This window comes from Canis lupus, chromosome 12 (assembly GCF_048164855.1).
Source record: "Canis lupus baileyi chromosome 12, mCanLup2.hap1, whole genome shotgun sequence".
Classification (NCBI taxonomy): domain Eukaryota; kingdom Metazoa; phylum Chordata; class Mammalia; order Carnivora; family Canidae; genus Canis; species Canis lupus.
This window is the reverse complement of record NC_132849.1, coordinates 66,292,396-66,364,201: the sequence shown is the minus strand read 5'-3', so window position 1 is coordinate 66,364,201 and position 71,806 is coordinate 66,292,396.

Sequence of the window (71,806 nt, the reverse complement as noted above, 5' to 3'; positions counted from 1 at the left end):
GTCCGAGTGGGTAGCAGACATCTGCCTCCCATGCATACCCACTTCTGAGAGTTGAGCTTATGGCCTGTAACCCTACATCGTGCCTGCAGCTACATTTCGCTTCCAAAAGGCCTAGGCTCGCTGCTTCACCGAAGTGTTGGGAGAGGTAACTGGAATCTGCCGGCACACAAGACTAGTGCCTCCAAGCTCAATCCAGCGATTTCCCAGTAATTCCTGGGGTAGACTGGTGCTACATACTAAGTTCCATACGTGAGTAGGTAGTTGAACGCCTTGTCCAAAAACATCTTACTTCTGAGAGTTGAGCTCACCCTCAGTCCCTCACAGTTCCACAAGGCCTGCAGAGTGAGTTTCGCACGTCTTCACCAGAGACGTTTGCCAGAGGCTTCTGAGACGGAAGTTAACAATGCAGACCTGGACGGTATCTCCAGGTGCAGTAGAGTGGTAATCTGGGAACCTCCTGTCTCAGAATACTGCTACCTTCACCCTGCCATAAAAATGCAGCTAGTTGAGAGCTGGCTTCAAGGCATGCTTCCCTGTGAGAGTTAAGGACAGGGCACAACCCTCCCGCATCCTGCTTGACTGTAGAAGGAGCTGCTAACGTCCTCATGTTAGTGGCAGGGAAAGGTTGTGAGAAAAGCATGTGGAATCGTTGTGCCTGAACCCACGTGTATCTGAGTTGAATACAGCGATTTCCAAAGTCCTTCTTCATCAGAGTGTAGCTAGGTTCCCACTCGCATGTCCGTGTGGGTAGCAGACATCTGCCTCCCATGCATACCCACTTCTGAGAGTTGAGCATATGGCCTGTAACCCTACCTCCTGCCTGCAGCTACCTTTCGCTTCCAAAAAGCCTAGGCTCGCTGCTTCACCGAAGTGTTGGGAGAGGTAACTGGAATCTGCCGGCACACAAGACTAGTGCCTCCAAGCTCAATCCAGCGATTTCCCAGTAATTCCTGGGGTAGACTGGTGCTACATACTAAGTTCCATATGTGAGAAGGTAGCTGAACGCCTTGTCCAAAATCATCTTACTGCTGAGAGTTGAGCTCACCCTCAGTCCCTCACAGTTCCACACTGCCTGCAGAGTGAGTTTCCCACGTCTTCACCAGAGACTTTTGCCAGAGGCCTCTGAGACGCAAGTTAACAATGCAGACCTGGAGGGTATCTCCAGGTGCAGTAGAGTGGTAATCTGGGAACCTCCTTACTCAGAATACTGCTACTTTCACACTGTCATAAGAATGCAGCTAGTTGAGAGCTGGCTTCTAGGCATGCTTCCCTGTGAGAGCTGAGGACAGGGCAGAACCCTCCCGCATCCTGCCTGACTGTAGACGTACCTGCTAACCTCCTTATGTTAGTGGCTGGGATAGGTTGTGGGAAAAGCATGTGTAAGCATTGGGCCTGAACTCCCGTGTATCTGAGTTGAATACAGCGATTTCCAACATCCTTCTTCAATAGGAGTGTAGCTAGGTTCCAACTCCCATGTCCGAGTGGGTAGCAGACATCTGCCTCCCATGCATACACACTTCTGAGAGTTGAGCTCATGGCCTGTAACCCCACATCCTGCCTGCTGCTACCTTTCGCTTCCAAAAGGCCTAGGCTCGCTGCTTGACGCAAGTGTTGGGAGAGGTAACTGGAATCTCCCGGCACACAAGACGAGTGCCTCCAAGCTCAATCAAGTGATTTCCTAGTAATTCCTGGGGTAGACTGGTGCTACATACTAAGTTCCATACGTGAGTAGGTAGTTGAACGCCTTGTCCAAAAACATCTTACTTCTGAGAGTTGAGCTCACCCTCAGTCCCTCACAGTTCCACGCTGCCTGCAGAGTGAGTTTCGCACGTCTTCACCGGAGACGTTTGCCAGAGGCTTCTGAGTGGCAAGTTAACAAGGCAGACCTGGAGGGTATCTCCAGGTGCAGTAGAGTGGTAATCTGGGAACCTCCTGTCTCAGAATACTGCTACCTTCACCCTGCCATAAAAATGCAGCTAGTTGACAGCTGGCTTCAAGGCATGCTTCCCTGTGAGAGCTAAGGACAGGGCACAACCCTCCCGCATCCTGCTTGACTGTAGAAGGAGCTGCTAACGTCCTCATGTTAATGGCAGGGAAAGGTTGTGAGAAAAGCATGTGGAATCGTTGTGCCTGAACCCACGTGTATCTGAGTTGAATACAGCGATTTCCAAAGTCCTTCTTCATCAGAGTGTAGCTAGGTTCCCACTCGCATGTCCGAGTGGGTAGCAGACATCTGCCTCCCATGCATACCCACTTCTGAGAGTTGAGCTTATGGCCTGTAACCCTACCTCCTGCCTGCAGCTAACTTTCGCTTCCAAAAGGCCTAGGCTCGCTGCTTCACCGAAGTGTTGGGAGAGGTAACTGGAATCTGCCGGCACACAAGACTAGTGCCTCCAAGCTCAATCCAGCGATTTCCCAGTAATTCCTGGGGTAGAGTGGTGCTACATACTAAGTTCCATATGTGAGAAGGTAGCTGAACGCCTTGTCCAAAATCATCTTCCTGCTGAGAGTTGAGCTCACCCTCAGTCCCTCACAGTTCCACACTGCCTGCAGAGTGAGTTTCCCACGTCTTCACCAGAAACTTTTGCCAGAGGCCTCTGAGACGCAAGTTAACAATGCACACCTGGACGGTATCTCCAGGTGCAGTAGAGTGGTAATCTGGGAACCTCCTTACTCAGAATACTGCTACCTTCACACTGTCATAAGAATGCAGCTAGTTGAGAGCTGGCTTCTAGGCATGCTTCCCTGTGAGAGCTGAGGACAGGGCAGAACCCTCCCGCATCCTGCCTGACTGTAGACGTACCTGCTAACCTCCTTATGTTAGTGGCTGGGATAGGTTGTGGGAAAAGCATGTGTAAGCATTGGGCCTGAACTCCCGTGTATCTGAGTTGAATACAGCGATTTCCAACATCCTTCTTCAATAGGAGTGTAGCTAGGTTCCAACTCCCATGTCCGAGTGGGTAGCAGACATCTGCCTCCCATGCATACACACTTCTGAGAGTTGAGCTCATGGCCTGTAACCCTACATCCTGCCTGCCGCTACCTTTCGCTTCCAAAAGGCCTAGGCTCGCTGCTTGACGCAAGTGTTGGGAGAGGTAACTGGAATCTCCCGGCACACAAGACGAGTGCCTCCAAGCTCAATCCAGCGATTTCCCAGTAATTCCTGGGGTAGACTGGTGCTACATACTAAGTTCCATATTTGAGAAGGTAGCTGAACGCCTTGTCCAAAACATCTTAGTTTTGAGAGTTGAGCTCACCCTCAGTCCCTCACACTTCCACAATGCCTGCAGAGTGAGTTTCGCACGTCTTCACCAGAGACGTTTGCCAGAGGCTATGAGACGCAAGTTAACAATGCAGACCTGGAGGGTATCTCCAGGTGCAGTAGAGTGGTAATCTGGGAACCTCCTGTCTCAGAATACTGCTACCTTCACCCTGCCATAAGAATGTAGCTAGTTGACAGCTGGCTTCAAGGTATGCTTCCCTGTGAGAGCTAAGGACAGGGCACAACCCTCCCGCATCCTGCTTGACTGTAGAAGGAGCTGCTAACGTCCTAATGTTAGTGGCAGGGAAAGGTTGTGAGAAAAGCATGTGGAATCGTTGTGCCTGAACCCACGTGTATCTGAGTTGAATACAGCGATTTCCAAAGTCCTTCTTCATCAGAGTGTAGCTAGGTTCCCACTCGCATGTCCGAGTGGGTAGCAGACATCTGCCTCCCATGCATACCCACTTCTGAGAGTTGAGCTTATGGCCTGTAACCCTACCTCCTGCCTCCAGCTACATTTCGCTTCCAAAAGGCCTAGGCTCGCTGCTTCACCGAAGTGTTGGGAGAGGTAACTGGAATCTGCCGGCACACAAGACTAGTGCCTCCAAGCTCAATCCAGCGATTTCCCAGTAATTCCTGGGGTAGACTGGTGCTACATACTAAGTTCCATATGTGAGAATGTAGCTGAACGCCTTGTCCAAAATCATCTTACTGCTGAGAGTTGAGCTCACCCTCAGTCCCTCACAGTTCCACACTGCCTGCAGAGGGAGTTTCCCACGTCTTCACCAGAGACTTTTGCTAGAGGCCTCTGAGACGCAAGTTAACAATGCAGACCTGGACGGTATCTCCAGGTGCAGGAGAGTGGTAATCTCGGAACCTCCTTACTCAGAATACTTCTACCTTCACACTGTCATAAGAATGCAGCTAGTTGAGAGCTGGCATCTAGGCATGCTTCCCTGTGAGAGCTGAGGACAGGGCAGAACCCTCCCGCATCCTGCCTGACTGTAGACGTACCTGCTAACCTCCTTATGTTAGTGGCTGGGATAGGTTGTGGGAAAAGCATGTGTAAGCATTGGGCCTGAACTCCCGTGTATCTGAGTTGAATACAGCGATTTCCAACATCCTTCTTCAATAGGAGTGTAGCTAGGTTCCAACTCCCATGTCCGAGTGGGTAGCAGACATCTGCCTCCCATGCATACACACTTCTGAGAGTTGAGCTCATGGCCTGTAACCCTACATCCTGCCTGCCGCTACCTTTCGCTTCCAAAAGGCCTAGGCTCGCTGCTTGACGCAAGTGTTGGGAGAGGTAACTGGAATCTCCCGGCACACAAGACGCGTGCCTCCAAGCTCAATCAAGCGATTTCCTAGTAATTCCTGGGGTAGACTGGTGCTACATACTAAGTTCCATACGTGAGTAGGTAGTTGAACGCCTTGTCCAAAAACATCTTACTTCTGAGAGTTGAGCTCACCCTCAGGCCCTCACAGTTCCACACTGCCTGCAGAGTGAGTTTCGCACGTCTTCACCAGAGACGTTTGCCAGAGGCTTCTGAGACGCAAGTTAACAATGCAGAACTGGAGGGTATCTCCAGGTGCAGTAGAGTGGTAATCTGGGAACCTCCTGTCTCAGAATACTGCTACCTTCACCCTGCCATAAGAATGCAGCTAGTTGACAGCTGGCTTCAAGGCATGCTTCCCTGTGAGAGCTAAGGACAGGGCACAACCCTCCCGCATCCTGCTTGACTGTAGAAGGAGCTGCTAACGTCCTCATGTTAGTGGCAGGGAAAGGTTGTGAGAAAAGCATGTGGAATCGTTGTGCCTGAACCCACGTGTATCTGAGTTGAATACAGCGATTTCCAAAGTCCTTCTTCATCAGAGTGTAGCTAGGTTCCCACTCGCATGTCCGAGTGGGTAGCAGACATCTGCCTCCCATGCATACCCACTTCTGAGATTTGAGCTTATGGCCTGTAACCCTACCTCCTGCCTGCAGCTACCTTTCGCTTCCAAAAGGCCTAGGCTCGCTGCTTCACCGAAGTGTTGGGAGAGGTAACTGGAATCTGCCGGCACACAAGACTAGTGCCTCCAAGCTCAATCCAGCGATTTCCCAGTAATTCCTTGGGTAGACTGGTGCTACATACTAAGTTCCATACGTGAGTAGGTAGTTGAACGCCTTGTCCAAAAACATCTTACTTCTGAGAGTTGAGCTCACCCTCAGTCCCTCACAGTTCCACACTGCCTGCAGAGTGAGTTTCGCACGTCTTCACCAGAGACGTTTGCCAGAGGCCTCTGAGACGCAAGTTAACAATGCAGACCTGGACGGTATCTCCAGGTGCAGTAGAGTGGTAATCTGGGAACCTCCTTACTCAGAATACTCCTACCTTCACACTGTCATAAGAATGCAGCTAGTTGACAGCTGGCTTCTAGGCATGCTTCCCTGTGAGAGCTGAGGACAGGGCAGAACCCTCCCGCATCCTGCCTGACTGTAGACGTACCTGCTAACCTCCTTATGTTAGTGGCTGGGATAGGTTGTGGGAAAAGCATGTGTAAGCATTGGGCCTGAACTCCCATGTATCTGAGTTGAATACAGCGATTTCCAACATCCTTCTTCAATAGGAGTGTAGCTAGTTTCCAACTCCCATGTCCGAGTGGGTAGCAGACATCTGCCTCCCATGCATACACACTTCTGAGAGTTGAGCTTATGGCCTGTAACCTTACATCCTGCCTGCTGCTACCTTTCGCTTCCAAAAGGCCTAGGCTCGCTGCTTGACGCAAGTGTTGGGAGAGGTAACTGGAATCTCCCGGCACACAAGACGAGTGCCTCCAAGCTCAATCAAGTGATTTCCTAGTAATTCCTGGGGTAGACTGGTGCTACATACTAAGTTCCATACGTGAGTAGGTACTTGAACGCCTTGTCCAAAAACATCTTACTTCTGAGAGTTGAGCTCACCCTCAGGCCCTCACAGTTCCACACTGCCTGCAGAGTGAGTTTCGCACGTCTTCACCATAGACGTTTGCCAGAGACTTCTGAGACGCAAGTTAACAATGCAGAACTGGAGGGTATCTCCAGGTGCAGTAGAGTGGTAATCTGGGAACCTCCTGTCTCAGAATACTGCTACCTTCACCCTGCCATAAGAATGCAGCTAGTTGACAGCTGGCTTCAAGATATGCTTCCCTGTGAGAGCTAAGGACAGGGCACAACCCTCCCGCATCCTGCTTGACTGTAGAAGGAGCTGCTAACGTCCTCATGTTAGTGGCAGGGAAAGGTTGTGAGAAAAGCATGTGGAATCGTTGTGCCTGAACCCTCGTGTGTCTGAGTTGATTACAGCGATTTCCAAAGTCCTTCTTCATCAGAGTGTAGCTAGGTTCCCACTCGCATGTCCGAGTGGGTAGCAGACATCTGCCTCCCATGCATACCCACTTCTGAGAGTTGAGCTTATGTCCTGTAACCCTACCTCCTGCCTGCAGCTACCTTTCGCTTCCAAAAGGCCTAAGCTCGCTGCTTCACCGAAGTGTTGGGAGAGGTAACTGGAATCTCCCGGCACACAAAACTAGTGCCTCCAAGCTCAATCCAGCGATTTCCCAGTAATTCATGGGGTAGACTGGTGCTACATACTAACTTCCATATGTGAGAAGGTAGCTGAACGCCTTGTCCAAAATCATCTTCCTGCTGAGAGTTGAGCTCACCCTCAGTCCCTCACAGTTCCACACTGCCTGCAGAGTGAGTTTCCCACGTCTTCACCAGAAACTTTTGCCAGAGGCCTCTGAGACGCAAGTTAACAATGCACACCTGGACGGTATCTCCAGGTGCAGTAGAGTGGTAATCTGGGAACCTCCTTACTCAGAATACTGCTACCTTCACACTGTCATAAGAATGCAGCTAGTTGAGAGCTGGCTTCTAGCCATGCTTCCCTGTGAGAGCTGAGGACAGGGCAGAACCCTCCCGCATCCTGCCAGACTGTAGACGTACCTGCTAACCTCCTTATGTTAGTGGCTGGGATAGGTTGTGGGAAAAGCATGTGTAAGCATTGGGCCTGAACTCCCGTGTATCTGAGTTGAATACAGCGATTTCCAACATCCTTCTTCAATAGGAGTGTAGCTAGGTTCCAACTCCCATGTCTGAGTGGGTAGCAGACATCTGCCTCCCATGCATACACACTTCTGAGAGTTGAGCTCATGGCCTGTAACCCTACATCCTACCTGCCGCTACCTTTCGCTTCCAAAAGGCCTAGGCTCGCTGCTTGACGCAAGTGTTGGGAGAGGTAACTGGAATCTCCCGGCACACAAGACGAGTGCCTCCAAGCTCAATCAAGCGATTTCCTAGTAATTCCTGGGGTAGACTGGTGCTACATACTAAGTTCCATACGTGAGTAGGTAGTTGAACGCCTTGTCCAAAAACATCTTACTTCTGAGAGTTGAGCTCACCCTCAGTCCCTCACAGTTCCACACTGCCTGCAGAGTGAGTTTCGCACGTCTTCAACAGAGACGTTTGCCAGAGGCTTCTGAGACGCAAGTTAACAACGCAGACCTGGAGGGTATCTCCAGGTGCAGTAGAGTTGTAATCTGGGAACCTCCTGTCTCAGAATACTGCTACCTTCACCCTGCCATAAGAATGCAGCTAGTTGACAGCTGGCTTCAAGGCATGCTTCCCTGTGAGAGCTATGGACGGGGCACAACCCTCCCGCATCCTGCTTGACTGTAGAAGGAGCTGCTAACGTCCTCATGTTAGTGGCAGGGAAAGGTTGTGAGAAAAGCATGTGGAATCGTTGTGCCTGAACCCACGTGTATCTGAGTTGAATACAGAGATTTCCAAAGTCCTTCTTCATCAGAGTGTAGCTAGGTTCCCACTCGCATGTACGAGTGGGTAGCAGACATCTGCCTCCCATGCATACCCACTTCTGAGAGTTGAGCTTATGGCCTGTAACCCTACCTCCTGCCTGCACCTACCTTTCGCTTCCAAAAGGCCTAGGCTCGCTGCTTCACCGAAGTGTTGGGAGAGGTAACTGGAATCTCCCGGCACACAAGACTAGTGCCTCCAAGCTCAATCCTGCGATTTCCCAGTAATTCCTGGGGTAGACTGGTGCTACATACTAAGTTCCATATGTGAGAAGGTAGCTGAACGCCTTGTCCAAAATCATCTTACTGCTGAGAGTTGAGCTCACCCTCAGTCCCTCACAGTTCCACACTGCCTGCAGAGTGAGTTTCCCACGTCTTCACCAGAGACTTTTGCCAGAGGCCTCTGAGACGCAAGTTAACAATGCAGACCTGGACGGTATCTCCAGGTGCAGGAGAGTGGTAATCTGGGAACCTCCTTACTCAGAATACTGCTACCTTCACACTGTCATAAGAATGCAGCCAGTTGAGAGCTGGCTTCTAGGCATGCTTCCCTGTGAGAGCTGAGGACAGGGCAGAACCCTCCCGCATCCTGGCTGACTGTAGACGTACCTGCTACCCTCCTTATGTTAATGTGGGATAGGTTGTGGGAAAAGCATGTGTAAGCATTGGGCCTGAACTCCCGTGTATCTGAGTTGAATACAGCGATTTCCAACATCCTTCTTCAATAGGAATGTAGCTAGTTTCCAACTCCCATGTCCGAGTGGGTAGCAGACATCTGCCTCCCATGCATACACACTTCTGAGGGTTGAGCTTATGGCCTGTAACCCTACATCCTGCCTGCCGCTACCCTTCGCTTCCAAAAGGCCTAGGCTCGCTGCTTTATGCAAGTGTTGGTAGAGGTAATTGGAATCTCTGGCACACAAGACGAGTGCCTCTAAGCTCAATCAAGCGATTTCCTAGTAATTCCTGGGGTAGACTGGTGCTACATACTAAGTTCCATACGTGAGTAGGTAGTTGAACGCCTTGTCCAAAAACATCTTACTTCTGAGAGTTGAGCTCACCCTCAGTCCCTCACAGTTCCACACTGCCTGCAGAGTGAGTTTCCCACGTCTTCACCAGAGACGTTTGCCAGAGGCTTCTGAGACGCAAGTTAACAATGCAGACCTGGAGGGTATCTCCAGGTGCAGTAGAGTGGTAATATGGGAACCTCCTGTCTCAGAATACTGCTATCTTCACCCTGCCATAAGAATGCAGCTAGTTGACAGCTGGCTTCAAGGCATGTTTCCCTGTGAGAGCTAAGGACAGGGCACAACCCTCCCGCATCCTGCTTGACTGTAGAAGGAGCTGCTAACGTCCTCATGTTAGTGGCAGGGGAAGGTTGTGAGAAAAGCATGTGGAATCGTTGTGCCTGAACCCACGTGTATCTGAGTTGAATACAGCGATTTCCAAAGTCCTTCTTCATCAGAGTGTAGCTAGGTTCCCACTCGCATGTACGAGTGGGTAGCAGACATCTGCCTCCCATGCATACCCACTTCTGAGAGTTGAGCTTATGGCCTGTAACCCTACCTCCTGCCTGCAGCTACCTTTCGCTTCCAAAAGGCCTAGGCTCGCTGCTTCACCGAAGTGTTGGGAGAGGTAACTGGAATCTCCCTGCACACAAGACTAGTGCCTCCAAGTTCAATCCAGCGATTTCACAGTAATTCCTGGGGTAGACTGGTGCTACATACTAAGTTCCATACGTGAGTAGGTAGTTGAACGCCTTGTCCAAAAACATCTTACTTCTGAGAGTTGAGCTCACCCTCAGTCCCTCACAGTTCCACACTGCCTGCAGAGTGAGTTTAGCACGTCTTCACCAGAGACGTTTGCCAGAGGCTTCTGAGACGCAAGTTAACAATGCAGACCTGGAGGGTATCTCCAGGTGCAGTAGAGTGGTAATCTGGGAACCTCCTGTCTCAGAATACTGCTACCTTCACCCTGCCATAAGAATGCAGCTAGTTGACAGCTGGCTTCAAGGCATGCTTCCCTGTGAGAGCTAAGGACAGGGCACAACCCTCCCGCATCCTGCTTGACTGTAGAAGGAGCTGCTAACGTCCTCATGTTAGTGGCAGGGAAAGGTTGTGAGAAAAGCATGTGGAATCGTTGTGCATGAACCCACGTGTATCTGAGTTGAATACAGCGATTTCCAAAGTCCTTCTTCATCAGAGTGTAGCTAGGTTCCCACTTGCATGTACGAGTGGGTAGCAAACATCTGCCTCCCATGCATACCCACTTCTGAGAGTTGAGCTTATGGCCTGTAACCCTACCTCCTGCCTGCAGCTACCTTTCGCTTCCAAAAGGCGTAGGCTCGCTGCTTCACCGAATTGTTGGGAGAGGTAACTGGAATCTCCCGGCACACAAGACTAGTGCCTCCAAGCTCAATCCAGCGATTTCCCAGTAATTCCTGGGGTAGACTGGTGCTACATACTAAGTTCCATATGTGAGAAGGTAGCTGAACGCCTTGTCCAAAATCATCTTACTGCTGAGAGTTGAGCTCACCCTCAGTCCCTCACAGTTCCACACTGCCTGCAGAGTGAGTTTCCCACGTCTTCACCAGAGACTTTTGCCAGAGGCCTCTGAGACGCAAGTTAACAATGCAGACCTGGACGGTATCTCCAGGTGCAGTAGAGTGGTAATCTGGGAACCTCCTTACTCAGAATACTGCTACCTTCACACTGTCATAAGAATGCAGCTAGTTGAGAGCTGGCTTCTAGGCATGCTTCCCTGTGAGAGCTGAGGACAGGGCACAACCCTCCCGCATCCTGCTTGAGTGTAGAAGGAGCTGCTAACTTCCTCATGTTAGTGGCAGGGAAAGGTTGTGAGAAAAGCATGTGGAATCGTTGTGCCTGAACCCACGTGTATCTGAGTTGAATACAGCGATTTGCAAAGTCCTTCTTCATCAGAGTGTAGCTAGGTTCCCACTCGCATGTACGAGTGGGTAGCAGACATCTGACTCCCATGCATACACACTTCTGAGAGTTGAGCTCATGGCCTGTAACCCTACATCCTGCCTGCCACTACCTTTCTCTTCCAAATGGCCTAGGCTCGCTGCTTGACGCAAGTGTTGGGAGAGGTAATTGGAATCTCCCGGCACACAAGACAAGTTCCTCCAAGTTCAATCAAGCGATTTCCTAGTAATTCCTGGGGTAGACTGGTGCTACATACTAAGTTCCATACGTGAGTAGGTAGTTGAACGCCTTGTCCAAAAACATCTTACTTCTGAGAGTTGAGCTCACCCTCAGTCCCTCACAGTTCCACACTGCCTGCAGAGTGAGTTTCGCACGTCTTCACCAGAGACGTTTGCCAGAGGCTTCTGAGACGCAAGTTAACAATGCAGACCTGGAGGGTATCTCCAGGTGCAGTAGAGTGGTAATATGGGAACCTCCTGTCTCAGAATACTGCTATCTTCACCCTGCCATAAGAATGCAGCTAGTTGACAGCTGGCTTCAAGGCATGCTTCCCTGTGAGAGCTAAGGACAGGGCACAACCCTCCCACATCCTGCTTTACTGTAGAAGGAGCTGCTAATGTCCTCATGTTAGTGGCAGGGAAAGGTTATGAGAAAAGCATGTGGAATCGTTGTGCCTGAACCCACGTGTATCTGAGTTGAATACAGCGATTTCCAAAGTCCTTCTTCATCAGAGTGTAGCTAGGTTCCCACTCGCATGTACCAGTGGGTAGCAGACATCTGCCTCTCATGCATATCCACTTCTGAGAGTTGAGCTTATGGCCTGTAACCCTACCTCCTGCCTGCAGCTACCTTTCGCTTTCAAAAGGCGTAGGCTCGCTGCTTGACGCAAGTGTTGGGAGAGGTAACTGGAATCCCCGGCACACAAGACTAGTGCCTCCAAGCTCAATCCAGCGATTTCCCAGTAATTCCTGGGGTAGACTGGTGCTACATACTAAGTTCCATATGTGAGAAGGTAGCTGAACGCCTTGTTCAAAATCATCTTACTGCTGAGAGTTGAGCTCACCCTCAGTCCCTCACAGTTCCACACTGCCTGCAGAGTGAGTTTCCCAAGTCTTCACCAGAGACTTTTGCCAGAGGCCTCTGAGTCGCAAGTTAACAATGCAGACCTGGACGGTATCTCCAGGTGCAGTAGAGTTGTAATCTGGGAACCTCCTTACTCAGAATACTGCTACCTTCACACTGTCATAAGAATGCAGCTAGTTGAGAGCTGGCTTCTAGGCATGCTTCCCTGTGAGAGCTGGGGACAGGGCAGAACCCTTCCGCATCCTGCCTGACTGTAGACATACCTGCTAACCTCCTTATCTTAGTGGCTGGGATAGGTTGTGGGAAAAGCATGTGTAAGCATTGGGCCTGAACTCCCGTGTATCTGAGTTGAACACAGCGATTTCCAACATCCTTCTTCAATAGGAGTGTAGCTAGGTTCCATCTCCCATGTCCGAGTGGGTAGCAGACATCTGCCTCCCATGCATACACACTTCTGAGAGTTGAGCTTATGGCCTGTAACCCTAAATCCTGCCTGCCGCTACCTTTCGCTTCCAAAAAGCCTAGGCTCGCTGCTTGACGCAATTGTTGGGAGAGGTAATTGGAATCTCCCGGCACACAAGACTAGTGCCTCCAAGCTCAATCCAGCGATTTCCCAGTAATTCCTGGGGTAGACTGGTGCTACATACTAAGTTCCATATGTGAGAAGGTAGCTGAACGCCTTGTCCAAAATCATCTTACTGCTGAGAGTTGAGCTCACCCTCAGTCCCTCACAGTTCCACACTGCCTGCAGAGTGAGTTTCGCACGTCTTCACCAGAGACTTTTGCCAGAGGCCTCTGAGACGCAAGTTAACAATGTAGACCTGGAGGGTATCTCCAGGTGCAGTAGAGTGGTAATCTGGGAACCTCCTTACTCAGAATACTGCTACCTTCACACTGTCATAAGAATGCAGCTAGTTGAGAGCTGGCTTCTAGCCATGCTTCCCTGTGAGAGCTTAGGACAGGGCACAACCCTCCCGCATCCTGCTTGACTGTAGAAGACCTGCTAACGTCCTCATGTTAGTGGCAGGGAAAGGTTGTGAGAAAAGCATGTGGAATCGTTGTGCATGAACCCACGTGTATCTGAGTTGAATACAGCGATTTCCAAAGTCCTTCTTCATCAGAGTGTAGCTAGGTTCCCACTCGCATGTACGAGTGGGGAGCAGACATCTGCCTCCCATGCATACTCACTTCTGAGAGTTGAGCTTATGGCCTGAAACCCTACCTCCTGCCTGCAGCTACCTTTCGCTTCCAAAATGCCTAGGCTCGCTGCTTCACCGAAGTGTTGGGAGAGGTAACTGGAATCTCCCGGCACACAAGACTAGTGCCTCCAAGCTCAATCCAGCGATTTCCCAGTAATTCCTGGGGTAGACTGGTGCTACATACTAAGTTCCATATGTGAGAAGGTAGCTGAACGCCTTGTCCAAAAGCATCTTACTGCTGAGAGTTGAGCTCACCCTCAGTCCCTCACAGTTCCACACTGCCTGCAGAGTGAGTTTCCCACGTCTTCACCAGAGACTTTTGCCAGAGGCCTCTGAGACGCAAGTTAACAATGCAGACCTGGACGGTATCTCCAGGTGCAGTAGAGTGGTATCTGGGAACCTCCTGTCTCAGAATACTCCTACCTTCACCCTGCCATAAGAATGCAGCTAGTTGACAGCTGGCTTCAAGGCATGCTTCCCTGTGAGAGCTAAGGACAGGGCACAACCCTCCCACATCCTGTTTACTGTAGAAGGAGCTGCTAATGTCCTCATGTTAGTGGCAGGGAAAGGTTATGAGAAAAGCATGTGGAATCGTTGTGCCTGAACCCACGTGTATCTGAGTTGAATACAGCGATTTCCAAAGTCCTTCTTCATCAGAGTGTAGCTAGGTTCCCACTCGCATGTACGAGTGGGTAGGAGACATCTGCCTTTCATGCATACCCACTTCTGAGAGTTGAGCTTATGGCCTGTAACCCTACCTCCTGCCTGCAGCTACCTTTAGCTTTCAAAAGGCGTAGGCTCGCTGCTTGACGCAAGTGTTGGGAGAGGTAACTGGAATCCCCGGCACACAAGACTAGTGCCTCCAAGCTCAATCCAGCGATTTCCCAGTAATTCCTGGGGTAGACTCGTGCTACATACTAAGTTCCATATGTGAGAAGGTAGCTGAACGCCTTGTTCAAAATCATCTTACTCCTGAGAGCTGAGCTCACCCTCAGTCCCTCACAGTTCCACAGTGCCTGCAGAGTGAGTTTCCCAAGTCTTCACCAGAGACTTTTGCCAGAGGCCTCTGAGACGCAAGTTAACAATGCAGACCTGGACGGTATCTCCAGGTGCAGTAGAGTGGTAATCTGGGAACCTCCTTACTCAGAATACTGCTACCTTCACACTGTCATAAGAATGCAGCTAGTTGAGAGCTGGCTTCTAGGCATGCTTCCCTGTGAGAGCTGAGGACAGGGCAGAACCCTTCCCCATCCTGCCTGACTGTAGACATACCTGCTAACCTCCTTATCTTAGTGGCTGGGATAGGTTGTGGGAAAAGCATGTGTAAGCATTGGGCCTGAACTCCCGTGTATCTGAGTTGAATACAGCGATTTCCAACATCCTTCTTCAATAGGAGTGTAGCTAGGTTCCATCTCCCATATCCGAGTGGGTAGCAGACATCTGCCTCCCATGCATACACACTTCTGAGAGTTGAGCTTATGGCCTGTAACCCTAAATCCTGCCTGCCGCTACCTTTCGCTTCCAAAAGGCCTAGGCTCGCTGCATGACGCAATTGTTGGGAGAGGTAATTGGAATCTCCCGGCACACAAGACGAGTGCCTCCAAGCTCAATCCAGCGATTTCCCAGTAATTCCTGGGGTAGACTGGTGCTACATACTAAGTTCCATATGTGAGAAGGTAGCTGAACGCCTTGTCCAAAATCATCTTACTGCTGAGAGTTGAGCTCACCCTCAGTCCCTCACAGTTCCACACTGCCTGCAGAGTGAGTTTCGCACGTCTTCACCAGAGACGTTTGCCAGAGTCTATGAGCCGCAAGTTAACAATGCAGACCTGGAGGGTATCTCCAGGTGCGGTAGAGTGGTAATCTGGGAACCTCCTGTCTCAGAATACTGCTACCTTCACCCTGCCATAAGAATGTAGCTAGTTGACAGCTGGCTTGAAGGCATGCTTCCCTGTGAGAGCTAAGGACAGGGCACAACCCTCCCGCATCCTGCTTGACTGTAGAAGGAGCTGCTAACGTCCTCATGTTAGTGGCAGGGAAAGGTTGTGAGAAAAGCATGTGGAATCGTTGTGCCTGAACCCACGTGTATCTGAGTTGAATAAAGCGATTTCCAAAGTCCTTCTTCAACAGAGTGTAGCTAGGTTCCCACTCGCATGTCCGAGTGGGTAGCAGACATCTGCCTCCCATGCATACCCACTTCTGAGAGTTGAGCTTATGGCCTGTAACCCTACCTCCTGCCTGCAGCTACCTTTCGCTTCCAAAAGGCCTAGGCTCGCTGCTTCACCGAAGTGTTGGGAGAGGTAACTGGAATCTGCCGGCACACAAGACTAGTGCCTCCAAGCTCAATCCAGCGATTTCCCAGTAATTCCTGGGGTAGACTGGTGCTACATACTAAGTTCCATATGTGAGAAGGTAGCTGAACGCCTTGTCCAAAATCATCTTACTGCTGAGAGTTGAGCTCACCCTCAGTCCCTCACAGTTCCACACTGCCTGCAGAGTGAGTTTTCCACGTCTTCACCAGAGACTTTTGCCAGAGGCCTCTGAGACGCAAGTTAACAATGCAGACCTGGACGGTATCTCCAGGTGCAGTAGAGTGGTAATCTGGGAACCTCCTTACTCAGAATACTGCTACTTTCACACTGTCATAAGAATGCAGCTAGTTGAGAGCTGGCTTCTAGGCATGCTTCCCTGTGAGAGCTGAGGACAGGGCAGAACCCTTCCACATCCTGCCTGACTGTAGACGTACCTGCTAACCTCCTTATGTTAGTGGCTGGGATAGGTTGTGGGAAAAGCATGTGTAAGCATTGGGCCTGAACTCCCGTGTATCTGAGTTGAATACAGCGATTTCCAACATCTTTCTTCAATAGGAGTGTAGCTAGGCTCCAACTACCATGTCCGAGTGGGTAGCAGACATCTGCCTCCCATGCATACACACTTCTGAGAGTTGAGCTCATGGCCTGTAACCCTACATCCTGCCTGCCGCTACCTTTCGCTTCCAAAAGGCCTAGGCTCGCTGCTTGACGCAAGTGTTGGGAGAGGTAACTGGAATCTCCCGGCACACAAGACGAGTGCCTCCAAGCTCAATCAAGCGATTTCCTAGAAATTCCTGGGGTAGACTGGTGCTACATACTAAGTTCCATACGTGAGTAGGTAGTTGAACGCCTTGTCCAAAAACATCTTACTTCTGAGAGTTGAGCTCACCCTCAGTCCCTCACAGTTCCACACTGCCTGCAGAGTGAGTTTCCCACGTCTTCACCAGAGACGTTTGCCAGAGGCCTCTGAGACGCAAGTTAACAGTGCAGACCTGGGGGGTATCTCCAGGTGCAGTAGAGTGGTAATCTGGGAACCTCCTTACTCAGAATACTACTACCTTCACCCTGCCATAAGAATGCAGCTAGTTGACAGCTGGCTTCAAGGCATGCTTCCCTGTGAGAGCTAAGGACAGGGCACAACCCTCCCGCATCCTGCTTGACTGTAGAAGGAGCTGCTAACGTCCTCATGTTAGTGGCAGGGAAAGGTTGTGTGAAAAACATGTGGAATCGTTGTGCCTGAACCCACGTGTATCTGAGTTGAATACAGCGATTTCCAAAGTCCTTCTTCATCAGAGTGTAGCTAGGTTCCCACTCGCATGTCCGAGTGGGTAGCAGACATCTGCCTCCCATGCATACCCACTTCTGAGAGTTGAGCTTATGGCCTGTAACCCTACCTCCTGCCTGCAGCTACCTTTCGCTTCCAAAAGGCCTAGGTTCGCTACTTCACCGAAGTGTTGGGAGAGGTAACTGGAATCTCCCGGCACACAAGACGAGTGCCTCCAAGCTCAATCCAGCCATTTCCCAGTAATTCCTGGGGTAGACTGGTGCTACATACTAAGTTCCATATGTGAGAAGGTAGCTGAACGCCTTGTCCAAAATCATCTTACTGCTGAGAGTTGAGCTCACCCTCAGTCCCTCACAGTTCCACACTGCCTGCAGAGTGAGTTTCCCACGTCTTCACCAGAGACTTTTGCCAGAGGCCTCTGAGACGCAAGTTAACAATGCAGACCTGGACGGTATCTCCAGGTGCAGGAGAGTGGTAATCTGGGAACCTCCTTACTCAGAATACTACTACCTTCACCCTGTCATAAGAATGCAGCTAGTTGAGAGCTGGCTTCTAGGCATGCTTCCCTGTGAGAGCTGAGGACAGGGCAGAACCCTCCCGCATCCTGCCTGACTGTAGACGTACCTGCTAACCGCCTTATGTTAGTGGCTGGGATAGGTTGTGGGAAAAGCATGTGTAAGCATTGGGCCTGAACTCCCGTGTATCTGAGTTGAATACTGCGATTTCCAACATCCTTCTTCAATAGGAGTGTAGCTAGGTTCCAACTCCCATGTCCGAGTGGGTAGCAGACATCTGCCTCCCATGCATACACACTTCTGAGAGTTGAGCTCATGGCCTGTAACCCTACATCCTGCCTGCCGCTACCTTTCGCTTCCAAAAGGCCTAGGCTCGCTGCTTGACGCAAGTGTTGGGAGAGGTAACTGGAATCTCCCGGCACACAAGACGAGTGCCTCCAAGCTCAATCAAGCGATTTCCTAGTAATTCCTGGGGTAGACTGGTGCTACATACTAAGTTCCATACGTGAGTAGGTAGTTGAACGCCTTGTCCAAAAACATCTTACTTCTGAGAGTTGAGCTCACCCTCAGTCCCTCACAGTTCCACACTGCCTGCAGAGTGAGTTTCCCACGTCTTCACCAGAGACGTTTGCCAGAGGCCTCTGAGACGCAAGTTAACAGTGCAGACCTGGAGGGTATCTCCAGGTGCAGGAGAGTGGTAATCTGGGAACCTCCTTACTCAGAATACTACTACCTTCACCATGCCATAAGAATGCAGCTAGTTGACAGCTGGCTTCAAGGCATGCTTCCCTGTGAGAGCTAAGGACAGGGCACAACCCTCCCGCATCCTGCTTGACTGTAGAAGGAGCTGCTAACGTCCTCATGTTAGTGGCAGGGAAAGGTTGTGTGAAAAGCATGTGGAATCGTTGTGCCTGAACCCACGTGTATCTGAGTTGAATACAGCGATTTCCAAAGTCCTTCTTCATCAGAGTGTAGCTAGGTTCCCACTCGCATGTCCGAGTGGGTAGCAGACATCTGCCTCCCATGCATACCCACTTCTGAGAGTTGAGCTTATGGCCTGTAACCCTACCTCCTGCCTGCAGCTACCTTTCGCTTCCAAAAGGCCTAGGTTCGCTACTTCACCGAAGTGTTGGGAGAGGTAACTGGAATCTCCCGGCACACAAGACTAGTGCCGCCAAGCTCAATCCAGCGATTTCCCAGTAATTCCTGGGGTAGACTGGTGCTACATACTAAGTTCCATATGTGAGAAGGTAGCTGAACGCCTTGTCCAAAATCATCTTACTGCTGAGAGTTGAGCTCACCCTCAGTCCCTCACAGTTCCACACTGCCTGCAGAGTGAGTTTCCCACGTCTTCACCAGAGACTTTTGCCAGAGGCCTCTGAGACGCAAGTTAACAATGCAGACCTGGACGGTATCTCCAGGTGCAGTAGAGTGGTAATCTGTGAACCTCCTTACTCAGAATACTGCTACTTTCACACTGTCATAAGAATGCAGCTAGTTGAGAGCTGGCTTCTAGGCATGCTTCCCTGTGAGAGCTGAGGACAGGGCAGAACCCTCCCGCATCCTGCCTGACTGTAGACGTACCTGCTAACCTCCTTATGTTAGTGGCTGGGATAGGTTGTGGGAAAAGCATGTGTAAGCATTGGGCTTGAACTCCCGTGTATCTGAGTTGAATACAGCGATTTCCAACATCCTTCTTCAATAGGAGTGTAGCTAGGTTCCAACTCCCATGTCCGAGTGGGTAGCAGACATCTGCCTCCCATGCATACACACTTCTGAGAGTTGAGCTCATGGCCTGTAACCCTACATCCTGCCTGCCGCTACCTTTCCCTTCCAAAAGGCCTAGGCTCGCTGCTTGACGCAAGTGTTGGGAGAGGTAACTGGAATCTCCCGGCACACAAGACGAGTGCCTCCAAGCTCAATCAAGAGATTTCCTAGTAATTCCTGGGGTAGACTGGTGCTACATACTAAGTTCCATACGTGAGTAGGTAGTTGAACGCCTTGTCCAAAAACATCTTACTTCTGAGAGTTGAGCTCACCCTCAGTCCCTCACAGTTCCACACTGCCTGCAGAGTGAGTTTCGCACGTCTTCACCAGAGACGTTTGCCAGAGGCTTCTGAGACGCAAGTTAACAATGCAGACCTGGAGGGTATCTCCAGGTGCAGTAGAGTGGTAATCTGGGAACCTCCTGTCTCAGAATACTCCTACCTTCACCCTGCCCTAAGAATGCAGCTAGTTGACAGCTGGCTTCAAGGCATGCTTCCCTGTGAGAGCTAAGGACAGGGCACAACCCTCCCGCATCCTGCTTGACTGTAGAAGGAGCTGCTAACGTCCTCATGTTAGTGGCAGGGAAAGGTTGTGAGAAAAGCATGTGGAATCGTTGTGCCTGAACCCACGTGTATCTGAGTTGAATACAGCGATTTCCAAAGTCCTTCTTCATCAGAGTGTAGCTAGGTTCCCACTCGCATGTCCGAGTGGGTAGCAGACATCTGCCTCCCATGCATACCCACTTCTGAGAGTTGAGCTTATGGCCTGTAACCCTACCTCCTGCCTGCAGCTACCTTTCGCTTCCAAAAGGCCTAGGCTCGCTGCTTCACCGAAGTGTTGGGAGAGGTAACTGGAATCTGCCGGCACACAAGACTAGTGCCTCCAAGCTCAATCCAGCGATTTCCCAGTAATTCCTGGGGTAGACTGGTGCTACATACTAAGTTTCATATGTGAGAAGGTAGCTGAACGCCTTGTCCAAAATCATCTTACTGCTGAGAGTTGAGCTCACCCTCAGTCCCTCACAGTTCCACACTGCCTGCAGAGTGAGTTTCCCACGTCTTCACCAGAGACTTTTGCCAGAGGCCTCTGAGACACAAGTTAACAATGCAGACCTGGACGGTATCTCCAGGTGCAGCAGAGTGGTAATCTGTGAACCTCCTTACTCAGAATACTGCTACTTTCACACTGTCATAAGAATGCAGCTAGTTGAGAGCTGGCTTCTAGGCATGCTTCCCTGTGAGAGCTGAGGACAGGGCAGAACCCTCCCGCATCCTGCCTGACTGTAGACGTACCTGCTAACCTCCTTATGTTAGTGGCTGGGATAGGTTGTGGGAAAAGCATGTGTAAGCATTGGGCCTGAACTCCCGTGTATCTGAGTTGAATACAGCGATTTCCAACATCCTTCTTCAATAGGAGTGTAGCTAGGTTCCAACTCCCATGTCCGAGTGGGTAGCAGACATCTGCCTCCCATGCATACACACTTCTGAGAGTTGAGCTCATGGCCTGTAACCCTACATCCTGCCTGCCGCTACCTTTCCCTTCCAAAAGGCCTAGGCTCGCTGCTTGACGCAAGTGTTGGGAGAGGTAACTGGAATCTCCCGGCACACAAGACGAGTGCCTCCAAGCTCAATCAAGAGATTTCCTAGTAATTCCTGGGGTAGACTGGTGCTACATACTAAGTTCCATACGTGAGTAGGTAGTTGAACGCCTTGTCCAAAAACATCTTACTTCTGAGAGTTGAGCTCACCCTCAGTCCCTCACAGTTCCACAAGGCCTGCAGAGTGAGTTTCGCACGTCTTCACCAGAGACGTTTGCCAGAGGTTTCTGAGACACAAGTTAACAATGCAGACCTGGAGGGTATCTCCAGGTGCAGTAGAGTGGTAATCTGGGAACCTCCTGTCTCAGAATACTGCTACCTTCACCCTGCCATAAGAATGCAGCTAGTTGAGAGCTGGCTTCAAGGCATGCTTCCCTGTGAGAGCTAAGGACAGGGCACAACCCTCCCGCATCCTGCTTGACTGTAGAAGGAGCTGCTAACATCCTCATGTTAGTGGCAGGGAAAGGTTATGAGAAAAGCATGTGGAATCGTTGTGCCTGAACCCACGTGTATCTGAGTTGAATACAGCGATTTCCAAAGTCCTTCTTCATCAGAGTGTAGCTAGGTTCCCACTCGCATGTCCGAGTGGGTAGCAGACATCTGCCTCCCATGCATACCCACTTCTGAGAGTTGAGCTTATGGCCTGTAACCCTACCTCCTGCCTGCAGCTACCTTTCGCTTCCAAAAGGCCTAGGCTCGCTGCTTCACCGAAGTGTTGGGAGAGGTAACTGGAATCTGCCGGCACACAAGACGAGTGCCTCCAAGCTCAATCCAGCGATTTCCCAGTAATTCCTGGGGTAGACTGGTGCTACATACTAAGTTCCATATGTGAGAAGGTAGCTGAACGCCTTGTCCAAAATCATCTTACTGCTGAGAGTTGAGCTCACCCTCAGTCCCTCACAGTTCCACACTGCCTGCAGAGTGAGTGTCGCACGTCTTCACCAGAGACGTTTGCCAGAGGCTTCTGAGATGCAAGTTAACAATGCAGACCTGGAGGGTATCTCCAGGTGCGGTAGAGTGGTAATCTGGGAACCTCCTGTCTCAGAATACTGCTACCTTCACCCTGCCATAAGAATGCAGCTAGTTGACAGCTGGCTTCAAGGCATGCTTCCCTGTGAGAGCTAAGGACAGGGCAGAACCCTCCCGCATCCTGCTTGACTGTAGAAGGAGCTGCTAACGTCCTCATGTTAGTGGCAGGGAAAGGTTGTGAGAAAAGCATGTGGAATCCTTGTGCCTGCACCCACGTGTATCTGAGTTGAATACAGCGATTTCCAAAGTCCTTCTTCATCAGAGTGTAGCTAGGTTCCCACTCGCATGTCCGAGTGGGTAGAAGACATCTGCCTCCCATGCACACCCACTTCTGAGAGTTGAGCTTATGGCCTGTAACCCTACCTCCTGCCTGCAGCTACCTTTCGCTTCCAAAAGGCCTAGGCTCCCTGCTTCACCGAAGTGTTGGGAGAGGTAACTGGAATCTGCCGGCACACAAGACTAGTGCCTCCAAGCTCAATCCAGCGATTTCCCAGTAATTCCTGTGGTAGACTGGTGCTACATACTAAGTTCCATATGTGAGAAGGTAGCTGAACGCCTTGTCCAAAATCATCTTACTACTGAGAGTTGAGCTCACCCTCAGTCCCTCACAGTTCCACACTGCCTGCAGAGTGAGTTTCCCACGTCTTCACCAGAGACTTTTGCCAGAGGCCTCTGAGACGCAAGTTAACAATGCAGACCTGGACGGTATCTCCAGGTGCAGTAGAGTGGTAATCTGGGAACCTCCTTACTCAGAATACTGCTACCTTCACACTGTCATAAGAATGCAGCTAGTTGAGAGCTGGCTTCTAGGCATGCTTCCCTGTGAGAGCTGAGGACAGGGCAGAACCCTCCCGCATCCTGCCTGACTGTAGACGTACCTGCTAACCTCCTTATGTTAGTGGCTGGGATAGGTTGTGGGAAAAGCATGTGTAAGCATTGGGCCTGAACTCCCGTGTATCTGAGTTGAATACAGCAATTTCCAACATCCTTCTTCAATAGGAGTGTAGCTAGGTTCCAACTCCCATGTCCGAGTGGGTAGCAGACATCTGCCTCCCATGCATACACACTTCTGAGAGTTGAGCTCATGGCCTGTAACCCTACATCCTGCCTGCTGCTACCTTTCGCTTCCAAAAGGCCTAGGCTCCCTGCTTCACCGAAGTGTTGGGAGAGGTAACTGGAATCTGCCGGCACACAAGACGAGTGCCTCCAAGCTCAATCAAGCGATTTCCTAGTAATTCCTGGGTTAGACTGGTGCTACATACTAATTTCCATACGTGAGTAGGTAGTTGAACGCCTTGTCCAAAAATATCTTACTTCTGAGAGTTGAGCTCACCCTCAGTCCCTCACAGTTCCACACTGCCTGCAGAGTGAGTTTCGCACGTCTTCACCAGAGACGTTTGCCAGAGGCTTCTGAGACGCAAGTTAACAATGCAGACCTGGAGGGTATCTCCAGGTGCAGTAGAGTGGTAATCTGGGAACCTCCTGTCTCAGAATACTGCTACCTTCACCCTGCCATAAGAATGCAGCTAGTTGACAGCTGGCTTCAAGGCATGCTTCCCTGTGAGAGCTAAGGACAGGGCACAACCCTCCCGCATCCTGCTTTACTGTAGAAGGAGCTGCTAACGGCCTCATGTTAGTGGCAGGGAAAGGTTATGAGAAAAGCATGTGGAATCGTTGTGCCTGAACCCACGTGTATCTGAGTTGAATACAGCGATTTCCAGAGTCCTTCTTCATCAGAGTGTAGCTAGGTTCCCACTCGCATGTCCGAGTGGGTAGCAGACATCTGCCTCCCATGCACACCCACTTCTGAGAGTTGAGCTTATGGCCTGTAACCCTACCTCCTGCCTGCAGCTACCTTTCCCTTCCAAAAGGCCTAGGCTCGCTGCTTGACGCAAGTGTTGGGAGAGGTAACTGGAATCTCCCGGCACACAAGACGAGTGCCTCCAAGGTCAATCAAGAGATTTCCTAGTAATTCCTTGGGTAGACTGGTGCTACATACTAAGTTCCATACGTGAGTAGGTAGTTGAACGCCGTGTCCAAAAACATCTTACTTCTGAGAGTTGAGCTCACCCTCAGTCCCTCACAGTTCCACACTGCCTGCAGAGTGAGTTTCCCACGTCTTCACCAGAGACTTTTGCCAGAGGCCTCTGAGACGCAAGTTAACAATGCAGACCTGGACGGTATCTCCAGGTGCGGTAGAGTGGTAATCTGTGAACCTCCTTACTCAGAATACTGCTACCTTCACACTGTCATAAGAATGCAGCTAGTTGAGAGCTGGCTTCTAGGCATGCTTCCCTGTGAGAGCTGACGACAGGGCAGAACCCTCCCGCATCCTGCATGACTGTAGACGTACCTGCTAACCTCCTTATGTTAGTGGCTGGGATAGGTTGTGGGAAAAGCATGTGTAAGCATTGGGCCTGAACTCCCGTGTATCTGAGTTGAATACAGCGATTTCCAACATCCTTCTTCAATAGGAGTGTAGCTAGGTTCCCACTCGCATGTCCGAGTGGGTAGCAGACATCTGCCTCCCATGCATACCCACTTCTGAGAGTTGAGCTTATGGCCTGTAACCCTACCTCCTGCCTGCAGCTACCTTTCGCTTCCAAAAGGCCTAGGCTCACTGCTTCACCGAAGTGTTGGGAGAGGTAACTGGAATCTGCCGGCACACAAGACTAGTGCCTCCAAGCTCAATCCAGCGATTTCCCAGTAATTCCTGGGGTAGACTGGTGCTACATACTAAGTTTCATATGTGAGAAGGTAGCTGAACGCCTTGTCCAAAATCATCTTACTGCTGAGAGTTGAGCTCACCCTCAGTCCCTCACAGTTCCACACTGCCTGCAGAGTGAGTTTCCCACGTCTTCACCAGAGACTTTTGCCAGAGGCCTCTGAGACGCAAGTTAACAATGCAGACCTGGACGGTATCTCCAGGTGCAGTAGAGTGGTAATCTGTGAACCTCCTTACTCAGAATACTGCTACTTTCACACTGTCATAAGAATGCAGCTAGTTGAGAGCTGGCTTCTAGGCATGCTTCCCTGTGAGAGCTGAGGACAGGGCAGAACCCTCCCGCATCCTGCCTGACTGTAGACGTACCTGCTAACCTCCTTATGTTAGTGGCTGGGATAGGTTGTGGGAAAAGCATGTGTAAGCATTGGGCCTGAACTCCCGTGTATCTGAGTTGAATACAGCGATTTCCAACATCCTTCTTCAATAGGAGTGTAGCTAGGTTCCAACTCCCATGTCCGAGTGGGTAGCAGACATCTGCCTCCCATGCATACACACTTCTGAGAGTTGAGCTCATGGCCTGTAACCCTACATCCTGCCTGCCGCTACCTTTCCCTTCCAAAAGGCCTAGGCTCGCTACTTGACGCAAGTGTTGGGGGAGGTAACTGGAATCTCCCGGCACACAAGACGAGTGCCTCCAAGCTCATTCAAGAGATTTCCTAGTAATTCCTGGGGTAGACTGGTGCTACATACTAAGTTCCATACGTGAGTAGGTAGTTGAACGCCTTGTCCAAAAACATCTTACTTCTGAGAGTTGAGCTCACCCTCAGTCCCTCACAGTTCCACACTGCCTGCAGAGTGAGTGTCCCACGTCTTCACCAGAGACGTTTGCCAGAGGCTTCTGAGATGCAAGTTAACAATGCAGAACTGGAGGGTATCTCCAGGTGCGGTAGAGTGGTAATCTGGGAACCTCCTGTCTCAGAATACTGCTACCTTCACCCTGCCCTAAGAATGCAGCTAGTTGACAGCTGGCTTCAAGGCATGCTTCCCTGTGAGAGCTAAGGACAGGGCACAACCCTACCGCATCCTGCTTGACTGTAGAAGGAGCTGCTAACGTCCTCATGTTAGTGGCAGGGAAAGGTTGTGAGAAAAGCATGTGGAATCGTTGTGCCTGAACCCACGTGTATCTGAGTTGAATACAGCGGTTTCCAAAGTCCTTCTTCATCAGAGTGTAGCTAGGTTCCCACTCGCATGTCCGAGTGGGTAGCAGACATCTGCCTCCCATGCATACCCACTTCTGAGAGTTGAGCTTATGGCCTGTAACCCTACCTCCTGCCTGCAGCTACCTTTCGCTTCCAAAAGGCCTAGGCTCGCTGCTTCACCGTAGTGTTCGGAGAGGTAATTGGAATCTCCCGGCACACAAGACTAGTGCCTCCAAGCTCAATCCAGCGATTTCCCAGTAATTCCTGGGGTAGACTGGTGCTACAAACTAAGTTCCATATGTGAGAAGGTAGCTGAACGCCTTGTCCAAAATCAACTTACTGCTAAGAGTTGAGCTCTCCCTCAGTCCCTCACAGTTCCACACTGCCTGCAGAGTGAGTTTCCCACGTCTTCACCAGAGACTTTTGCCAGAGGCCTCTGAGACGCAAGTTAACAATGCAGACCTGGACGGTATCTCCAGGTGCAGTAGAGTGGTAATCTGTGAACCTCCTTACTCAGAATACTGCTACTTTCACACTGTCATAAGAATGCAGCTAGTTGAGAGCTGGCTTCTAGGCATGCTTCCCTGTGAGAGCTGAGGACAGGGCAGAACCCTCCCGCATCCTGCCTGACTGTAGACGTACCTGCTAACCTCCTTATGTTAGTGGCTGGGATAGGTTGTGGGAAAAGCATGTGTAAGCATTGGGCCTGAACTCCCGTGTATCTGAGTTGAATACAGCGATTTCCAACATTCTTCTTCAATAGGAGTGTAGCTAGGTTCCAACTCCCATGTCCGAGTGGGTAGCAGACATCTGCCTCCCATGCATACACACTTCTGAGAGTTGAGCTCATGGCCTGTAACCCTACATCTTGCCTGCCGCTACCTTTCGCTTACAAAAGGCCTAGGCTCGCTGCTTCACCGAAGTGTTGGGAGAGGTAACTGGAATCTCCCGGCACACAAGACGAGTGCCTCCAAGCTCAATCAAGCGATTTCCTAGTAATTCCTGGGGTAGACTGGTGCTACATACTAAGTTCCATACGTGAGTAGGTAGTTGAACGCCTTGTCCAAAAACATCTTACTTCTGAGAGTTGAGCTCACCCTCAGTCCCTCACAGTTCCACAAGGCCTGCAGAGTGAGTTTCGCACGTCTTCACCAGAGACGTTTGCCAGAGGTTTCTGAGACGCAAGTTAACAATGCAGACCTGGAGGGTATCTCCAGGTGCAGTAGAGTGGTAATCTGGGAACCTCCTGTCTCAGAATACTGCTACCTTCACCCTGCCATAAGAATGCAGCTAGTTGACAGCTGGCTTCAAGGCATGCTTCCCTGTGAGAGCTAAGGACAGGGCACAACCCTCCCGCATCCTGCTTTATTGTAGAAGGAGCTGCTAACGTCCTCATGTTAGTGGCAGGGAAAGGTTATGAGAAAAGCATGTGGAATCGTTGTGCCTGAACCCACGTGTATCTGAGTTGAATACAGCGATTTCCAGAGTCCTTCTTCATCAGAGTGTAGCTAGGTTCCCACTCGCATGTCCGAGTGGGTAGCAGACATCTGCCTCCCATGCACACCCACTTCTGAGAGTTGAGCTTATGGCCTGTAACCCTACCTCCTGCCTGCAGCTACCTTTCGCTTCCAAAAGCATAGGCTCGCTGCTTCACCGCAGTGTTGGGAGAGGTAACTGGAATCTGCCGGCACACAAGACTAGTGCCTCCAAGCTCAATCCAGCGATTTCCCAGTAATTCCTGGGGTAGACTGGTGCTACATACTAAGTTCCATATGTGAGAAGGTAGCTGAACGCCTTGTCCAAAATCATCTTACTGCTGAGAGTTGAGCTCACCCTCAGTCCCTCACAGTTCCACACTGCCTGCAGAGTGAGATTTCCACGTCTTCACAAGAGACTTTTGCCAGAGGCCTCTGAGACGCAAGTTAACAATGCAGACCTGGACGGTATCTCCAGGTGCAGTAGAGTGGTAATCTGGGAACCTCCTTACTCAGAATACTGCTACTTTACACTGTCATAAGAATGCAGCTAGTTGAGAGCTGGCTTCTAGGCATGCTTCCCTGTGAGAGCTGAGGACAGGGCAGAACCCTCCCGCATCCTGCCTGACTGTAGACGTACCTGCTAACCTCCTTATGTTAGTGGCTGGGATAGGTTGTGGGAAAAGCATGTGTAAGCATTGGGCCTGAACTCCCGTGTATCTGAGTTGAATACAGCGATTTCCAACATCCTTCTTCAATAGGAGTGTAGCTAGGTTCCAACTCCCATGTCCGAGTGGGTAGCAGACATCTGCCTCCCATGCATACACACTTCTGAGAGTTGAGCTCATGGCCTGTAACCCTACATCTTGCCTGCCGCTACCTTTCGCTTCCAAAAGGCCTAGGCTCGCTGCTTGACGCAAGTGTTGGGAGAGGTAACTGGAATCTCCCGGCACACAAGACGAGTGCCTCCAAGCTCAATCAAGCGATTTCCTAGTAATTCCTGGGGTAGACTGGTGCTACATACTAAGTTCCATACGTGAGTAGGTAGTTGAACGCCTTGTCCAAAAACATCTTACTTCTGAGAGTTGAGCTCACCCTCAGTCCCTCACAGTTCCACACTGCCTGCAGAGTGAGTTTCGCACGTCTTCACCAGAGACGTTTGCCAGAGGCTTCTGAGACGCAAGTTAACAATGCAGACCTGGAGGGTATCTCCAGGTGCAGTAGAGTGGTAATCTGGGAACCTCCTGTCTCAGAATACTGCTACCTTCACCCTGCCCTAAGAATGCAGCTAGTTGACAGCTGGCTTCAAGGCATGCTTCCCTGTGAGAGCTAAGGACAGGGCACAACCCTCCCGCATCCTGCTTGACTGTAGAAGGAGCTGCTAACGTCCTCATGTTAGTGGCAGGGAAAGGTTGTGAGAAAAGCATGTGGAATCGTTGTGCCTGAACCCACGTGTATCTGAGTTGAATACAGCGATTTCCAAAGTCCTTCTTCATCAGAGTGTAGCTAGGTTCCCACTCGCATGTCCGAGTGGGTAGCAGACATCTGCCTCCCATGCATACCCACTTCTGAGAGTTGAGCTTATGGCCTGTAACCCTACCTCCTGCCTGCAGCTACCTTTCGCTTCCAAAAGGCCTAGGCTCGCTGCTTCACCGAAGTGTTGGGAGAGGTAACTGGAATCTGCCGGCACACAAGACTAGTGCCTCCAAGCTCAATCCAGCAATTTCCCAGTAATTCCTGGGGTAGACTGGTGCTACATACTAAGTTCCATATGTGAGAAGGTAGCTGAACGCCTTGTCCAAAATCATCTTACTGCTGAGAGTTGAGCTCACCCTCAGTCCCTCACAGTTCCACACTGCCTGCAGAGTGAGTTTTCCACGTCTTCACCAGAGACTTTTGCCAGAGGCCTCTGAGACGCAAGTTAACAATGCAGACCTGGACGGTATCTCCAGGTGCAGTAGAGTGGTAATCTGGGAACCTCCTTACTCAGAATACTGCTACCTTCACACTGTCATAAGAATGCAGCTAGTTGAGAGCTGGCTTCTAGGCATGCTTCCCTGTGAGAGCTGAGGACAGGGCAGAACCCTCCCGCATCCTGCCTGACTGTAGACGTACCTGCTAACCTCCTTATGTTAGTGGCTGGGATAGGTTGTGGGAAAAGCATGTGTAAGCATTGGGCCTGAACTCCCGTGTATCTGAGTTGAATACAGCGATTTCCAACATCCTTCTTCAATAGGAGTGTAGCTAGGTTCCAACTCCCATGTCCGAGTGGGTAGCAGACATCTGCCTCCCATGCATACACACTTCTGAGAGTTGAGCTCATGGCCTGTAACCCTACATCCTGCCTGCCGCTACCTTTCGCTTCCAAAAGGCCTAGGCTCGCTGCTTCACCGAAGTGTTGGGAGAGGTAACTGGAATCTCCCGGCACACAAGACTAGTGCCTCCAAGCTCAATCCAGCGATTTCCCAGTAATTCCTGGGGTAGACTGGTGCTACATACTAAGTTCCATATGTGAGAAGGTAGCTGAACGCCTTGTCCAAAAATATCTTACTTCTGAGAGTTGAGCTCACCCTCAGTCCCTCACAGTTCCACAAGGCCTGCAGAGTGAGTTTCGCACGTCTTCACCAGAGACGTTTGCCAGAGGCTATGAGACGCAAGTTAACAATGCAGACCTGGAGGTTATCTCCAGGTGCAGTAGAGTGGTAATCTGGGAACCTCCTCTCTCAGAATACTGCTACCTTCACCCTGCCACAAGAATGTAGCTAGTTGACAGCTGGCTTCAAGGCATGCTTCCCTGTGAGAGCTAAGGACAGGGCACAACCCTCCCGCATCCTGCTTGACTGTAGAAGGAGCTGCTAACGTCCTCATGTTAGTGGCAGGGAAAGGTTGTGAGAAAAGCATGTGGAATCGTTGTGCCTGAACCCACGTGTATCTGAGTTGAATACAGCGATTTCCAAAGTCCTTCTTCATCTGAGTGTAGCTAGGTTCCCACTCGCATGTCCGAGTGGGTAGCAGACATCTGCCTCCCATGCATACCCACTTCTGAGAGTTGAGCTTATGGCCTGTAACCCTACCTACTGCCTGCAGCTACCTTTCGCTTTCAAAAGGCCTAGGCTCGCTGCTTGACGCAAGTGTTGGGAGAGGTAACTGGAATCCCCGGCACACAAGACTAGTGCCTCCAAGCTCAATCCAGCGATTTCCCAGTAATTCCTGGGGTAGACTGGTGCTACATACTAAGTTTCATATGTGAGAAGGTAGCTGAACGCCTTGTCCAAAATCATCTTACTGCTGAGAGTTGAGCTCACCCTCAGTCCCTCACACTTCCACAGTGCCTGCAGAGTGAGTTTCCCACGTCTTCACCAGAGACTTTTGCCAGAGGCCTCTGAGACACAAGTTAACAATGCAGACCTGGACGGTATCTCCAGGTGCAGTAGAGTGGTAATCTGTGAACCTCCTTACTCAGAATACTTCTACCTTCACACTGTCATAAGAATGCAGCTAGTTGAGAGCTGGCATCTAGGCATGCTTCCCTGTGAGAGCTGAGGACAGGGCAGAACCCTCCCGCATCCTGCCTGACTGTAGACGTACCTGCTAACCTCCTTATGTTAGTGGCTGGGATAGGTTGTGGGAAAAGCATGTGTAAGCATTGGGCCTGAACTCCCGTGTATCTGAGTTGAATACAGCGATTTCCAACATCCTTCTTCAATAGGAGTGTAGCTAGGTTCCAACTCCCATGTCCGAGTGGGTAGCAGACATCTGCCTCCCATGCATACACACTTCTGAGAGTTGAGCTCATGGCCTGTAACCCTACATCCTGCCTGCCGCTACCTTTCGCTTCCAAAACGCCTAGGCTCGCTGCTTGACGCAAGTGTTGGGAGAGGTAACTGGAATCTCCCGGCACACAAGACGAGTGCCTCCAAGCTCAATCAAGAGATTTCCTAGTAATTCCTGGGGTAGACTGGTGCTACATACTAAGTTCCATACGTGAGTAGGTAGTTGAACGCCTTGTCCAAAAACATGTTCTGAGAGTTGAGCTCACCCTCAGTCCCTCACAGTTCCACACTGCCTGCAGAGTGAGTTTCGCACGTCTTCACCAGAGACGTTTGCCAGAGGCTTCTGAGACGCAAGTTAACAATGCAGAACTGGAGGGTATCTCCAGGTGCAGTAGAGTGGTAATCTGGGAACCTCCTGTCTCAGAACACTGCTACCTTCACCCTGCCATAAGAATGCAGCTAGTTGACAGCTGGCTTCAAGGCATGCTTCCCTGTGAGAGCTAAGGACAGGGCAAAACCCTCCCGCATCCTGCTTGACTGTAGAAGGAGCTGCTAACGTCCTCATGTTAGTGGCAGGGAAAGGTTGTGAGAAAAGCATGTGGAATCGTTGTGCCTGCACCCACGTGTATCTGAGTTGAATACAGCGATTTCCAAAGTCCTTCTTCATCAGAGTTTAGCTAGGTTCCCACTCGCATGTCCGAGTGGGTAGCAGACATCTGCCTCCCATGCATACCCACTTCTGAGAGTTGAGCTTATGGCCTGTAACCCTACATCGTGCCTGCAGCTACATTTCGCTTCCAAAAGGCCTAGGCTCGCTGCTTCACCGAAGTGTTGGGAGAGGTAACTGGAATCTGCCGGCACACAAGACTAGTGCCTCCAAGCTCAATCCAGCGATTTCCCAGTAATTCCTGGGGTAGACTGGTGCTACATACTAAGTTCCATACGTGAGTAGGTAGTTGAACGCCTTGTCCAAAAACATCTTACTTCTGAGAGTTGAGCTCACCCTCAGTCCCTCACAGTTCCACAAGGCCTGCAGAGTGAGTTTCGCACGTCTTCACCAGAGACGTTTGCCAGAGGCTTCTGAGACGCAAGTTAACAATGCAGACCTGGACGGTATCTCCAGGTGCAGTAGAGTGGTAATCTGGGAACCTCCTGTCTCAGAATACTGCTACCTTCACCCTGCCATAAGAATGCAGCTAGTTGAAAGCTGGCTTCAAGGCATGCTTCCCTGTGAGAGTTAAGGACAGGGCACAACCCTCCCTCATCCTGCTTGACTGTAGAAGGAGCTGCTAACGTCCTCATGTTAGTGGCAGGGAAAGGTTGTGAGAAAAGCATGTGGAATCGTGCCTGAACCCACGTGTATCTGAGTTGAATACAGCGATTTCCAAAGTCCTTCTTCATCAGAGTGTAGCTAGGTTCACACTCGCATGTCCGTGTGGGTAGCAGACATCTGCCTCCCATGCATACCCACTTCTGAGAGTTGAGCATATGGCCTGTAACCATACCTCCTGCATGCAGCTACCTTTCGCTTCCAAAAAGCCTAGGCTCGCTGCTTCACCGAAGTGTTGGGAGAGGTAACTGGAATCTGCCGGCACACAAGACTAGTGCCTCCAAGCTCAATCCAGCGATTTCCCAGTAATTCCTGGGGTAGACTGGGGCTACATACTAAGTTCCATATGTGAGAAGGTAGCTGAACGCCTTGTCCAAAATCATCTTACTGCTGAGAGTTGAGCTCACCCTCAGTCCCTCACAGTTCCACACTGCCTGCAGAGTGAGTTTCCCACGTCTTCACCAGAGACTTTTGCCAGAGGCCTCTGAGACGCAAGTTAACAATGCAGACCTGGAGGGTATCTCCAGGTGCAGTAGAGTGGTAATCTGGGAACCTCCTTACTCAGAATACTGCTACTTTCACACTGTCATAAGAATGCAGCTAGTTGAGAGCTGGCTTCTAGGCATGCTTCCCTGTGAGAGCTGAGGACAGGGCAGAACCCTCCCGCATCCTGCCTGACTGTAGACGTACCTGCTAACCTCCTTATGTTAGTGGCTGGGATAGGTTGTGGGAAAAGCATGTGTAAGCATTGGGCCTGAACTCCCGTGTATCTGTGTTGAATACAGCGATTTCCAACATCCTTCTTCAATAGGAGTGTAGCTAGGTTCCAACTCCCATGTCCGAGTGGGTAGCAGACATCTGCCTCCCATGCATACACACTTCTGAGAGTTGAGCTCATGGCCTGTAACCCTACATCCTGCCTGCCGCTACCTTTCGCTTCCAAAAGGCCTAGGCTCGCTGCTTGACGCAAGTGTTGGGAGAGGTAACTGGAATCTCCCGGCACACAAGACGAGTGCCTCCAAGCTCAATCAAGCGATTTCCTAGTAATTCCTGGGGTAGACTGGTGCTACATACTAAGTTCCATACGTGAGTAGGTAGTTGAACGCCTTGTCCAAAATCATCTTACTGCTGAGAGTTGAGCTCACCCTCAGTCCCTCACAGTTCCACACTGCCTGCAGAGTGAGTTTCGCACGTCTTCACCAGAGACGTTTGCCAGAGGCTTCTGAGACGCAAGTTAACAATGCAGACCTGGAGGGTATCTCCAGGTGCAGTAGAGTGGTAATCTGGGAACCTCCTGTCTCAGAATACTGCTACCTTCACCCTGCCATAAGAATGCAGCTAGTTGACAGCTGGCTTCAAGGCATGCTTCCCTGTGAGAGCTAAGGACAGGGCAAAACCCTCCCGCATCCTGCTTGACTGTAGAAGGAGCTGCTAACGTCCTCATGTTAGTGGCAGGGATAGGTTGTGAGAAAAGCATGTGGAATCGTTGTGCCTGCACCCACGTGTATCTGAGTTGAATACAGCGATTTCCAAAGTCCTTCTTCATCAGAGTGTAGCTAGGTTCCCACTCACATGTCCGAGTGGGTAGCAGACATCTGCCTCCCATGCATACCCACTTCTGAGAGTTGAGCTTATGGCCTGTAACCCTACCTCCTGCCTGCAGCTACCTTTCGCTTCCAAAAGGCCTAGGCTCGCTGCTTCACCGAAGTGTTGGGAGAGGTAACTGGAATCTGCCGGCACACAAGACTAGTGCCTCCAAGCTCAATCCAGCGATTTCCCAGTAATTCCTGGGGTAGACTGGTGCTACATACTAAGTTCCATATGTGAGAAGGTAGCTGAACGCCTTGTCCAAAATCATCTTACTGCTGAGAGTTGAGCTCAGCCTCAGTCCCTCACAGTTCCACACTGCCTGCAGAGTGAGTTTCCCACGTCTTCACCAGAGACTTTTGCCAGAGGCCTCTGAGACGCAAGTTAACAATGCAGACCTGGACGGTATCTCCAGGTGCAGTAGAGTGGTAATCTGGGAACCTCCTTACTCAGAATACTGCTACCTTCACACTGTCATAAGAATGCAGCTAGTTGAGAGCTGGCTTCTAGGCATGCTTCCCTGTGAGAGCTGAGGACAGGGCAGAACCCTCCCGCATCCTGCCTGACTGTAGACGTACCTGCTAACCTCCTTATGTTAGTGGCTGGGATAGGTTGTGGGAAAAGCATGTGTAAGCATTGGGCCTGAACTCCCGTGTATCTGAGTTGAATACAGCGATTTCCAACATCCTTCTTCAATAGGAGTGTAGCTAGGTTCCAACTCCCATGTCCGAGTGGGTAGCAGACATCTGCCTCCCATGCATACACACTTCTGAGAGTTGAGCTCATGGCCTGTAACCCTACATCCTGCCTGCCGCTACCTTTCGCTTCCAAAAGGCCTAGGCTCGCTGCTTGACGCAAGCGTTGGGAGAGGTAACTGGAATCTCCCGGCACACAAGACGAGTGCCTCCAAGCTCAATCAAGAGATTTCCTAGTAATTCCTGGGGTAGACTGGTGCTACATACTAAGTTCCATACGTGAGTAGGTAGTTGAACACCTTGTCCAAAAACATCTTACTTCTGAGAGTTGAGCTCACCCTCAGTCCCTCACAGTTCCACACTGCCTGCGAGTGAGTTTCGCACGTCTTCACCAGAGACGTTTGCCAGAGGCTTCTGAGACGCAAGTTAACAATGCAGACCTGGAGGGTATCTCCAGGTGCAGTAGAGTGGTAATCTGGGAACCTCCTGTCTCAGAATACTGCTACCTTCACCCTGCCCTAAGAATGCAGCTAGTTGACAGCTGGCTTCAAGGCATGCTTCCCTGTGAGAGCTAAGGACAGGGCACAACCCTCCCGCATCCTGCTTGACTGTAGAAGGAGCTGCTAACGTCCTCATGTTAGTGGCAGGGAAAGGTTGTGAGAAAAGCATGTGGAATCGTTGTGCCTGAACCCACGTGTATCTGAGTTGAATACAGCGATTTCCAAAGTCCTTCTTCATCAGAGTGTAGCTAGGTTCCCACTCGCATGTCCGAGTGGGTAGCAGACATCTGCCTCCCATGCATACCCACTTCTGAGAGTTGAGCTTATGGCCTGTAACCCTACCTCCTGCCTGCAGCTACCTTTCGCTTCCAAAAGGCCTAGGCTCGCTGCTTCACCGAAGTGTTGGGAGAGGTAACTGGAATCTGCCGGCACACAAGACTAGTGCCTCCAAGCTCAATCCAGCGATTTCCCAGTAATTCCTGGGGTAGACTGGTGCTACATACTAAGTTCCATATGTGAGAAGGTAGCTGAACGCCTTGTCCAAAATCATCTTACTGCTGAGAGTTGAGCTCACCCTCAGTCCCTCACACTTCCACACTGCCTGCAGAGTGAGTTTCCCACGTCTTCACCAGAGACTTTTGCCAGAGGCCTCTGAGACGCAAGTTAACAATGCAGACCTGGACGGTATCTCCAGGTGCAGTAGAGTGGTAATCTGGGAACCTCCTTACTCAGAATACTGCTACCTTCACACTGTCCTAAGAATGCAGCTAGTTGAGAGCTGGCTTCTAGGCATGCTTCCCTGTGAGAGCTGAGGACAGGGCAGAACCCTCCCGCATCCTGCCTGACTGTAGACGTACCTGCTAACCTCCTTATGTTAGTGGCTGGGATAGGTTGTGGGAAAAGCATGTGTAAGCATTGGGCCTGAACTCCCGTGTATCTGAGTTGAATATAGCGATTTCCAACATCCTTCTTCAATAGGAGTGTAGCTAGGTTCCAACTCCCATGTCCGAGTGGGTAGCAGACATCTGCCTCCCATGCATACACACTTCTGAGAGTTGAGCTCATGGCCTGTAACCCTACATCCTGCCTGCCGCTACCTTTCGCTTCCAAAAGGCCTAGGCTCCCTGCTTGACGCATGCGTTGGGAGAGGTAACTGGAATCTCCCGGCACACAAGACGAGTGCCTCCAAGCTCAATCAAGCGATTTCCTAGTAATTCCTGGGGTAGACTGGTGCTACATACTAAGTTCCATACGTGAGTAGGTAGTTGAACGCCTTGTCCAAAAACATCTTACTTCTGAGAGTTGAGCTCACCCTCAGTCCCTCACAGTTCCACACTGCCTGCAGAGTGAGTTTCGCACGTCTTCACCAGAGACGTTTGCCAGAGGCTTCTGAGACGCAAGTTAACAATGCAGACCTGGAGGGTATCTCCAGGTGCAGTAGAGTGGTAATCTGGGAACCTCCTGTCTCAGAATACTGCTACCTTCACCCTGCCATAAGAATGCAGCTAGTTGACAGCTGGCTTCAAGGCATGCTTCCCTGTGAGAGCTGAGGTCAGGGCACAACCCTCCCGCATCCTGCCCCACTGTAGACGAAGCTGCTAACATCCTTATGTTAGGTGCTGGGACAGGTTGGGGGAATAGCATGTGTAACCATTGAGCCTGAACTCACGTGTATCTGAGTTGAATACAGCGTTTTCCACCGGCCTTCTTCAATCAGAGTGTAGCTAGGTTCCTACTCCCATGTACCAGTGGGGAGCAGACATCCGCCTCCCATGCTTACTTCTGAGAGTTGAGCTTACGGCCTGTACCTCCACATCCTGCCGGCAGTTACACTTCGCTTCTAAAAGGCCTAGACCTGCTGCGTGACGGAAGTGTTGGGAGAGGTAATTGGAGTCTCCAGGCACACAAGACTAGTGCCTCCAAGCTCAATCAAGCGAATTCCTAGTAATTCCTGTGGTAGACTGGTGCTACATACTAAGTTCAACATATGTGAGAATGTTGCTAACGCCTTGTCCAAAAGCATCTTACTTCTGAGAGTTGAGCACACCTTCAGTCCCTCACAGTTCCACAAGGCCTGCAGAGTGAGTTTCGCACGTCTTCACCAGAGACTTTTGCCAGAGGCCTCTGAGACGCAAGTTAACAATGCAGACCTGGACGGTATCTCCAGGTGCAGTAGAGTGGTAATCTGTGAACCTCCTGACACAGAATACTGCTACCTTCACACTGTCATAAGAATGCAGCTAGTTGAGAGCTGGCTTCTAGGCATGCTTCCCTGTGAGAGCTGAGGACAGGGCAGAACCCTCCCGCATCCTGCCTGACTGTAGACGTACCTGCTAACCTCCTTATGTTAGTGGCTGGGATAGGTTGTGGGAAAAGCATGTGTAAGCATTGGGCCTGAACTCCCGTGTATCTGAGTTGAATACAGCGATTTCCATCATCCTTCTTCAATAGGAGTGTAGCTAGGTTCCCACTCGCATGTCCGAGTGGGTAGCAGACATCTGCCTCCCATGCATACCCACTTCTGAGAGTTGAGCTTATGGCCTGTAACCCTACCTCCTGCCTGCAGCTACCTTTCGCTTCCAAAAGCCTAGGCTCGCTGCTTCACCGAAGTGTTGGGAGAGGTAACTGGAATCTGCCGGCACACAAGACTAGTGCCTCCAAGCTCAATCCAGCGATTTCCCAGTAATTCCTGGGGTAGACTGGTGCTACATACTAAGTTTCATATGTGAGAAGGTAGCTGAACGCCTTGTCCAAAATCATCTTACTGCTGAGAGTTGAGCTCACCCTCAGTCCCTCACAGTTCCACACTGCCTGCAGAGTGAGTTTCCCACGTCTTCACCAGAGACTTTTGCCAGAGGCCTCTGAGACGCAAGTTAACAATGCAGACCTGGACGGTATCTCCAGGTGCAGTAGAGTGGTAATCTGTGAACCTCCTTACTCAGAATACTGCTACTTTCACACTGTCATAAGAATGCAGCTAGTTGAGAGCTGGCTTCTAGGCATGCTTCCCTGTGAGAGCTGAGGACAGGGCAGAACCCTCCCGCATCCTGCCTGACTGTAGACGTACCTGCTAACCTCCTTATGTTAGTGGCTGGGATAGGTTGTGGGAAAAGCATGTGTAAGCATTGGGCCTGAACTCCCGTGTATCTGAGTTGAATACAGCGATTTCCAACATCCTTCTTCAATAGGAGTGTAGCTAGGTTCCAACTCCCATGTCCGAGTGGGTAGCAGACATCTGCCTCCCATGCATACACACTTCTGAGAGTTGAGCTCATGGCCTGTAACCCTACATCCTGCCTGCCGCTACCTTTCGCTTCCAAAAGGCCTAGGCTCGCTGCTTGACGCAAGTGTTGGGAGAGGTAACTGGAATCTCCCGGCACACAAGACGAGTGCCTCCAAGCTCAATCAAGCGATTTCCTAGTAATTCCTGGGGTAGACTGGTGCTACATACTAAGTTCCATACGTGAGTAGGTAGTTGAACGCCTTGTCCAAAAACATCTTACTTCTGAGAGTTGAGCTCACCCTCAGTCCCTCACAGTTCCACACTGCCTGCAGAGTGAGTTTCGCACGTCTTCACCAGAGACGTTTGCCAGAGGCTTCTGAGACGCAAGTTAACAATGCAGACCTGGAGGGTATCTCCAGGTGCAGTAGAGTGGTAATCTGGGAACCTCCTGTCTCAGAATACTGCTACCTTCACCCTGCTATAAGAATGCAGCTAGTTGACAGCTGGCTTCAAGGCATGCTTCCTTGTGAGAGCTAAGGACAGGGCAAAACCCTCCCGCATCCTGCTTGACTGTAGAAGGAGCTGCTAACGTCCTCATGTTAGTGGCAGGGAAAGGTTGTGAGAAAAGCATGTGGAATCGTTGTGCCTGCACCCACGTGTATCTGAGTTGAATACAGCGATTTCCAAAGTCCTTCTTCATCAGAGTTTAGCTAGGTTCCCACTCGCATGTCCGAGTGGGTAGCAGACATCTGCCTCCCATGCATACCCACTTCTGAGAGTTGAGCTTATGGCCTGTAACCCTACATCGTGCCTGCAGCTACATTTCGCTTCCAAAAGGCCTAGGCTCGCTGCTTCACCGAAGTGTTGGGAGAGGTAACTGGAATCTGCCGGCACACAAGACTAGTGCCTCCAAGCTCAATCCAGCGATTTCCCAGTAATTCCTGGGGTAGACTGGTGCTACATACTAAGTTCCATACGTGAGTAGGTAGTTGAACGCCTTGTCCAAAAACATCTTACTTCTGAGAGTTGAGCTCACCCTCAGTCCCTCACATTCCACAAGGCCTGCAGAGTGAGTTTCGCACGTCTTCACCAGAGACGTTTGCCAGAGGCTTCTGAGACGGAAGTTAACAATGCAGACCTGGACGGTATCTCCAGGTGCAGTAGAGTGGTAATCTGGGAACCTCCTGTCTCAGAATACTGCTACCTTCACCCTGCCATAAGAATGCAGCTAGTTGAAAGCTGGCTTCTAGGCATGCTTCCCTGTGAGAGTTAAGGACAGGGCACAACCCTCCCGCATCCTGCTTGACTGTAGAAGGAGCTGCTAACGTCCTCATGTTAGTGGCAGGGAAAGGTTGTGAGAAAAGCATGTGGAATCGTGCCTGAACCCACGTGTATCTGAGTTGAATACAGCGATTTCCAAAGTCCTTCTTCATCAGAGTGTAGCTAGGTTCCCACTCGCATGTCCGAGTGGGTAGCAGACATCTGCCTCCCATGCATACCCACTTCTGAGAGTTGAGCATATGGCCTGTAACCCTACCTCCTGCCTGCAGCTACCTTTCGCTTCCAAAAAGCCTAGGCTCGCTGCTTCACCGAAGTGTTGGGAGAGGTAACTGGAATCTCCCGGCACACAAGACTAGTGCCTCCAAGCTCAATCCAGCGATTTCCCAGTAATTCCTGGGGTAGACTGGTGCTACATACTAAGTTCCATATGTGAGAAGGTAGCTGAACGCCTTGTCCAAAATCATCTTACTGCTGAGAGTTGAGCTCACCCTCAGTCCCTCACAGTTCCACACTGCCTGCAGAGTGAGTTTCCCACGTCTTCACCAGAGACTTTTGCCAGAGGCCTCTGAGACGCAAGTTAACAATGCAGACCTGGAGGGTATCTCCAGGTGCTGTAGAGTGGTAATCTGGGAACCTCCTTACTCAGAATACTGCTACTTTCACAATGTCATAAGAATGCAGCTAGTTGAGAGCTGGCTTGTAGGCATGCTTCCCTGTGAGAGCTGAGGACAGGACAGAACCCTCCCGCATCCTGCCTGACTGTAGACGTATCTGCTAACCTCCTTATGTTAGTGGCTGGGATAGGTTGTGGGAAAAGCATGTGTAAGCATTGGGCCTGAACTCCCGTGTATCTGAGTTGAATACAGCGATTTCCAACATCCTTCTTCAATAGGAGTGTAGCTAGGTTCCAACTCCCATGTCCGAGTGGGTAGCAGACATCTGCCTCCCATGCATACACACTTCTGAGAGTTGAGCTCATGGCCTGTAACCCTACATCCTGCCTGCCGCTACCTTTCGCTTCCAAAAGGCCTAGGCTCGCTGCTTGACGCAAGCGTTGGGAGAGGTAACTGGAATCTCCCGGCACACAAGACGAGTGCCTCCAAGCTCAGTCCAGCGATTTCCCAGTAATTCATGGGGTAGACTGGTGCTACATACTAAGTTCCATATGTGAGAAGGTAGCTGAACGCCTTGTCCAAAATCATCTTCCTGCTGAGAGTTGAGCTCACCCTCAGTCCCTCACAGTTCCACACTGCCTGCAGAGTGAGTTTCGCACGTCTTCACCAGAGACGTTTGCCAGAGGCTTCTGAGACGCAAGTTAACAATGCAGAACTGGAGGGTATCTCCAGGTGCGGTAGAGTGGTAATCTGGGAACCTCCTGTCTCAGAATACTGCTACCTTCACCCTGCCATAAGAATGCAGCTAGTTGACAGCTGGCTTCAAGGCATGCTTCCCTGTGAGAGCTAAGGACAGGGCACAACCCTCCCGCATCCTGCTTGACTGTAGAAGGAGCTGCTAACGTCCTCATGTTAGTGGCAGGGAAAGGTTGTGAGAAAAGCATGTGGAATCGTTGTGCATGAACCCACGTGTATCTGAGTTGAATACAGCGATTTCCAAAGTCCTTCTTCATCAGAGTGTAGCTAGGTTCCCACTCGCATGTCCGAGTGGGTAGCAGACATCTGCCTCCCATGCATACCCACTTCTGAGAGTTGAGCTTATGGCCTGTAACCCTACCTCCTGCCTGCAGCTACCTTTCGCTTCCAAAAGGCCTAGGCTCGCTGCTTCACCGAAGTGTTGGGAGAGGTAACTGGAATCTGCCGGCACACAAGACTAGTGCCTCCAAGCTCAATCCAGCGATTTCCCAGTAATTCCTGGGGTAGACTGGTGCTACATACTAAGTTCCATATGTGAGAAGGTAGCTGAACGCCTTGTCCAAAATCATCTTCCGGCTGAGAGTTGAGCTCAGCCTCAGTCCCTCACAGTTCCACACTGCCTGCAGAGTGAGTTTCCCACGTCTTCACCAGAGACTTTTGCCAGAGGCCTCTGAGACGCAAGTTAACAATGCAGACCTGGACAGTATCTCCAGGTGCAGTAGAGTGGTAATCTGGGAACCTACTTACTCAGAATACTGCTACCTTCACACTGTCATAAGAATGCAGCTAGTTGAGAGCTGGCTTCTAGCCATGCTTCCCTGTGAGAGCTGAGGACAGGGCAGAACCCTCCCGCATCCTGCCAGACTGTAGACGTACCTGCTAACCTCCTTATGTTAGTGGCTGGGATAGGTTGTGGGAAAAGCATGTGTAAGTATTGGGCCTGAACTCCCGTGTATCTGAGTTGAATACAGCGATTTCCAACATCCTTCTTCAATAGGAGTGTAGCTAGGGTCCAACTCCCATGTCTGAGTGGGTAGCAGACATCTGCCTCCCATGCATACACACTTCTGAGAGTTGAGCTTATGGCCTGTAACCCTATATCCTACCTGCCGCTACCTTTCGCTTCCAAAAGGCCTAGGCTCGCTGCTTGACGCAAGTGTTGGGAGAGGTAACTGGAATCTCCCGGCACACAAGACGAGTGCCTCCAAGCTCAATCAAGCGATTTCCTAGTAATTCCTGGGGTAGACTGGTGCTACATACTAAGTTCCATACGTGAGTAGGTAGTTGAACGCCTTGTCCAAAAACATCTTACTTCTGAGAGTTGAGCTCACCCTCAGTCCCTCACAGTTCCACACTGCCTGCAGAGTGAGTTTCGCACGTCTTCACCAGAGATGTTTGCCAGAGGCCTCTGAGACGCAAGTTAACAATGCAGACCTGGACGGTATCTCCAGGTGCAGTAGAGTGGTAATCTGGGAACCTCCTTACTCAGAATACTCCTACCTTCACACTGTCATAAGAATGCAGCTAGTTGAGAGCTGGCTTCTAGGCATGCTTCCCTGTGAGAGCTGAGGACAGGGCAGAACCCTCCCGCATCCTGCCTGACTGTAGACGTACCTGCTAACCTCCTTATGTTAGTGGCTGGGATAGGTTGTGGGAAAAGCATGTGTAAGCATTGGGCCTGAACTCCCATGTATCTGAGTTGAATACAGCGATTTCCAACATCCTTCTTCAATAGGAGTGTAGCTAGGTTCCAACTCCCATGTCCGAGTGGGTAGCAGACATCTGCCTCCCATGCATACACACTTCTGAGAGTTGAGCTTATGGCCTGTAACCTTACATCCTGCCTGCTGCTACCTTTCGCTTCCAAAAGGCCTAGGCTCGCTGCTTGACGCAAGTGTTGGGAGAGGTAACTGGAATCTCCCGGCACACAAGACGAGTGCCTCCAAGCTCAATCAAGTGATTTCCCAGTAATTCCTGGGGTAGACTGGTGCTACATACTAAGTTCCATACGTGAGTAGGTAGTTGAACGCCTTGTCCAAAAACATCTTACTTCTGAGAGTTGAGCTCACCCTCAGTCCCTCACAGTTCCACACTGCCTGCAGAGTGAGTTTCGCACGTCTTCACCAGAGACGTTTGCCAGAGACTTCTGAGACGCAAGTTAACAATGCAGACCTGGAGGGTATCTCCAGGTGCAGTAGAGTTGTAATCTGGGAACCTCCTGTCTCAGAATACGGCTACCTTCACCCTGCCATAAGAATGCAGCTAGTTGACAGCAGGCTTCAAGGCATGCTTCCCTGTGAGAGCTATGGACGGCGCACAACCCTCCCGCATCCTGCTTGACTGTAGAAGGAGCTGCTAACGTCCTCATGTTAGTGGCAGAGAAAGGTTGTGAGAAAAGCATGTGGAATCGTTGTGCCTGAACCCACGTGTATCTGAGTTGAATACAGAGATTTCCAAAGTCCTTCTTCATCAGAGTGTAGCTAGGTTCCCACTCGCATGTAAGAGTGGGTAGCAGACATCTGCCTCCCATGCATACCCACTTCTGAGAGTTGAGCTTATAGCCTGTAACCCTACCTCCTGCCTGCAGCTACCTTTCGCTTCCAAAAGGCCTAGGCTCGCTGCTTCACCGAAGTGTTGGGAGAGGTAACTGGAATCTCCCGGCACACAAGACTAGTGCCTCCAAGCTCAATCCTGCGATTTCCCAGTAATTCCTGGGGTAGACTGGTGCTACATACTAAGTTCCATACGTGAGAAGGTAGCTTAACGCCTTGTCCAAAATCATCTTACTGCTGAGAGTTGAGCTCACCCTCAGTCCCTCACAGTTCCACACTGCCTGCAGAGTGAGTTTCCCACGTCTTCACCAGAGACTTTTGCCAGAGGCCTCTGAGACGCAAGTTAACAATGCAGACCTGGACGGTATCTCCAGGTGCAGGAGAGTGGTAATCTGGGAACCTCCTTACTCAGAATACTGCTACCTTCACACTGTCATAAGAATGCAGCCAGTTGAGGGCTGGCTTCTAGGCATGCTTCCCTGTGAGAGCTGAGGACAGGGCAGAACCCTCCCGCATCCTGCCTGACTGTAGACGTACCTGCTAACCTCCTTATGTTAATGTGGGATAGGTTGTGGGAAAAGCATGTGTAAGATTTGGGCCTGAACTCCCGTGTATCTGAGTTGAATACAGCGATTTCCAACATCCTTCTTCAATAGGAGTGTAGCTAGGTTCCAACACTCATGTCCGAGTGGGTAGCAGACATCTGCCTCCCATGCATACCCACTTCTGAGAGTTGAGCTTATGGCCTGTAACCCTACCTCCTGCCTGCAGCTACCTTTCGCTTCCAAAAGGCCTAGGCTCGCTGCTTCACCGAAGTGTTGGGAGAGGTAACTGGAATCTCCCGGCACACAAGACTAGTGCCTCCAAGTTCAATCCAGCGATTTCACAGTAATTCCTGGGGTAGACTGGTGCTACATACTAAGTTCCATACGTGAGTAGGTAGTTGAACGCCTTGTCCAAAAACATCTTACTTCTGAGAGTTGAGCTCACCCTCAGTCCCTCACAGTTCCACACTGCCTGCAGAGTGAGTTTAGCACGTCTTCACCAGAGACGTTTGCCAGAGGCTTCTGAGACGCAAGTTAACAATGCAGACCTGGAGGGTATCTCCAGGTGCAGTAGAGTGGTAATCTGGGAACCTCCTGTCTCAGAATACTGCTACCTTCACCCTGCCATAAGAATGCAGCTAGTTGACAGCTGGCTTCAAGGCATGCTTCCCTGTGAGAGCTAAGGACAGGGCACAACCCTCCCGCATCTTGCTTGACTGTAGAAGGAGCTGCTAACGTCATCATGTTAGTGGCAGGGAAAGGTTTTGAGAAAAGCATGTGGAATCGTTGTGCCTGAACCCACGTGTATCTGAGTTGAATACAGCGATTTCCAAAGTCCTTCTTCATCACAGTGTAGCTACGTTCCCACTCGCATGTACGAGTGGGTAGGAGACATCTGCCTCCCATGCATACCCACTTCTGAGAGTTGAGCTTATAGCCTGTAACCCTACCTCCTGCCTGCAGCTACCTTTCGCTTCCAAAAGGCCTAGGCTCCCTGCTTCACCGAAGTGTTGGGAGAGGTAACTGGAATCTCCCGGCACACAAGACTAGTGCCTCCAAGCTCAATCCAGCGATTTCCCAGTAATTCCTGGGGTAGACTGGTGCTACATACTAAGTTCCATATGTGAGAAGGTAGCTGAACGCCTTGTCCAAAATCATCTTACTGCTGAGAGTTGAACTCACCCTCAGTCCCTCACAGTTCCACACTGCCTGCAGAGTGAGTTTCCCACGTCTTCACCAGAGACTTTTGCAAGAGGTCTCTGAGACGCAAGTTAACAATGCAGACCTGGACGGTATCTCCAGGTGCAGTAGAGTGGTAATCTGGGAACCTCCTGACTCAGAATACTGCTACCTTCACACTGTCATAAGAATGCAGCTAGTTGAGAGCTGGCTTCTAGGCATGCTTCCCTGTGAGAGCTGAGGACAGGGCAGAACCCTCCCGCATCCTGCCTGACTGTAGACGTACCTGCTAACCTCCTCATGTTAGTGGCTGGGATAGGTTGTGGGAAAAGCATGTGTAAGCATTGGGCCTGAACTCCCGTGTATCTGAGTTGAATACAGCGATTTCCAACATCCTTCTTCAATAGGAATGTAGCTAGTTTCCAACTCCCATGTCCGAGTGGGTAGCAGACATCTGCCTCCCATGCATACACACTTCTGAGGGTTGAGCTTATGGCCTGTAACCCTACATCCTGCCTGCCGCTACCTTTCGCTTCCAAAAGGCCTAGGCTCGCTGCTTTATGCAAGTATTGGTAGAGGTAATTGGAATCTCTGGCACACAAGACGAGTGCCTCCAAGCTCAATCAAGCGATTTCCTAGTAATTCCTGGGGTAGACTGGTGCTACATACTAAGTTCCATACGTGAGTAGGTAGTTGAACGCCTTGTCCAAAAACATCTTACTTCTGAGAGGTGAGCTCACCCTCAGTCCCTCACAGTTCCACACTGCCTGCAGAGTGAGTTTCGCACGTCTTCACCAGAGACGTTTGCCAGAGGCTTCTGAGACGCAAGTTAACAATGCAGACCTGGAGGGTATCTCCAGGTGCAGTAGAGTGGTAATCTGGGAACCTCCTGTCTCAGAATACTGCTACCTTCACCCTGCCATAAGAATGCAGCTAGTTGACAGCTGGCTTCAAGGCATGCTTCCCTGTGAGAGCTAAGGACAGGGCACAACCCTCCCGCATCCTGCTTGACTGTAGAAGGAGCTGCTAACGTCCTCATGTTAGTGGCAGGGAAAGGTTGTGAGAAAAGCATGTGGAATCGTTGTGCATGAACCCACGTGTATCTGAGTTGAATACAGCGATTTCCAAAGTCCTTCTTCATCAGAGTGTAGCTAGGTTCCCACTTGCATGTACGAGTGGGTAGCAAACATCTGCCTCCCATGCATACCCACTTCTGAGAGTTAAGCTTATGCCTGTAACCCTACCTCCTGCCTGCAGCTACCTTTCGCTTCCAAAAGGCCTAGGCTCGCTGCTTCACCGAATTGTTGGGAGAGGTAACTGGAATCTCCCGGCACACAAGACTAGTGCCTCCAAGCTCAATCCAGCGATTTCCCAGTAATTCCTGGGGTAGACTGGTGCTACATACTAAGTTCCATATGTGAGAAGGTAGCTGAACGCCTTGTCCAAAATCATCTTACTGCTGAGAGTTGAGCTCACCCTCAGTCCCTCACAGTTCCACACTGCCTGCAGAGTGAGTTTCCCACGTCTTCACCAGAGACTTTTGCCAGAGGCCTCTGAGACGCAAGTTAACAATGCAGACCTGGCCGGTATCTCCAGGTGCAGTAGAGTGGTAATCTGGGAACCTCCTTACTCAGAATACTGCTACCTTCACACTGTCATAAGAATGCAGCTAGTTGAGAGCTGGCTTCTAGGCATGCTTCCCTGTGAGAGCTGAGGACAGGGCACAACCCTCCCGCATCCTGCTTGAGTGTAGAAGGAGCTGCTAACTTCCTCATGTTAGTGGCAGGGAAAGGTTGTGAGAAAAGCATGTGGAATCGTTGTGCCTGAACCCACGTGTATCTGAGTTGAATACAGCGATTTGCAAAGTCCTTCTTCATCAGAGTGTAGCTAGGTTCCCACTGGCATGTACGAGTGGGTAGCAGACATCTGACTCCCATGCATACACACTTCTGAGAGTTGAGCTTATGGCCTGTAACCCTACATCCTGCCTGCCGCTACCTTTCGCTTCCAAAAGGCCTAGGCTCGCTGCTTGACGCAATGGTTGGGAGAGGTAATTGGAATCTCCCGGCACACAAGACTAGTTCCTCCAAGTTCAATCAAGCGATTTCCTAGTAATTCCTGGGGTAGACTGGTGCTACATACTAAGTTCCATACGTGAGTAGGTAGTTGAACGCCTTGTCCAAAAACATCTTACTTCTGAGAGTTGAGCTCACCCTCAGTCCCTCACAGTTCCACACTGCCTGCAGAGTGAGTTTCCCACGTCTTCACCAGAGACGTTTGCCAGAGGCTTCTGAGACGCAAGTTAACAATGCAGACCTGGAGGGTATCTCCAGGTGCAGTAGAGTGGTAATATGGGAACCTCCTGTCTCAGAATACTGCTATCTTCACCCTGCCATAAGAATGCAGCTAGTTGACAGCTGGCTTCAAGGCATGCTTCCCTGTGAGAGCTAAGGACAGGGCACAACCCTCCCACATCCTGCTTTACTGTAGAAGGAGCTGCTAATGTCCTCGTGTTAGTGGCAGGGAAAGGTTATGAGAAAAGCATGTGGAATCGTTGTGCCTGAACCCACGTGTATCTGAGTTGAATACAGAGATTTCCAAAGTCCTTCTTCATCAGAGTGTAGCTAGGTTCCCACTCGCATGTACCAGTGGGTAGCAGACATCTGCCTCTCATGCATACCCACTTCTGAGAGTTGAGCTTATGGCCTGTAACCCTACCTCCTGCCTGCAGCTACCTTTCGCTTTCAAAAGGCGTAGGCTCGCTGCTTGACGCAAGTGTTGGGAGAGGTAACTGGAATCCCCGGCACACAAGACTAGTGCCTCCAAGCTCAATCCAGCGATTTCCCAGTAATTCCTGGGGTAGACTGGTGCTACATACTAAGTTCCATATGTGAGAAGGTAGCTGAACGCCTTGTTCAAAATCATCTTACTGCTGAGAGTTGAGCTCACCCTCAGTCCCTCACAGTTCCACACTGCCTGCAGAGTGAGTTTCCCAAGTCTTCACCAGAGACTTTTGCCAGAGGCCTCTGAGTCGCAAGTTAACAATGCAGACCTGGACGGTATCTCCAGGTGCAGTAGAGTGGTAATCTGGGAACCTCCTTACTCAGAATACTGCTACCTTCACACTGTCATAAGAATGCAGCTAGTTGAGAGCTGGCTTCTAGGCATGCTTCCCTGTGAGAGCTGAGGACAGGGCAGAACCCTTCCGCATCCTGCCTGACTGTAGACATACCTGCTAACCTCCTTATCTTAGTGGCTGGGATAGGTTGTGGGAAAAGCATGTGTAAGCATTGGGCCTGAACCCACGTGTATCTGAGTTGAATACAGCGATTTCCAAAGTCCTTCTTCATCAGAGTGTAGCTACGTTCCCACTCGCATGTACGAGTGGGTAGGAGACATCTGCCTCCCATGCATACCCACTTCTGAGAGTTGAGCTTATGGCCTGTAACCCTACCTCCTGCCTGCAGCTACCTTTCGCTTTCAAAAGGCCTAGGCTCCCTGCTTCACCGAAGTGTTGGGAGAGGTAACTGGAATCTCCCGGCACACAAGACTAGTGCCTCCAAGCTCAATCCAGCGATTTCCCAGTAATTCCTATGGTAGACTGGTGCTACATACTAAGTTCCATATGTGAGAAGGTAGCTGAACGCCTTGTCCAAAATCATCTTACTGCTGAGAGTTGAGCTCACCCTCAGTCCCTCACAGTTCCACACTGCCTGCAGAGTGAGTTTCCCACGTCTTCACCAGAGACTTTTGCCAGAGGCCTCTGAGACGTAAATTAACAATGCAGACCTGTACGGTATCTCCAGGTGCAGTAGAGTGGTAATCTGGGAACCTCCTTACTCAGAATACTGCTACCTTCACACTGTCATAAGAATGCAGCTAGTTGAGAGCTGGCTTCTAGGCATGCTTCCCTGTGAGAGCTGAGGACAGGGCAGAACCCTCCCGCATCCTGCCTGACTGTAGACGTACCTGCTAACCTCCTTATGTTAGTGGCTGGGATAGGTTGTGGGAAAAGCATGTGTAAGCATTGGGCCTGAACTCCCGTGTATCTGAGTTGAATACAGCGATTTCCAACATCCTTCTTCAATAGGAATGTAGCTAGTTTCCAACTCCCATGTCCGAGTGGGTAGCAGACATCTGCCTCCCATGCATACACACTTCTGAGGGTTGAGCTTATGGCCTGTAACCCTACATCCTGCCTGCCGCTACCTTTCGCTTCCAAAAGGCCTAGGCTCGCTGCTTTATGCAAGTGTTGGGAGAGGTAATTGGAATCTCTGGCACACAAGACGAGTGCCTCCAAGCTCAATCAAGAGATTTCCTAGTAATTCCTGGGGTAGACTGGTGCTACATACTAAGTTCCATAGGTGAGTAGGTAGTTGAACGCCTTGTCCAAAAACATCTTACTTCTGAGAGGTGAGCTCACCCTCAGTCCCTCACAGTTCCACAAGGCCTGCAGAGTGAGTTTCCCACGTCTTCACCAGAGACGTTTGCCAGAGGCTTCTGAGACGCAAGTTAACAATGCAGACCTGGAGGATAACTCCAGGTGCAGTAGAGTGGTAATCTGGGAACCTCCTGTCTCAGAATACTGCTACCTTCACCCTGCCATAAGAATGCAGCTAGTTGACAGCTGGCTTCAAGGCATGCTTCCCTGTGAGAGCTAAGGACAGGGCACAACCCTCCCGCATCCTGCTTGACTGTAGAAGGAGCTGCTAACGTCCTCATGTTAGTGGCAGGGAAAGGTTGTGAGAAAAGCATGTGGAATCGTTGTGCATGAACCCACGTGTATCTGAGTTGAATACAGCGATTTCCAAAGTCCTTCTTCATCAGAGTGTAGCTAGGTTCCCACTTGCATGTACGAGTGGGTAGCAAACATCTGCCTCCCATGCATACCCACTTCTGAGAGTTGAGCTTATGGCCTGTAACCCTACCTCCTGCCTGCAGCTACCTTTCGCTTCCAAAAGGCCTAGGCTCGCTGCTTCACCGAATTGTTGGGAGAGGTAACTGGAATCTCCCGGCACACAAGACTAGTGCCTCCAAGCTCAATCCAGCGATTTCCCAGTAATTCCTGGGGTAGACTGGTGCTACATACTAAGTTCCATATGTGAGAAGGTAGCTGAACGCCTTGTCCAAAATCATCTTACTGCTGAGAGTTGAGCTCACCCTCAGTCCCTCACAGTTCCACACTGCCTGCAGAGTGAGTTTCCCACGTCTTCACCAGAGACTTTTGCCAGAGGCCTCTGAGACGCAAGTTAACAATGCAGACCTGGACGGTATCTCCAGGTGCAGTAGAGTGGTAATCTGGGAACCTCCTTACTCAGAATACTGCTACCTTCACACTGTCATAAGAATGCAGCTAGTTGAGAGCTGGCTTCTAGGCATGCTTCCCTGTGAGAGCTGAGGACAGGGCACAACCCTCCCGCATCCTGCTTGAGTGTAGAAGGAGCTGCTAACTTCCTCATGTTAGTGGCAGGGAAAGGTTGTGAGAAAAGCATGTGGAATCGTTGTGCCTGAACCCACGTGTATCTGAGTTGAATACAGCGATTTGCAAAGTCCTTCTTCATCAGAGTGTAGCTAGGTTCCCACTCGCATGTACGAGTGGGTAGCAGACATCTGACTCCCATGCATACACACTTCTGAGAGTTGAGCTCATGGCCTGTAACCCTACATCCTGCCTGCCGCTACCTTTCGCTTCCAAAAGGCCTAGGCTCGCTGCTTGACGCAAGTGTTGGGAGAGGTAATTGGAATCTCCCGGCACACAAGACAAGTTCCTCCAAGTTCAATCAAGCGATTTCCTAGTAATTCCTGGGGTAGACTGGTGCTACATACTAAGTTCCATACGTGAGTAGGTAGTTGAACGCCTTGTCCAAAAACATCTTACTTCTGAGAGTTGAGCTCACCCTCAGTCCCTCACAGTTCCACACTGCCTGCAGAGTGAGTTTCCCACGTCTTCACCAGAGACGTTTGCCAGAGGCTTCTGAGACGCAAGTTAACAATGCAGACCTGGAGGGTATCTCCAGGTGCAGTAGAGTGGTAATCTGGGAACCTCCTGTCTCAGAATACTGCTATCTTCACCCTGCCATAAGAATGCAGCTAGTTGACAGCTGGCTTCAAGGCATGCTTCCCTGTGAGAGCTAAGGACAGGGCACAACCCTCCCACATCCTGCTTTACTGTAGAAGGAGCTGCTAATGTCCTCATGTTAGTGGCAGGGAAAGGTTATGAGAAAAGCATGTGGAATCGTTGTGCCTGAACCCACGTGTATCTGAGTTGAATACAGCGATTTCCAAAGTCCTTCTTCATCAGAGTGTAGCTAGGTTCCCACTCGCATGTACCAGTGGGTAGCAGACATCTGCCTCTCATGCATACCCACTTCTGAGAGTTGAGCTTATGGCCTGTAACCCTACCTCCTGCCTGCAGCTACCTTTCGCTTTCAAAAGGCGTAGGCTCGCTGCTTGACGCAAGTGTTGGGAGAGGTAACTGGAATCCCCGGCACACAAGACTAGTGCCTCCAAGCTCAATCCAGCGATTTCCCAGTAATTCCTGGGGTAGACTGGTGCTACATACTAAGTTCCATATGTGAGAAGGTAGCTGAACGCCTTGTTCAAAATCATCTTACTGCTGAGAGTTGAGCTCACCCTCAGTCCCTCACAGTTCCACACTGCCTGCAGAGTGAGTTTCCCAAGTCTTCACCAGAGACTTTTGCCAGAGGCCTCTGAGTCGCAAGTTAACAATGCAGACCTGGACGGTATCTCTAGGTGCAGTAGAGTGGTAATCTGGGAACCTCCTTACTCAGAATACTGCTACCTTCACACTGTCATAAGAATGCAGCTAGTTGAGAGCTGGCTTCTAGGCATGCTTCCCTGTGAGAGCTGAGGACAGGGCAGAACCCTTCCGCATCCTGCCTGACTGTAGACATACCTGCTAACCTCCTTATCTTAGTGGCTGGGATAGGTTGTGGGAAAAGCATGTGTAAGCATTGGGCCTGAACTCCCGTGTATCTGAGTTGAATACAGCGATTTCCAACATCCTTCTTCAATAGGAGTGTAGCTAGGTTCCATCTCCCATGTCCGAGTGGGTAGCAGACATCTGCCTCCCATGCATACACACTTCTGAGAGTTGAGCTTATGGCCTGTAACCCTAAATCCTGCCTGCCGCTACCTTTCGCTTCCAAAAAGCCTAGGCTCGCTGCTTGACGCAATTGTTGGGAGAGGTAATTGGAATCTCCCGGCACACAAGACGAGTGCCTCCAAGCTCAATCCAGCGATTTCCCAGTAATTCCTTGGGTAGACTGGTGCTACATACTAAGTTCCATATGTGAGAAGGTAGCTGAACGCCTTGTCCAAAATCATCTTACTGCTGAGAGTTGAGCTCACCCTCAGTCCCTCACAGTTCCACACTGCCTGCAGAGTGAGTTTCCCACGTCTTCACCAGAGACTTTTGCCAGAGGCCTCTGAGACGCAAGTTAACAATGCAGACCTGGAGGGTATCTCCAGGTGCAGTAGAGTGGTAATCTGGGAACCTCCTTACTCAGAATACTGCTACCTTCACACTGTCATAAGAATGCAGCTAGTTGAGAGCTGGCTTCTAGCCATGCTTCCCTGTGAGAGCTAAGGACAGGGCACAACCCTCCCGCATCCTGCTTGACTGTAGAAGAGCTGCTAACGTCCTCATGTTAGTGGCAGGGAAAGGTTGTGAGAAAAGCATGTGGAATCGTTGTGCATGAACCCACGTGTATCTGAGTTGAATACAGCGATTTCCAAAGTCCTTCTTCATCAGAGTGTAGCTAGGTTCCCACTCGCATGTACGAGTGGGGAGCAGACATCTGCCTCCCATGCATACCCACTTCTGAGAGTTGAGCTTATGGACTGAAACCCTACCTCCTGCCTGCAGCTACCTTTCGCTTCCAAAATGCCTAGGCTCGCTGCTTCACCGAAGTGTTGGGAGAGGTAACTGGAATCTCCCGGCACACAAGACTAGTGCCTCCAAGCTCAATCCAGCGATTTCCCAGTAATTCCTGGGGTAGACTGGTGCTACATACTAAGTTCCATACGTGAGTAGGTAGTTGAACGCCTTGTCCAAAAACATCTTACTTCTGAGAGTTGAGCTCACCCTCAGTCCCTCACAGTTCCACACTGCCTGCAGAGTGAGTTTCGCACGTCTTCACCAGAGACGTTTGCCAGAGGCTTCTGAGACGCAAGTTAACAATGCAGACCTGGAGGGTATCTCCAGGTGCAGTAGAGTGGTAATCTGTGAACCTCCTTACTCAGAATACTGCTACCTTCACACTGTCATAAGAATGCAGCTAGTTGAGAGCTGGCTTCTAGGCATGCTTCCCTGTGAGAGCTGAGGACAGGGCAGAACCCTCCCGCATCCTGCCTGACTGTAGACGTACCTGCTAACATCCTCATGTTAGTGGCTGGGATAGGTTGTGGGAAAAGCATGTGTAAGCATTGGGCCTGAACTCCCGTGTATCTGAGTTGAATACAGCGATTTCCAACATCCTTCTTCAATAGGAGTGTAGCTACGTTCCAACTCCCATGTTCGAGTGGGTAGCAGACATCTGCCTCCCATGCATACACACTTCTGAGAGTTGAGCTTATGGCCTGTAACCCTACATCGTGCCTGCCGCTACCTTTCGCTTCCAAAAGGCCTAGGCTCGCTGCTTGACGCAAGTGTTGGGAGAGGTAATTGGAATCACCCGGCACACAAGACGAGTGCCTCGAAACTCAATCCAGCGATTTCCCAGTAATTCCTGGGGTAGACTGGTGCTACATACTAAGTTCCATATGTGAGAAGGTAGCTGAACGCCTTGTCCAAAATCATCTTACTGCTGAGAGTTGAGCTCACCCTCAGTCCCTCACAGTTCCACACTGCCTGTAGAGTGAGTTTCGCACGTCTTCACTAGAGACGTTTGCCAGAGGCTTCTGAGACGCAAGTTAACAATGCAGACCTGGAGGGTATCTCCAGGTGCAGTAGAGTGGTAATCTTGGAACCTCCTTACTCAGAATACTGCTACCTTCACACTGTCATAAATATGCAGCTAGTTGAGAGCTGGCTTCTAGGCATGCTTCCTGTGAGAGCTGAGGACAGGGCAGAACCCTCCCGCGTCCTGCCTGACTGTAGACGTACCTGCTAACATCCTCATGTTAGTGGCTGGGAGGGGTTGTGAGAAAAGCATGAGGAATCGTTGTTCCTGACCTTACGTGTATCTGAGTTGAATACAGCGATTTCCAGAGACCTTCTTCAATCAGAGTGTAGCTAGGTTCCAACTCGCATGTACGAGTGGGTAGCAGACTTCTGCCTCCCATGAATACACAGTTCTGAGAGTTGAGCTTATGGCCTGTACCTCCACATCCAGCCTGCTGGTACCCTTCGCTTCTAAAAGGCCTAGGCTCGCTGCTTCACGGAAGTGTTGGGAGAGGTAATTGGAATCTCCCGGCACACAAGACTAGTGCCTCCAAGCTCAATCCAGCGATTTCCTACTAATTCCTGTGGTAGAATTGTGCTACTTACTAAGTTCCATGCGTGAGAAGGTAGTTGTCGCCTTGTCCCAAAGCTTCTTACTTCTGAGAGTTGAGCTCACCCTCAGTCCCTCACAGTTCCACAGTGCCTGCAGAGTGCGTTTCGAAGGTCTTCACCAGAGACGTTTGCCAGAGGCTTCTGAGACGCAAGTTAACAATGCAGACCTGGAGGGTATGTCCAGGTGCAGTAGAGTGGTAATCTTGGAACCTCCTGACTCACAATACTGCTACTTTCTCTCTGCCATAAGAACGCAGCTAGTTGAGAGCTGGCTTCCAGGCATGCTTCCCTGTGAGAGCTGAGTACAGGGCAGTACCCTCCCGCATCCTGCCTGACTGTAGACGTAGCTGCTAACATCCTCATGTTAGTGGCTGGGAGAGGTTGTGAGAAAAGCATGTGGAATCGTTGTTCCTGACCTTACGTGTATCTCAGTTGAATACAGCGAATTCCAGAGACCTTCTTCAATCAGAGTGTAGCTAGGTTCCAAATCGCATGTACGAGTGGGTAGCAGACTTCTGCCTCCCATGAATACAGAGTTCTGAGAGTGGAGCTTATGGCCTGTACCCCCACATCCAGCATGCTGGTACCCTTCCCTTCTAAAAGATCTAGGCTCGCTGCTTGACGGAAGTGTTGGGAGAGGTAATTGGAATCTCCCGGCACACAAGACTAGTGCCTCGAAGCTGAATCCAGCGATTTCCTACTAATTCCTGTGGTAGACTGGTGCTACATACTAAGTTCCATGCGTGAGAAGGTAGCTGAACGTCTTGTCCAAAAGCATCTTACTTCTGAGAGTTGAGCTCCCCCTCAGTCCCTCACAGTTCCACACTGCCTGCAGTGTGAGTTTCGCACGTCTTCACCAGAGACGTTTGCAGAGGCTTCTGAGTCGTAAGGGGAACAATGCGGAGCTGGACAGTATCTCCAGGTGCAGCAGAGTGGTAATCTTGGAACCTCCTGACTCAGAATACTGCTACCTTCTCACTGCCATAAGAATGCAGCTAGTTGAAAGCGCGCTTCTAGGCATTCTTCCCTGTGAGATCTGAGGACAGGGCAGAACCCTCCAGCATCCTGCCTGCCTGTAGACGTAGCAGCTAATATTCTAATGTTAGGTGTTGGGACAAGTTGTGAGAAACACATGTGGAAGCGACAGGCCTGTACTCATGTGTATCTGTGTTGAATATGGCGATGTCCAATGGCCTTCTTTATTCAGTGTAGCTAGGTTCTTCTTTTTTATTAATTTATTTATTTAGATAGTCACACACACACAAAGAGAGAGAGAGAGAGAGAGAGAGAGAGAGTCAGAGACATAGGCAGAGGGAGAACAGGCTCCATGCACCGGGAGCCCGATGTGGGATTCGATCCCGGGTCTCCAGGATTGTGCCCTGGCCAAAGACAGGCGCTAAACCCCTGCACCACCCAGGGATCCCTGTAGCTAGGTTCTAACTCCCATATATGAGTGGATAGCAGACATCTACCTCCCAGGCATACACACTTCTGAGAGTTGAGCTTATGGCCTGTACCTCCCACATCCTGCCTGCAGGTACACTTCGCTCTTAACAAGCCTAGGCTCGATGCGTTATTGAAGAGTTGTGAGAGGTAAGTTCAAGGTGCCGGCCCACAAGACTAGTGCCTCCAAGCTCAATCCAGCGATTTCCTAGTAATTCCTGTCTTAGACTGGTGCTACATACTAAGTTCCATACGTGAGAAGCTAGCTGAACCCCGTGTCCAAAGGCAACTTACTTCTGAGAGTTGAGCTCACACCCAGTCCCACAGTTCCAACTGCCTGCAGAATGAGTTTCGAACATCTTGACCAGAGACGTTTGTCAGAAACTGGAGAGATGCAAGTGGAATAATGCAGGCATGGAAAGTATCTCCAGGTGCAGTAGAGTGGTAATTCTGGAACCTCCAGACTCAGAATGCTGCTACGTTCTCACTGCCATAGGAACGCAGCTAGTTGAATCCTGGCTTCTAGGCATGTTTCGTTGTGAGAACTGAGGTCAGGGCATGACCCTCCCGCATCATAACTGCCTGTAGACATAGGTTCTAGCATCCTTATGTTAGGTGTCGGCAGAGGATGTGTGAAAAGCATGTGGAAGTGACAGGCTTGTACTCTCCTGTATCTCATTTCAATACAGCGATTATGAACACGTATAATGCCTCCTCAACCTGAAAAGCAGGAAAGGATAATAAATAGCAAATATCAGATAAAAATACTTCTTTTATATTAGACACCATATTGCAAGTGCATTTAAAATTAGCAATGCATAACATTTATTTTCTTGACATTTGTCTTCCAAAGAGTTCACAGTGCTTCAGTGTCAGTTAAGAAATGATTCATGTGAAATTTTTATTAAACCAAATTTACTGGGAAATTACTGCCCAGATAATACTTTATTTTGATTTTATTGAGTTCCTTCCTAATCACTGAGCCTTTTCGTTAGAGCTTTCAACTATAGCAAATGCCTTAGAAGGCCAATTTTTAAGTTGCTATTATAATACCCTAATGGAATCACGTATCGTTTTCCTTCGCTCAGATATGGCACACCGTAGGCACCTGATAAAATACTGAATGAGTGAATGGATAAAATTGCTTTTTATAATTTCATTCAGCAATTTCATTCTTATCTTTGTCCATTTCATGTTCTAATGTTTATCAACATCAACTCAAGAAGGTTAGGGATCCATTAATTTATTAAGTATTTGGTGCATAGCTACTATGTGCAAGGTGCTAGGAATACCAAGTTAACCAGACATAGATGCAGTCCCTAGCTCCCTCCAGGCCATGCTGGTGGGAGAGACGGATACTAACCAAAAAGTGACAGAAAGACAACTAAACAAGAATATAGTAGCCAATATAAAGGTAAATATACAGCTTACTACAAGTACATATATAAGAAGGCTTAGTCTAACTGGGGCCTCAGAGAAGATGACTAGAAGAAGCAACATTTATATTAAGACTTAGAGAAAGGAGAAGGTAAGTGGTGGAAAGAGAATATTATGAGGAAAAGGAAGGTTTCTGCCTCTGAATTGTAGGGCTCTGGGCAAGTCCCTTGAGCTTAGGCTCTGAACCTACTTCTTTCTCTGCAAAACTGTGACAGTAATAATGCCTGTGCCATGGAGCTCTAATGAGTAAAGAGTTGGACTTTATTTGTACAATACCTAGGACGTTAGTAAGTACTTAATAAATATTTTCTGGTGGCCATAATGGCCTGGAGCCAGGCTTCCTGAGTTCGAATCCTTTAGTTGGCCCATCAAGATAACAGTATCTGCCCATAGGGTTGTTGGAGGATCCCATGAGTTCTTTTATGTGAAACATGACACAATTCGTGGCACATAATATGTGCCATATGAATGTTAACTTATATTAGCAATAAAGAAATCCTACAACAGTCCAATGAGGTGTTTAGAAATTATTTTATAGCTTTTAAGGGAATTGAAATTCAAAAAGAACCTAAGTGCCTGTCCGTGTTTACGTAGCTAACCAGTTCATTATCTGAAACCCAAACTCACAATTTCTGATTTTAACCTCACTCCAAGAGGCCTCCTCAAGCCCGAGGAAAAATTGCCTTCTTGGGATCTCAGGGAAGAATCCTTAATCTAATAATATGACCATTGGTAATAATGTCTCTCGGTTCTTTCCAAATCCATAAAGATGCATTTCCTGATGAGTGACTGAGCTGTGAAGAAAGAGATGAGAAACCCTCATCCTTCTGAATTACTTGTGTCAGAATATTTTAACCATAGTACTACGGATAGTAAATTATCCTTATTAACAGGAAACATGTCTCAGTTTGGAATCTGAGCAATCAGATGGGCAGAGAAAAACTGCTTTGACTTGCTCTTCATCTTTTAAAGACAAAGGAGAGCTTTTCTATGTACGAAGTCAGTTGTCAAGATAGCCTTAGGGAATAAGAGTCTGCAGCATCGAATCTGGCTGCACAGCCTGGATGCCTGAGCTCCAGGGATTCCTGATCCCAAATCCCTGGGCCTGTCCCCCAACACAGGCTGCCACCAGAGGTCATTTGCAATTGCTCTCTTCGGAGCTCCAGGGAAGGGGGAAGGAGCTAGATAGGAAGACGGGATGCGTGGAGGCAGAGAAAATTAAGGCCATTCCACTTTAAGTCCAGTGTTAGCACACGTCCAGCCATCCCACGCCCCTGCAAAGAAGAGCTGAAATTTCCATTACTTCAGTTACAGCAAAAAACCAAAAGTTTACAGCTTAATGTCTTTGAAAGCCCCACATTAGCATAAGAACTGAGCCCAGGTCTAGGGCAGGAAGCCCCTATTAGAATGAGAACAGAGCTCAATGCCCTTGAAGGCCCCATATCAAAATGTAAACAGAACTTGAGGAATTGCTCCAGCCCTTCTGGAGGTCCCCAAGACCAGCCCTTAAAACTCAGCTAAAACCCACTTCGGGGTCCAAGTCCCTGCTCCGTTGTGTCAGGGTGTACTTGGACGCAAGCTTGAGCTTGTAAATAAACCCTGGTGCGTTTGCATCGGTGTCGGCTTCTCAGTGGTTTCTCGGATTCGCAATCTTGGGCACAACAGTCTGAGATAAAAAAACAAAACCAAAAGAAGCTCGGACGCAGGCAGAGTGAACGCAGGGTTCTGAGAGAAGCGGCGGAGACCCGGGGGCTTGGGGGCTCTTCTGTGGAGGCCCCTGCAGACTGGGGGGGTGGGATGCTCAGCCCCAGAGCCAGAGGACCCAGCGTCCCCACTGGCATCCCGCCCATCAGCGCCGAGTCTCAGGGAGCAGCACAGCGCCGCCCGCTGGAGGCCAGAGGCGCTGACGCCCACCCCGCCTCTGACCCCGCAGATGTGCACCTGAGAATCAGTGCCAAGGCCCATCCCCAGACCCCGCACAGACCACTCGCTGCCACCAAGTTGTCGGACCACAGAGGCTGCAGAGCTTCAGCTCTGCCTGGAAAGTAGGGTTTAGCTTCCTTTGTACTTTGTGCTTTATTTTCATTTATTTACTTTGATTCTTTTTTATTAATTGCTTTATTTTAATTTTTATGTATGTACCTTATATATTTCTTATTTTTACTTTCATGGTACTTTAATTGTGTTTCATATTTTGGGATTTAGAATCTTTTAACAACCAGGCCAAAATAATCTGGTGTTTTATTGGGGAGGGCAGTTGTTATTGTTTTTCTTGGTTTTTCTTTTTCTTCCTTCTTTCTTTTCTGGAAAAAATAATGAGATGGAGAAATTCACCTCCATAAAATAACATGAGGTAGTACTCACAGCCAGGAAGTTCATCAATACACATATATGATGTCTAACTACAGTTTAAAAGAATGATTAGAAAGATAGCAGCTAGGGATCCCTGGGTGGCGCAGCTGTTTGGCGCCTGCCCTTGGCCCAGGGCGTGATCCTGGAGACCCGGGATCGAATCCCACATCGGGCTTCCGGTGCATGGAGCCTGCTTCTCCCTCTGCCTATGTCTCTGCCTCTCTCTCTTTCTCTCTCTGTGACTATCATAAATAAATAAAAATTAAAAAAAAAAAGAAAAAAGAAAGATAGCAGCTGGGCTGGAAAAAGAGCATAGAAGAAAACTAGAGAATCCCTTACTGTAGAACTAAAAGAACTAAAATCTAGTCAGGCCAACGTTAAAAATGCTATAACTGAGATGCAGTCCCAAGTGGAAGCCTTAAAAACAAGAAAGGTTATGGACCACAGAGGCAGACTGAGGGAACTCAGCCACTTATTAAAACAATAACATTCATATCATAGGAGACTCAGAAGATGAAGAGAGAGAAAAGGGGGTAGAAGTTTTATTTGAATGAATTATGTAAACTTCTATAACCTGAGGAAGGACACAGACACTGAAATCGAGAGACAGAGAACTCCCAATAAATTCAACAGAAGCTGACCATCACCCAGGCACCTCAGAGTCAAAGTCACAAAATACACAGACAAGAAAAGAATCCTGAAAGCAGTGGAGGTGGGGCTTGGGGGAGGTAGTCCTTAACTTACAAGGGAAGATGAATCAGTTTGCAGCAGATCTGTCCACAAACTTGGCAAGCCAGAAGGAAGTGGAAGGAAATATTCAATATGCTGAATGGGAAAAGTATGCAGCCAAGAATTCTTTCTTTTGTTTTTTTAAGAATAATCATCAAAATTTATTTAATCTCCATAGGAAGAAATTAAAAATTTCTGAACATAAAATGCCATTTTCCTCAATCATAATAGCAAAAATTTATTTTATGTTTTTAATTTTTTTTAAATTGGAGTTCAATTTGTAAGAATTCTTTCTTCAGCAAGGCTGTCATTCAGCATAGAAGGATCTCAGACAGGCAAAAAATAAAGGAGTTCATGACCACTAAACCAGTCCAGTAAGGAATTTTAAGAGGGACTCTTCTAGTGGGGGAAAAAAAGAGACCAAAAGCAAAAAACTAGAAAGGACCAGAGAACATCACCAGCAACACCAACTCTACAGGTAACACAAAGGCACTAAGTTCATATCTTTCAATAATCACTCTGAATGCTGATAGACTAAATGCTCCAATCAAAAGATATAGGGTATCAGAGTGGCTTAAAAAACATGATTCGGGATGCCTGGGTGGCTCAGGGGTTGAGCCTCTGCCTTTGACTCAGGGTGTGATCCTGGAGTCTGGGATTGAGTCCCATATTGGGCTCCTGGTGGGGAGCCTGCTTCTCTCTCTGCCTAATTTTCTGCCTCTCTCCCTCTCTCTCTCTCTTAAATAAAATCTTTATTAAAAAAACAAGATCCATCTGTATGCTGCCTACAAGATGCTCACCTTAGACCTATAGACACCAGCAGATTGAAAGCCAGGGGATGGAAAATCATCTATCACGCTAATGGACAGCAAAAGAAAGCTGGAGGACCCGTACTTATATCAGACAAACTAGATTTGAAACCAAACCCTGGGGGACACCTGTTGGCTCAGTGGTTGAGCATCTGCCTTCGGCTCAGGATGTGATCCTGGGATCCCAGGATCGAGTCCCACATCGCCCTCCCTTTGGGGTGCCTGCCTCTACCCCTAACCCTAACTGCAAACTAAGCCCAACCCTAACTCTAACCATAACCCTAACCCCAACTCCTAACCTCCTGCCCTAATCCCTAAAGCCTAAACCCTAACCCTAACTCTAAATCCTGTCCCTAACCCTAACCCCTTTCCCTAATCCCTAACCCCCATCCTAACTCCTAACCACTGACCCTTACCCTTATCCCTCACCCTAACCTCTAATCTGTAACCATAAGCCTAATCACTAACCCCTAACATCTGACTTAACCCTAACCACTAACTGCCTCCCTTCCCCTGACCCTACCATTCATTCTACCCATTCACTTACCCTGTGGTTCTGAGTAGTCCCTTCTGATGTGGACGTGGCCCCCAACAGCACCTCCAGAGTCCTCCATGGGGTCCTGAGGAAGCCGGGCTTCTGTGAGTGCGGACGCGGCCCCATGTGTTCCTGAGTCATAGTCAGCGGGTCCTGAGGACGCCGGGTCTCCTGTCACTGTGGACTATGCCTCACATCCTCTGGAAGCCTCACAGCAGGTCCTCAAGAGGCCGGGGGTTCCTGTCACCCTGGACATGGCCCCACGTCCCCCCGAAAACTCACTGCGGGTCCTGAGGAGGCTGTGGGCTCCTGGCAGCATAGACGCAGCCCCATTATGTCCCGAAGCCAAGTGCATGTCCTGAGGAGGACGGGGGTCCTGTCAGTGTTGACGTGGCCCCACATTTTCCTCAAGCCTCACCATAAGACCTGAGGAGGTTGGGGGATCCTGTCAGCATGGACGTGGCCCCAAAGTTTCCCAAAACTTCAGAGGGGGTCCTGAGGAGGCCGGAGACCTGTCAGTGTGGATGCGGTCCCCACATCTTTCTTAGGCCTCACCACGGGCCCTGACAAGGCTGGGGTCTTCTGTCCTCATGGACACATCCCCATATTTCCCAAAGTCTACACCGGGGGTCCTGAGGAGGTCAGCGTCCTGTCAGTGTGAACGTGGCCCCACATCCTCCCGAAGCCTCACCGTGGGTTCTGAGGAGGCCGGGGCTCCTGTCAACATGGATGTGGCCCCCATCTTCCAGAAGCCTCAACTTGGGTCCTGAGGAGCCCGGGAGCTCCTGCCAGAGTGGACGCGGCGCCACATCTTCCTGAAGCCTCCCCGCGGGGCCTGAGGAGGCCCAGGGGCTCATGTCAGCGTGGATGCGGGCCCACATCTTCCTGAAGCCTTACCGCGGGTCCTGAGGAGGCCCAGGGGCTCCTGTCGCGTGGATGCGGCCCCACAGCTTCCTGAAGCCTCACCGCGGGTCCTGAGGAGGCTGGGGCTCATCAGCGTGGACGCGACCCCACGTCCTCCTCAGGCCTCACAAGCACAGGCGGGCTCCCGTTAGTGCAGGCGGAGGAGGCTTACTGCGCATGCACGCTCCTTGGGCGGGGCCTGGAGTCGGGCGCCATCTGCGGGACACTTACGCACTGCAGGAGGCCATGCAGGAGGCGGCCTCCCCGTCCCTAGGGCCGCACCTGCCTCCTTCCGGGCTCCAGCTGAGGCCTGTGAGCTTTGGAAACGTCTCACTGAAATGGAGCCCAACACCCGGACAGAGTCACCAGGTCCGGGTGAGGACCAAGCAAGGACCAGAATCACCAGGTCCAAGTGAGGTCCACGTGGGGACCTAAGTCAACAGGTATGGGTGAGGCTCTGGTGGGGACCAGAATCACCATGTCCAGGTGAGGTGCAGGTGGCAACCACACTCACCAGGTCCCAGTGAGGCCCAGGTGGGGACCAGAAGCACCAGGTACAGGGGAGGCCCTTGAAAGAACCAGAGTCAACAGTTCGAGGTGAGGCGCAGGTGGCAACCAGAGTCAGCAGGTCCAAGTCAGGCCAAAGTGGGGTTCACAGTCACCAGGTCAGGGTGAGACCCAGAGGGGAACCAGAGTCACCTGGTCCAGGTGAGGTCCAGTTGTGGAACACAGTCACCGGGTCCCAATTATGCCCAGTTGAGGACCATGGTCAACAGGGCCAGGTGAGGCCCAGATGGGGATCAGAGTCACCAGGTCCAAGTGAGGCCCAGGTGGGGACCACAGTCACCAGATCCAGGGTAGTCTCAGGTGCCAACCAGAATCACCAGGTCCAGGTGAGGCCCAGGTAAGGACCAGAGTTACCAGGTCGAGGTGAGTCCCAGGTGGGGAACATAATAACCATGTCCCAATGATATCCACCTCAGGACCAGAGTCACCAGGTCCTCTTGAGGACCAAGTGGAGACCAGATTCACCAGGTCCAGGTGAGGCCCAGGTGGAGACCAGAGTTACCAGTTAAAGGTGAGTCTAGAAGGACAGCACGGGTACCAGGTCTAGGTGTGGTCCATGTGAGAACCAGATCACCAGGTACAGGTGAGGCGCAGGTGGGAACCAGAGTCAGCAGGTCTGGGTGAGGCCAAGGTGGGGACCACAGTCACCAGGTCCAGATGAAACCAAGCTGAGGACCAGAGTCACCAAATCCAGGTGAGGCCCGGGGGGAGTGGGACTGGAGTCACCAGGTACAGGTGAGGCTAGAAGAACAGCAGAGACACCAGGTCCAGGTGAGGTTCATGTGGGAAACAGAGTCACCAGGTCCAGGTGAGGCCCAGGTGAGGACCAAAGTTAAATGTTCCAGAGTCTTACTTGGGAAACAGACTAAACATATCCCGATGATGCCCAGGTGGGTACAAGAGTCACCAGGTCCAGGTGGGGTGCACGTGAGGACCAGAGTCACCAGGTCCTGGTGATACCCAGGAGGGGACCAGATTCACCAGGTCCAGGTAAGACCCAGGTGGAACTCAGTCACCTGGTCTGGGTGAGGCCCAGGTGGGGACAAAAGTCATAAGACCAGTTGAGGCCCAGGTGGGAACACAGTCACCAGGTCCAGGTGAGGCCAAACTAAGTACCAGAGGCACCAGGTCCAGCTGAGGCCCAGTTGGGGACTGGAGTGACCAAGTATAGATTAGGTTAGAAGGACACCACAGTCATAAAAACGCAGCTAGTTGAAACCTGGCTTCTAGGGATGCTTTCTTGTGAGAGCTGAGCTCAGGGCAGGACCCTCCCGCATCCTGACTGCCTGTAGACATAGCTCCTTCATCCTTAAGTGAGGTGCTGGAGGGGTTGCGTGAAAAGCATGTGGAAGTGTCAGGCCTGTACTCATGTGTATCTGAGTTCAATACAGGGATTTCCAACAGCCTTGTTCAATTAGAGTCATGCTACGTTTTAACTCCCATGAACGAGTGGCAAGCAGACATCTGCCTGCAAGGCATACACATTTCTGAGAGTTGAGCTTATGGCCTGTACCTCCCCCATCCTGACTGCCTGTACGGTCTATTTCCACAGCATTTCGTTGTATGCAGGACAGTAGCGAAGTGAGAACCAACTGTCTGCCTTGTCAATTTCGCGCTAGGGGACAGCTGCCTCCAAGGCATGCACACTCCTTTGGATTGAGCTTATGGCTTGTACCTCCCACATGATGAACGCCTGTACGCTTCGCTTCCAAAGGATTTCGTTCGATACGGGACGCAAGTTTTGTGAGAGGCAAGTGTCTCTTAGCTCAATCCAGCGACTTCGGAGGAATTCCTCCCTCAGAAGGGAGCTACATACTAACTTCCACACCCGAGTACCTAGTTGAAAGCTGTCACTCTGGGGAACTTCCTTCTGCGAGGTGAGCTGACACGCGGTCCTTCCCAGTTCCACACTGCCTGCACATGGAGTTACGAACATCCTCACTAGACAGGTTTGTCAGAAGCTCATGGGACGCAAGGGCAAGCTGCAGGCTTCAATGGTTGCGTCTCCAGGTGCGGTAGAGCGGTATTGACGGAACGTCCTGACTTATATCGCTGCTACGTTCTCACGGCCATAACAACGCAGCTAGTGGAAAGCTGGCTTCGAGGCATGCTTCCTTGTGAGAGCTGAGGTCAGGAAAGGACCCTCCCGCATCCTGACTGCCTGTAGACATAGGTCCTAGCATCCTTATGTTAGGTGCTGGGAGAGTTTGGGAGAAAAGCATGTGGAAGCGTCAGACCTGAACTCACGGGTATCTGAGTTGAATACAGTGATTTTCAATGGCCTTCTTCAGAGTGTAGGTAAATTTTAACTACCATGTACGAGTGGGTAGCAGACATCTGCCTCCCATGCATACACACTTCTGAGAGTTGAGCTTATGGCCTGTACCTCCCACATCCTGCCTGCAGGTACACATCACTTCTAAAAGGCCTAGGCTCGATGCGTGACTGAAGTGTTGTGAGAAATAAGTGGAATGTCCCGGCACAGAAGAGTAGTGCCTCCAAGCTCAATCCAGCGATTTCCTAGTAATTCCTGTCTTAGACTGGTGCTACATACTAAGTTCCATAGGTGAGAAGCTAGCTGAACGCCTTGTCCAAAAGCAACTTACTTCTGAGAGTTGAGCTCACACTCAGTCCCTCACAGTTGTACACTGCCTGCAGAGTGAGTTTCGAACGTCTTCACCAGAGCCGTTTGTCAGAGGATTCTGAGACGCAAGTGGAACAATGCCGACCTGGAAGATGTCCCCAGGTGCAGTAGAGTGGTAATCTTGGAACCTCCTGACTCAAAATACTGCTACATTATCACTGCCATAAGAACACAGCTAGTTGAAACCTGGCTTCTAGACATGCTTCGTTGTGAGAGCTGAGGTCAGGGCAGGACCCTCCCGCATCCTGATTGCCTGTAGACATAGGTCCAGGCATCCTTATGTTAGGTGCTGACAGAGGTTGTGGGAAAAGCATGTGGAAGTGGCAGGCTTGTACTCTCGTGTATCTCAGTTCAATACAGCGATATCCAACGTCCTTGTTCAATTAGAGTGTAGCTCGGGTTCTAGCTCCCATCAATAAGTGTCTAGCAGACATCTGCCTGCAAAGCATACACACTTCTGAGAGTTGAACTCGTGCCCTGTACCTCCCACATGCTGACTGCAGATACACTTCGCTCCTATCAGGCCTAGCCTCGATGCGTGACAGAAGGGTTGTGAGACGTTAGTGGAAGGTGCCGGCCCATACGACTAGTGTCTCATATCCCAATCCAGAGATATTTGAGGAACTGCTCTCTTAGTTTGGTGCTACATACTAAGTTCCTTACATGAAAAGCTAGTGAACGCAGTGTCCAATGGGTACTTGCTTCTAAGACTTGAGCTCACCCCCAGTCCCTTCAGTTCCACACAGCCTTCAGATGGAATTTCGGACCTCCTCTCTAGACAAGTTTGTCAGAAGCTCATAGGACACAAGGGCCTAGCTGCAGGCTTCAATGTTTGTGTCTCCAGGTGCAGTAGAGCGGTGTACATGGAACCTCCTGACTTACAATGCTGCTACGTTCTCATGGCCATAAAAACGCAGCTAGTAGAAAGCTGGCTTCGAGGCATGCTTCCTTTTGAGAGCTGAGCTCAGGGCAGGACCCACCCGCATCCTGCCTGCCTGTAGACTTAGCTGCTAACATCCTGATGGTAGGTGCTGGTAGAGGTTGTGAGAAAAGCATGTGGAAGCGTCAGGCCTATACTCCTGTGTATCTGAGTTGAATACAGCGATTTCCAACGGCCTTCTTCAATTAGAGTGTAGCTAGGTTCTAACTCCCATGTAGGAGTGGGTAGTAGACATCTGCCTCCCAAGACTGATAAATCATGTTGATAGTATCTATCCCCTATATGATATAATAAAAATGGCAGTATATCTCTGTATATGATCCACAATCACAGTTCAATCATGAGATAAACAACAGACATGTCCCAACTAAGGGAAATTTTACAAAATACTCTACTTCTCAAAGTGTTCCAGTTCAACAACAAGAGGAAAAGGCTGAAAAAGTGTCAAAATCCAGAGGAGCCTAAGAAAACATGATAAGTTTAATGTGATATGAGGGATGGTAACTTAGCAAAAAAAAAAAAAGGAAATCTGAATAAAGTACGGTCTTTGGTTAATGCGAATATTTTAATATTGATTCATTTGCTAATTTTTGTACCGTACTAATATAAGATATCGATAATTGGAGAAATTGAGTGCGAGTGCATGAGAATTCTCTGTACTATCTTCTCAATTTCCCTATAAATATTTGTTTTTTTTTCTAATCAATAAGATTTATTTTGAAAATTGACATAAATGAATCAGGCTCCAAGTGTGAAGACATTTTAGAATAGTTTAATGAATTTTTGCCTTATTCTTAAAGAGTTCCTTCAATGGGAACAAAGTAAGAATTTTATATCAGAAGGAAAGAAAAACACTTATGAGCACGTATAATGCCTACTCAACCTGAAAAGCAGGAAAGGATAATAAATAGCAAATATCAGATAAAAATACTTCTTTTATATTAGACACCATATTGCAAGTGCATTTAAAATTAGCAGTGCATAACATTTATTTCCTGGACATTTATCTTCCAAAGAGTTCGCAGTGTTTCAGTGTCAGTTAAAACAGGGGAAGAATCTCAGGGAAGAATCCTTCACATAGTAATAGGACCATTGGTAATAAAGTCTCTCGGTTCGTTCCAATCCATAAAGATGCATTTCCTGATGAGTGACTGAACTGTGAAGAAAGAGATGAGAAACCCTCATCCCTCTGAACTACTTGTGTCAGAATATTTTAACCAGAGTACTACGGATAGTAAATTATCCTTATTAACAGGAAATACGTCTCACATTGGAATCTGAGCAATCAGATGGGCAGAGAAAAAATGCTTTGACTGGCTCTTCATCTTTTAAAGACAAAGGAGAGGTTTTCTATGTACAAAGTCAGTTGTCAAGATAGCCTTAGGGAATAAGAGTCTGCAGCATCGAATCCCACTGCACATCCACCCAGGACGACCGCGCTCCAGGTCTTCTTGATCCCAAATCCCTGGGCCTGTCCCCCAACACATGCTAGCACCAGAGGTCATTTGCAATTGCTCTCTTAGGAGCTCTGGGGAAGGGGGAAGGAGCTAGATAGGATGGGACATGTGGAGGCCAAGAAAATTAAGGCCATTCCACTTTATGTTCAGCGTTAGCACATGTCCAGCCATCCCAGGTCCCTGTGAATAAGAGCTGAAATTTACATTACTTCAGTTACAGGAAAAAAGACAAAAGTTTACAGCTTAATGTCCTAGAAAGCCCCACATGACAATAAAAACTGAGCCCAAGCCAAGGGCAGGAAGCCCCTATTAGAATAAGAACAGAGCTCAATGCCCTCCAAGCCCCCGTATCAAAATGTAAACAGAACTTGAGGAATTGCTCCAGCCCTTCTGGAGATCCCTGAGACCAGCCCTTAAAACTAAGCTAAAAAAAAACCAAAACAACAAAAAAACAAAATTAAGCTAAAACCCACCTCGGGGTCTAAGTCCCTGCTCCGCCCTGTCGGGTATACTTGGACGCAAGCTCGAGTTGGTACATCAACCCTCCTGTGTTTGAATCGGTGTCGGCTCCTTAGTGGTTTCTCGGATTCACAATCTTGAGCACAACACCCCCATGTCCCCTCCCCACCTGGGCTGACCCCCTGTCCCCTCCCACCGAGGCTGACCCTCAGTCACCTCCCCGCCCACAACAGCTGGGCACAGGCCCTCACAGAGGTCCCATGGGCATGGTGCACACTGCCGCCATCTCCGGCCTCCCAGGGGAAGGAAGGAGGTTTTGGCAGGACACACTCCCATGGTGGCCCCAGGGCTCCCTGCCCAGGACGGCAGCTGGTGACAGGTCGGGGTCTGTGTCCCTGATGCCGGCTCCTCCTCCCCGGTTTTCCCGCAGGAAATGAAGGAGGAGGCCCTGGTCTCCTCCAGGGACATCACGCAGATAGGCCTGGACGTCAACAGGATGTTCGGCAGCCACACCATGTTTTGGGACCGCTACGGGGTCGCGTGAGGCTCCTGGGGCGGGGGGGGGAGGTTCGGGGCCCCAGGGGAGGCCCGGGGGCTTCTGGGTAGGAAACACGGGGCTTCTGAGGCCGGGGGTAGCAACAGCAGCCAACAACACACTGCCGCATGGTAAGGTGCTGGGGATGACCCCTGTGCCCCCACACCTGGAGTTCGGGGATGAGGAGGCCACTAGGATGGGGCCTCCAGGGGTTGCCATGTGAGCTGAACTCCAAAGGGTTGAGGGACAGCCGCCTGAAAGGCAAGGGGCTGGGGTGGGGGCCGTGGGGGGCAGTAAGGGGACCTGGGGGACAGGCGGCATGACCGTGGCTGGACCAGGACACACATCGATCCGATGAGGGCCAGACGGCTCAGGGTGACACCCACCCTCGATGCTTTATATATTTCTAAAGTCTATGCATTTCATTTGAGACAATTTGCAATTTGTAAACATACATAGTATGATGACCCCCAGATAATGCCCCCGGTCCAGCCAGGGCCCTGCACTGATCACGCGGGGCCCGAGGGGCAGGTGTCACAGCAAACCCCAGACTGGGGTCGCCTTTATCTGTACACGTCTGCGTGAGCATCTTAGAGAAAGGGGATGCCCTGTGTCCGCAGGCCCCCATGCCATCCCCCTCATTCCCCACCTCCACACCATCCCCCTACATCATCATCCCCCATGGCATCGCCCCCATACCATCCCCTACCATCCCCCCTACATCATTCCCCTCACACCCCCACACAATCCCCACCCACACTATAACCCCACACCACCACCCCTACACCAACCCCCACACTCCACCACCATCATACCTCTGCCCCCACACCATCGGCTCCCAGCAAGGACCCGGTGCAGCTGCCCCCTGTGGGACATGCTCAGCCTCCCCAGGTTCTCTGGACAGCCTACTCCCATCAGAGCCCTGGTGTCCCATAGAGTACCCAGGGGTTGCAGGGAAGAGGGAATGTCGGGAGCCCCCGACAGGGTGGGTGCAGGTAGGTGAGTGGAGCACAGGATGCACTGTGCCCTGCCTCCACCCACTGTCCCTCCTGGAGGGCGGCACACCCTGCACAGGACACCAGCCCCTAACCCAGAGGGACCTGGGCTGGCCTGGCCCCGGGCACTGTGGGGGCTGGGGTGATTTGAGTCCCCCCCAGGCCCAACACAAAGACTAATGGGATCCAGCCCCCCATGGCCCTGGCCGGGCCTGGATTCTGGCTCTGGGATGAGGGAGCCCTCTCACAGCTGGATGTAGCCTCCTGGGCCCTGGCCGTGCCCCACAGATCCGGGTCGCTGACCTAGGGCAGCCCTGAGGATCCCGGGACACCCCAGGGTGGGGAGAACAGGGGTAGGCTGGTGGGCCCCAGCAACACCCACAGCAGGAGGCAGGCTCCTCCAGGTGTTGGGGCCCCAGGGGGCCCAAGGCCGGGGTCCAGCTGCCCTGCGGGGACCCAGCGCAGGAGCCCATGAGCTGCAGGTCCAGGTCAGCTCTGCTGTCCTCAGAACCGTCTCTCAGGCTGAAACCTCAGGACACACGCCCCCACACGGAGTCCACACATGCTCCCAGGTGGGGGACTCCAGCCCCCGCCCATCACCCCGTGTGATTCTTGCCCTCCCCTAAAGGACAGAAAGGTCTCCCTGCCCAGGGGAAGGTGCACACCCTCGGCTCTGAGCCCGTTTGCTGTAGCAAGTCAAGAAAGTGTTGTGGTGCGAAAATGCACAGCCAGCCCATTTCTGTGTCTCCAGGAACTCTGTGCTCGGGGCGTGGAGAGACCCCCAGAGAGGAGGAGGGGGCACCACCCAGGCCCCAACCAGCCCCTGCAGGGGCGCCGCCAGGCACACACACAGCTGACGTCCCCACGTGCCTACCAGGGGCGGCCAGACACCAGGGTCAGGACCCCACGGACTTTACTGGAACTCAGCCTGTGCCCCGCGGGCCAGGAGGGGCTGGGACAGAGTGACAGTCAGGGAGCCTCAGGTCACCAGGGTCTGTGCAAAGCGACCTAGGAGGTCTGTGCTCCCTCTGTCCTGGGGGCCTGGGCTGGCCGGGTTCCGGGGCACTTCCTCCTCTCCCCGCATCCCCGTGCCTGTGTGCCTCGGGCACAGAGGGCCTGTGGGGCGGTCAGTGTGGCCCTGGAAGGGAGGTCAGGGCAGCAGGCCCTGGTCTGTGCCCAAGATTGCAAATACGAGAAACCACCAAGGAGCCGACACCGATGCAAAC